The 72,089-nt window shown below is 45.0% G+C and overlaps 1 protein-coding gene across 1 annotated transcript; it reads left to right on the plus strand.

Moving 5' to 3' along the window:
• The first annotated feature begins 28,909 nt into the window (after positions 1 to 28,909).
• Positions 28,910 to 53,789, plus strand: LOC144753107 (retinal guanylyl cyclase 1-like). Its single transcript, XM_078640899.1, has 5 exons — positions 28,910 to 29,071; positions 30,203 to 30,301; positions 38,783 to 38,874; positions 49,763 to 49,900; positions 52,988 to 53,789. Exons 1-5 carry the CDS (start codon positions 28,921 to 28,923, stop codon positions 53,339 to 53,341), a joined length of 834 nt encoding a protein of 277 aa, XP_078497025.1. The 5' UTR covers positions 28,910 to 28,920; the 3' UTR covers positions 53,342 to 53,789.
• The last annotated feature ends 18,300 nt before the right edge of the window (positions 53,790 to 72,089 follow it).

Consider the following 72,089-nt stretch of genomic DNA (forward strand, 5'->3'; position numbering starts at 1 on the left):
TTGGTGATTCGTACTTGTGGTGCCTCAGATACTGCTGTATGCCCTGTGATGTACTGCCTCTGATGTACCTGCTCTGGTGTCCACACTGCCCTGTTGCTGTTCTCTTGATGCTGTATGCCCTGTGATGTACTGCCTCTGATGTACCTGCTCTGGTGTCCACACTGCCCTGTTGCTGTTCTCTTGATGCTGTATGCCCTGTGATGTACTGCCTCTGATGTACCTGCTCTGGTGTCCACACTGCCCTGTTGCTGTTCTCTTGATGCTGTATGCCCTGTGATGTACTGCCTCTGATGTACCTGCTCTGGTGTCCACACTGCCCTGTTGCTGTTCTCTTGATGCTGTATGCCCTGTGATGTACTGCCTCTGATGTACCTGCTCTGGTGTCCACACTGCCCTGTTGCTGTTCTCTTGATGCTGTATGCCCTGTGATGTACTGCCTCTGATGTACCTGCTCTGGTGTCCACACTGCCCTGTTGCTGTTCTCTTGATGCTGTATGCCCTGTGATGTACTGCCTCTGATGTACCTGCTCTGGTGTCCACACTGCCCTGTTGCTGTTCTCTTGATGCTGTATGCCCTGTGATGTACTGCCTCTGATGTACCTGCTCTGGTGTCCACACTGCCCTGTTGCTGTTCTCTTGATGCTGTATGCCCTGTGATGTACTGCCTCTGATGTACCTGCTCTGGTGTCCACACTGCCCTGTTGCTGTTCTCTTGATGCTGTATGCCCTGTGATGTACTGCCTCTGATGTACCTGCTCTGGTGTCCACACTGCCCTGTTGCTGTTCTCTTGATGCTGTATGCCCTGTGATGTACTGCCTCTGATGTACCTGCTCTGGTGTCCACACTGCCCTGTTGCTGTTCTCTTGATGCTGTATGCCCTGTGATGTACTGCCTCTGATGTACCTGCTCTGGTGTCCACACTGCCCTGTTGCTGTTCTCTTGATGCTGTATGCCCTCTCATGTGCTGCCTCTGATGGACCTGTTCTGTGCAATGGACTGTTGATGCACTTAGCCCCTCTCACGTGCTGCCTCTGATGGACCTGTTCTGTGCAATGGACTGTTGATGCACTTAGCCCCTCTCACGTGCTGCCTCTGATGGACCTGTTCTGTGCAATGGACTGTTGATGCACTTAGCTCCTCTCACGTGCTGCCTCTGATGGACCTGTTCTGTGCAATGGACTGTTGATGCACTTAGCCCCTCTCACGTGCTGCCTCTGATGGACCTGTTCTGTGCAATGGACTGTTGATGCACTTAGCCCCTCTCACGTGCTGCCTCTGATGGACCTGTTCTGTGCAATGGACTGTTGATGCACCTAGCCCCTCTCACGTGCTGCCTCTGATGGACCTGTTCTGTGCAATGGACTGTTGATGCACTTAGCCCCTCTCACGTGCTGCCTCTGATGGACCTGTTCTGTGCAATGGACTGTTGATGCACTTAGCCCCTCTCACGTGCTGCCTCTGATGGACCTGCTCTGTACTCCACAATGCCCTGTTGATGCTCTGATACTGCATTCTGCCCTCTCGTTTACTGCCTCTGATGTACCTGCTCTGTACTCCACAATGCCCTGTTGATGCTCTGATACTGCATTCTGCCCTCTCGTTTACTGCCTCTGATGTACCTGCTCTGTACTCCACAATGCCCTGTTGATGCTCTGATACTGCATTCTGCCCTCTCGTTTACTGCCTCTGATGTACCTGCTCTGTACTCCACAATGCCCTGTTGATGCTCTGATACTGCATTCTGCCCTCTCGTTTACTGCCTCTGATGTACCTGCTCTGTACTCCACAATGCCCTGTTGATGCTCTGATACTGCATTCTGCCCTCTCGTTTACTGCCTCTGATGTACCTGCTCTGTACTCCACAATGCCCTGTTGATGCTCTGATACTGCATTCTGCCCTCTCGTTTACTGCCTCTGATGTACCTGCTCTGTACTCCACAATGCCCTGTTGATGCTCTGATACTGCATTCTGCCCTCTCGTTTACTGCCTCTGATGTACCTGCTCTGTACTCCACAATGCCCTGTTGATGCTCTGATACTGCATTCTGCCCTCTCGTTGACTGCCAATGATGTAGCTGCTCTGGTGCCCACTTTGCCCATGCTCACGCATACACTGTGATTATACCCCTATTTTGTACAATAAAGGTAGTCTATCAAGTCTCGTGGTCTGTCGTTGTCATTCCTGCTTGCGTACTACTAATGTGTATTCGTATTTGCTTCTCATCAGTGGTTTCGGTAACATGACACTCCCCCTCCCTACGTCACGTCCCTTACTGGTATTCCCCTGCAGACAGCCAATGGTTTGTGCCTTACCTGCGTCGTCGTCCATGGTGGGCCATGACTAGGACGTGGTGGATCGCGAAGAGCATCGGGAAAGCGTGTAGCGCTGGGTCCATGGTGGTGGTCAGCTTGCGGTGGGTATCTCTGCTATGTCACCTATCTTCGCTGTGGGGATTCCGCCGTGTTCAGACAGGTTGTTTTTCCGCTGCGGTTTTATGTGTATTTTCCGCCATCTTGATTTGGGGGACGGTCTTCGACGTCAGTACGTACGGCGGGGCCTCCGGATGTGTTCCGTCCGCCACGGTCTCGTGTGTAGTTCGGCGGCGGTGCGTGCTTTTCCGTCGCGGACGGAAATTTGACACGTTTTCCTATCCTGATATGGCGGACGGAGTATCCGCGGCAGGCGGACACGGAAAAGGCTTTTTCCGCCTACTCCAGGGCCGCGGTGGCTCTTCCGTCCGCCATCCTAATGAGCCCCTAAATGTGCTGTCACTGAAAAGTGATGGATGTCTCACATAGATGTGCAGAATAGTGGTTGAATCCTGGTATTATTGTACAGTTTCGGTGTCACAAAACATACACATTATGAAAAAAACCGAATCTAATAGGGGCAGAAAGGCACAAAAAAAACGAGCCTAACAGGGGCAGAAAAAACGCGGCCGCGAAATGAAAGTAAATAAACGGGGCCGCGAAATGAAAGCCTTTGATGCAGCAGGGGGCGGAGCGGATCCCTTTGAAGTGAAGCTGCTGGCGGCACCACGCTGGGGAAGCAACAGATGGCTGGCTTTGATGTGGTGATGCGAGGCAGGCAGGCAGGCGGATAGAAGCGCGTGCACGGGACACATGCACTTCTGGAAATCCGCATTTTTGAGAGCTTAGTTTAGCTCTTAGTTTAGCCCCAATAGTCTCGTCCTATTCATTCCTTGCGGAATGGAATAGAACGAGACCTAAAAATGAACGCAACAACATACTCTGCTGTCTAAGATAGTATTATTCAAAATGTACAGTTAATGTAACACACAAAAGCGCCAAAGAATTGTTTAAGTTCAGTATATTTAATTTCATATACTTGAAACAGATCAAAATTAATTAGACAAAAGGGAGGTACAAAGGTAGCTCCGTGACTTTCTACAGCCTGTTAGTGCGTGGATTAGTCTGTTTATTTGTGTTGGTCTTCTTATTATAAAATATCTACTGGTTGTTGGGTGGGCCTAGTCCCCCAAGTACTCAGAGGGAATTGGCTCCTAATTAACCACTGATTCCCTGCCTGATTCTTTGAGTAGTCTATGATTTAGCTCTGCAGTCAGGGTGGGTCTGTGACAATCACACTCCAAAACTTCATACAGGAGAAAACCAGGCTTCAGGATGCCTAACCATCTCAGAAACACAACCCAGATAGTCTGAAGTTAACACAAGAAATTCAGCACTACCTCGTGGTTCTCTTCGTGAGATCTTCATTTGCCCTGGGAGAGACCTGTCAGTGCCAGTGATAAAATGAGCAAAGTGAGCTCTGCAGTTGTGAAATGTGTCTCGAGTGGAAGATTTGGAGGGATCAACATTTAATTTCCACCTTTAAGATTCTGTGAATTATTTATGCTGAAAGTGCAATGATCCCAAATGGGGGATATACTACCTAGAAAAATATGAGATACATGAAACGGGTGTGTAGTGGAAAAAATCTTATTAATTTGAGACCATACCTGAACCCAAAACATGTGACTGGAGTGCAGTTGAAAAGCAAGTGTAGCAGATCTGCATGAGGTGCAGAACAAGTCCAACACGTATGTGACAAGTCAAGGTATCTTTTACTAAGAGTTAATGGGGAAAGTAAGAGTCGATTATAGATGAAAAACAAAGTCTTCTTGCAGTGGCTTTTCAGCAGATTACCAAGGCTTGGAAGGATCTCACTAAACTCTCGTATCAGGCTTGGTGGTACGCTGTGTGTTACAACCATAGGCTAGACACAACATATGTTTATCCACTTGCTTTGGCTCCAAAACGAAAGCAGTTGTGGGATCCAGTTACCTCATTTTTTGATACATGTGCTCTCCGCTCTCTGCCTCAATCCCCCTTTCAACAGAAAGTCGCTAAACCTCCTTGAGTTCCCTTTACTGTTTTATCCACTTTTTATTAACAAATATCTTATTATCCATTTGTACATTCATACATTAATACTTGTTGCATATTTCATCATAGCTGGTTTTATATGCAGTTTATCTTCTTTGGATTGTTTCTTTTATTTACTTTAATGTATACTTTCTTTCTGTACTGATCTCTTTCATTTGTATAAGTGATTTTTATGACTGTTAATAAAATATATTTTGAACTGAAAAAGATTCTGTGAAGATGCTAAACTTCTGTTTTTGCAAACAATGCCTAACACTGAACTTATGATTTTGCAGAGGAACCTGCCATAATCACTAAATGTTATGTTATTTTAAAATCTTTTGGGTAGTGCTGTGTTGGAGATTTGTTGCACAGTAGTAAAGCACAATGTAGTTGGATTCTTCAAGACATGTATTTCATCAACTACAGGTAAAAATAAATTTATATGGAGCAACCAGACGAAACCCCTTTTTTCCAACTGCTCCACTCCAACTTTCCCTATTCCCATCAGGACTCAACACTTTCTCTCCACACTTTCTAGGTTGTATACCACATTCTCTCTCCATGCTCCACTCCTCAAGGGAACACTACTTTCACAATCATTCGGCCATTCACTGGCACATCCCATACACCTTCTTTCTTTAACACACAATAGAAAAGAAGAACATAAACCTGATGCAAACTACCAAACTAGTAATAATAAAAGTCATAATACCTGAATAACACAATCTCAATTCTGCATCATCAAATCCCGATACCTGTTTTGGTAACTAGTGATCTGTAAAACTCCTACTATTCTGATCCACTTCTGATTGCTTAATAAGTTCCAATCCAGCCACATTCTGCTGAACAACGTGAGTTCTAGGTGTAATTTCCATTCAAGAATAATTCCCTTGAACATCCTCTACTTCATAAAGCGTATCCTTATCCACCTTTTTCTTTTCCATGAGTTACCTCATATTCTCCCAGCAAATAGAAATTCCTATGAGATTCCAAACCTGACCATCTTCTAACCTTACAGCGTGCGTTAAAACTCCAACCAATATAATAAGGCAAACCATCTCAATTTCCATTTCTCACCATCAGAAAGTTTCTTAACACAAACCAATTGTCAAACACATTAATATTTCCTAGGTCCTTACTAGAACAACATCCTTCTGGCAAGCACTAGGGACACTATTCTTTTGAAACCATCTTCCCTCTAAACAATCCAAATGGTGTCTTCTCTGTCACAGAATGTGAAGTTGCCCTATATGCCAAAATCATGTTTTGAAGAGCTTTCCATCAACACAATTTTGATTTTATAGGAAACCGGATGGCTTCTTTAGCCATACTATTCATTTGTTCTGCTTGTCTATTTCCCTATGGATGAAACAAAGGAACCTTTCTGTTGTTCATATTTCTATTTATTAAAAATGTTCACATTTTCTCAACCAAACATTTTACACTATTGAATCCTTTAAGAACTCAATTACAGTTGTTGACTTTGGTCATTTTAAGTAGTAAACTATTAAATCTAAAGCATAGGGCTCTTTTGTGGCAGTGCTGTAAAATGGCCCCTAATATCAATTGCTAATTTCTGCTAATGACTGAACACAAACTCAACTGCATCTGCAGGAACACTGTAACCTACGGCAAACGTATCACTTGCAATACACACTACACAATTCTTTACCACACATTCCATATCAGATTCAGAATCCAATCCAGGCACCTACAATTCTGATGAGTTCTGCATTTAGTGCATGACATGGTCAAAATGTTCAAGACAAGCCTAGTCATTAACCCCTTCCACGCTAATGACAAAGCCAGCTCGTCATGGGCGTTACCTGCACTGCGCGCATGACGAGCTGGCTTTGTCATGTAAAGTGTGATTTATGAGCCTTCAGCGCACAGCGGGAAAACCCGCTAGCACTGTAGTGGATAATCACTTTACAATCCATATGGTGGAATCACTTTATCACCTCATACAGTTACATTATTTCCAGGACAAATTGTATCATAATGTTTAAAAAGAACATTGAAGTTCTTCTCAGAATCTTCTTTCTTTAGGCTAGCCATTCAAAGGAAACTCTTTCATTTTGTCCAAATATTGGTGCTTACCGGGTCTTGTTTTCCAGTTGCTTACAGGGCTCAGGGCCTAATTTATAACAAGCATTTGCAATGCAATAGGTCTCGCAGTTGTTAGAGTTTGAGCTATTGGCATTATAAATGGCAATGCCTTTCATTTATGTGTTGGTTTTTAAAACGTAAATAAAAGGCATTGTCTTTTACAATGCCAATAGGTTAAACTCTCGCAAATGCCAGCCCTTTTGCATTGTAAATGCTGGTCAAAGTCATAATTAGGCCAGTTTAGGGTCTTGTTGCATGGATAGATGTCGGGGAAGGGGGCCATCAGGCTTGTGTTAATTTAAATGTGTTAAGTGGCCCCCGAACAGCGTGACGCTGTTCCTCACTTTGCACCTAAGGCTGCTAGAGACCCATATCACTTGGTAGTCCGGAATTCACCTTATACCTCTTTAATCCACTGCCCTTTTACGTCAATTATGTAGATTTCTGCTTTTTTTCCTTTCTGACATTTTTTTCTTTCTTCTGTTTCTCCTTCTAACCCCTTTGCGTGCTCTTCCCTCTCTTTTTCTCCGGAAATGTGTTGAAAATAAAAAATAGGTGGGAGTGCCAAAAATGAGTACTGATGTGGATGGACCTTAAGGAAGGCAGACAGTTCAGATAATTAATTAATTTTAATGTGTTCAGCTGCACAGCTTGGTGCCGCACATCAGGCTGCACCTAAGGCTGCCAGCCAGTGACCCATACATATCACTCCTGACTGAGGCAAATGGCCTGTATGGGGCCTGTATGGGGTTGGACACCCCCCTTCCCCATACAGGCCTGTAATGACCATGTAACATGTGCCACTCGCATGGTGTACCATGCATGTAGAGACAGGCACGTGTGTTGAGCGTGTCCTCACGCTCTCTTGAGATCTAAGGCGGAATAAACTTGCTTTGAATCCTTCCTGAAATCCCCCTCTTCACTACAACGCCTCGCAAGACGGCGGCACCACGCTGTTCAGGGCCACTTAACATTTCAATGAACACATTTACCAACCTCCAGCCAAAATCACAAGAACGAACCACCAACAATCCCTCCCCAATGCACAACCAACAGCTTCAGTACTACCACCCCCACCTTAAAATATGCGACCACCAGATGGGCACGCCGACCAGCAATGAAATAAAACACCCCAACTTACACTCTAGCTGCCTTTTGAACCCCACCACACACACACACTCATCCAGCAAAACAACTCATCAGTTGAGCCTCCCCGAAACACAGAGCGGTCCCCAGTACATGTTTGCACACTCTGCTCCACCCCAGCCCACTCAACATCAGAGCCTCCCTGTCCTCTTAGGCACTGTTCCCCACAGGCTGCACTCACCCAATGCTTCGCTTGCAGTCCGCCCGATGCTGGCTAAGCTGGTCCCAGCACGGGACTCCGGTGCTAGACGGGCGTTGGCTGGGGCGTAGGCTCCTACTCCTGCATGGGGGTGCGCTCTCTCCCTCCTCTGCCATTTCTGCTCTCAACGCCTCCAGCACATTGGCGAGCCTCTGAGATGGCAATGGGCATATGTAACTCACAATGGATGCCGTGACTTCAATCTCCGCGCGCCTGCTGCATGGGGATGAGGAGCCGCCGCAGGTGGCGTGCGCCCTGGGGAGAGGAGGCGCCGCAGGTGGTGCACGTGCTGGGGAGAGGAGGCGCCGCAGGTGGCGCACGCGCTGGGGAGAGGAGGCTCGCGCGCCTCGGCCAGCACTCAGAGCACCCTGGCTGGCCCTGGGATCCAAGGGTCAGCAGACGAAGAGGTGAAAGGATGCAAACACGGTAATGAAAGTCATGCTACAGCTACGAAGCGGCCAGGGAGGCGGTCTCAGTGGCGCGAGGAAAATGCCATTGTGCTGGAGGGTGCGCTTGTGTGTGTGTGTGTGCAGTGGCGGGGGGGTGTGTGTCTCTGTATGTCTGCGTGCGTGTATGTGCGCTCGTGTGTGTGTGTGTGTGTCTCTGTGTGTGCCGGAAAGCAGGGGGAGGTGTGGCTGTGTGTGTTAGAGCTTCCCAGGAGACAGGAGATGTGCACACGTGCACGCGGCCCACTCCCATCCGATTATGCGCGTGGCCATCTCTTGTCTCCTGGGAAGCTGAGCCGGTGACAAAAGGTCTCTGGCGAGACCGCGCTTTCGCGCGGTAATTGCCACGAGACCTAAAAAGGTGGGCGGCCCGTTTCTCCATAAGGGAGACAGAGTAAATTACTCCGCCGTCTGGCAGAGGTGCTGCCCTCCTACTTTAAAAATGACCGCCAAGCTGGCAGTCATTTAGAAAGAATTGGTATGAACCGTCATCATGGCACTTCCTTTCAATGCTGTTTACAGTTTGGTGCAGGGCTCTGTCACTATGATAGAGCCCTGCACAAAACTGTTTTATTTTTTTCCTTTTCAAAAAGAAAATGCCAAAGCAGGATTTTCTTTATGACGAAGAAAATATATAATGCTCTCTTCACCGTGGGAGTTCTCTTTAATGGCGAGGGGAGAATTTAACATTTTTCACTTCCTCTTACCATCAGGGTTTTCCTGGCAGTGATTGGCAGTGAAAACGAACCTATAATTCTATCCTTCTAAATCAGGTGGGTGAAACTAGAGGTCTGTCTCCCACGGGCCTCACGCCAAAGGGAGGTTGGAGGAGTTTATTCACGGCAGATGTGGAGTAGTCCCCGCTGTGATTAAACCTAAAGTCTGCCTGCTTTTAAATTTGGTGGGCGGACCTTTATCTTGGTGGAATGTACGCCAAAATATAAATCTGGTCCTCAGTTTGAATTCCATTCTCAAGTCTTTTCAAGTCTTTTCTTGCAAAATCCACTTCACACTTCCAGTGTCAAAACCTGTGGTAAGGGTTTGAGGTACTCAACAGGCAGCTTAAACTTAAATGCTGCCCTTCCAACTGTGGGCCTGATTTAGAGTTCAGAGGTCCGGTTACTCCGTCAAAAGGGTGACGGGTATATCCTGTTCACCAAAATATAAATCCCATAGGATATTATGGATGGAATAACCCGTCGGCTGAAATCTAAATCAGGCCCAGAGTCGGCCCCTGGAGCTCCGACATGCTCAGTAGTGAGGACCCATGGGGAAAAGAGAATAAAAAAAAAGAAAAATTGAAGATCACACTTTGTCAGCAACTGTACAGGGTGACGTCGATTCTTGACTCGAGCAGCCACTGTTTCTTGTTTGATAAATGGTGCCCCCTCGGGAGACAAGTAAAATTCAGTATCATGCACAAAGAATCAAGGAAATAAACATACAATAAAGAATGCAGATTAACGTACCAGCATGCACTACAAAATGTGATGACCCCCTGGAGTACCAGAAGAACTCCTGCAATCCGAGTGCCTCTGTGGCATACACATGTAGCCTGGAACATAAACACAGCACACAAAAAAACATATCTTTGTGTATAAAAACCTTATTGTAATTTATAATTGCATATTAAAATTATTTTCATTTTGTATACTTTTTAAATTTTATATGTATTTTTTTTAAGTTGGTAAAAAATTCTTTTTTAGTGTTATGTTATGTATATTTTTTTTGTACATTACATCATAGATATATAAGTATTTTTGTGAGCACTGTTTTTACCACAATATGTTTGATATTTTGTCATATAACCCCAGCCCTATAATTGAGTGCCAAGCCCCAAACCATCATATCATTCACTTTATTTCCATCAGTTTTATATCACAGCAAGCTGGTCTGTTGCTATTTCTGTTACTTGCTTTAATGCATTAAACAATATTGCAATTTGAACAACCTTATTCAAGAAATTTTTTTTGCTCAGTGATGTACCTCACCCAGATTTCTTAGTATCCATAGAAACTCTTTCAGAATGACCTTTACTGTCATGCTTGTTACATGTCTTATCAATTGCAGGGCAACACCTGTACCTATGTAGCTATGCAAGACAGACTGTCACAACGATAGCGTGTTTTTTCTTCTCATTCATGAAGCTCATACTTTCTTTTGTCCACTCCTTGCTCTCTGATCTTTGTTGTAAATTTCTTTGACACAACATCTCTTAGTTGCTTTTTGTTTGTGTTGCTTCAACATATTTTTCAAATTGTTCATTCCCTCTGGCTAAAGATACAGAGTGGCATTTAACAAAATGTCTGCCCCAGTCCATAACATTTCTGGGGTTTTCTTGCTCCTGGTGTTCACTAAGATCTGATTTCTAACTACTGGTCGTATCTGATATTTTCATAATTAGATATTGCAGCTATTTTCCTTAAAGCAGCTACATATTCATCAATGCCATCACTTCATTTTTTGTGAGGAGAATAAAACCTATAACATTTGAATTAAATCTTGATTTTTTTTCTGTATATATTGCATTTTTTGTTGTTTACATCTAGTTATCTTGGTGCATCAACAAAACGAGGCAAATGTCTTAAATCCTTGAGAGATTCAGCACGAAGATGCAGTTTTAAAAGAGAAAATTTGCTTTAGGGATCAAAATCAAGGCCTTCTAGCACTTGTACGTGTCTCAAATCAAGCGATCTAAATAGCCCATTCAATGCCCGAATGACCAGCCATTTGCCAGAATGGCACTGGATGTTGAATGCTCTACATAGTTTTTTACGTATCAAAAAGAATGATTATTTTGCAGAAGCAGGACAGTGTCTTGTCGCAATACATCAATACCTCTCTCTGCCTCTTCACCAACTACTGTATCTGATAAAAATGTGAAAGACATTAGTACATGATATTGCATTCATTGATAATGAATAGGTGATAGCATAAGAAATAATACATGTCTTTGAAACTCAAATCTTCAACCAAATTTGGACACTCAAAATCGCAGAACTACATGTACTGCTGTGTTACTCAATTTACCAATATGGTGGGAGAGACCTAATCCAAAATAGTCGCTTTATGAATGTGCGATTTCATCATTGTGTGATGCGACTTCTAGGTAGAAACTGCTCGAAACTAGCCACTTCATGGGTAGATGCTTACATAATCACTCAATGTAGCATCTAGGTTGCAACCGATTCACCACTTCACACATACACCACCGTGAAAGGGCGAGTGACTTCTCAGCTAGCACAGATGTATATTCACTTCACCACTTCGTGTATTTATGCACACAGACTCCGACATTGTGACCTACCAGCCTGGTTGAATTATGCTGAATGTGCACAAATGTTGTGAATCCCCCCTACATGTGTCTGAGATGATTCCAACTCTACTCTGCTCCACGTCAGCAGCACAGGTGTCATTTTCTCACTTCCAAGCTCGACCCTCAACAGAACACCATTCACATCAACACTCTCTTACACAAACCACACCATTTCCAAGAACTCCTAATGCAGTTGCATGTCTTAGGATACTAAGGGGCCCATTATGATGATGGGCGAATTGCCCCCGCCAGGCTGGCGGTAGCCACTGATAGGGAAATACTGGCACCCTCCCAGGAGCATATCATGAATGAAACTCACCAGACATAGCAGATTGCTCAGAAACAAAGTGAACTTTATTAAATGGTACCAAAAGCATGCATCATTGCTAATTAGCAAGGAAGAAGTCAGATCTGCCACCTTAGGGGCTCTCAGACCACTTCTTCCCAGAGTGACACGTTTCTAGGTATTATATACTGTATGCAATGCCATGTCAGCGGAACTTAGAATAAGGCACCAAGCCAAATATGGCTGACATGGATGTGCAATGTCTGTACCATGCAAAACAGCCAGATATGGGCAGACCAGAAAGGCAGGCTCTGCACTGTGTAACATTTGCATATCATGTAGTCAAGACAAGCAAGGTGACCTGTAAGGGTGTACAGAATAGCTTGTTGAAGCTTGTCCAGTCAAGGTCAGATAGGAAGCCATTTTGAGCTCCAGGCCTCATGTTAATGTGATCTTATATACTCATGACTCTTTGGAAGTACATGCAAATGAATTTATATGGATATTCATATATATTTTGTAACAATCCCCCCTTTTGGATATACCTATCCAACATTAATGTAACACCAAAATATATATATGTCTATATATGTAGGAAACATTAGTTACATATCTTTGAATGGCATTACACAGTCTTTGCATAAAGTGCATATATTGTCACATTGATACATCTTGAGGATATCAATATTATATCAGCAGGCTGTTGTGATACCAGCAGTAAGTGTCCAACAAATATTTTCTCCGTTCAATGCATAGTGCTACAGTGACACTTTTTACTCAGTTCCTGGGCATTTTTGCAAGTGTCAGTAATTTAAAGGCACGCAGTGAGCGGTCGTCTTCTTCTCTTCCTGGTCCGCAGTCATCTTGTTCAGGGGCTGTGTCACAGACCTGCGCTGCGTTGTCCTCTTCAGTCTATTTTTCTGCAGGTGCAGGTGCAGACCATCATGTGTACTTCACTCAACAGCATCAGTAGATGTAGATGTCGTGTCCCTCTGACACTGTATGACGGGCCCTCATGGATCGTGGAAATGGTCTGGTCTGTCCTCTTCTTGACTGCTGTGTTGCTCAGGTCCTCTGGTGACAGATGGTCATCACTTTCTGGTACCGTCCTCTCAGGCGTTGAGGCGCCGCCTTGCGTCTTCTCCCCTCAATCCATTCATGGCGTTGGCTCGCCGTCTGTGGTCCAGTCCACCTAGAACTAAAAGAAACAGCTTTTATTTTTCTCGCAATGACCATGTATCCATAATCACTTTAAAAGTCCTTGCCACATTGCACGCAGTCCTAAATTCAGAGCACCAGGCCCTTTCAGGAATGTTCCATCAGTTGCTTTTACTAATAATTTATTTCTTTATTGTTATTTTTATTTTGGAGTTAATGTACTCCTCCTGGCCTCAAGTTGGAGGGTGGTATGGGGTATGCATGTTATACTTTATTCCCAGATATAACCTCTTCAGCATAAATGTAGTCACTGAGTTATCCCCTTTTATCGCTATTTATGCCCTAGTGGGTCCTAACCTTGGAGAGATGGCTTTACTGAAGTACTGCGCCCCAGTTGCTGCATTAATCTTCCCTGTTGGATACACCTCCATTCATTTTGAAAACATATCCACCCACACCAGCAAATATTTAAATCCCTTCACTGGGAAGCAACATGCATCTGCGCATTCATCCTCCCTTGTGCAATATCAGAAGTTCCCTTTCACTGGGAAGCAACTTGCATCTGCACATTCATCCTCCCTTGTGCAATATCAGAGGGTCCCTGCTCCAGTCTTGTAAGGGAAAGTAACATACTGCGTGGGGACACAGGCATCTATCTCATCCTGGTAGCCCCATACTCTCTTCATTATTCAGCTCACATCCATCATCAATCCTCCCTCTATATCTGTTGTTGGAGACCATTGTTCTTCCTTTACATTAGCTTACAACAATTGTCTCTGAATGAGCTGTATTTTTGGAATGCTTTATTCATTAGTCCCATCTGCACTGGCTGTGACATTTTCATTTAATGCTGTGTCAGCAATGGCATCATCTCTGGCTAACTTAGTATCAGCTCCTGGGTATTCTTCACATTTTATTACCGCTATCCTAGTGTACAATAGTATTTCCTTTAACAAGATCCTTAATAAAGGACCATTTTTAATAAGGCGCCCCGTTTCTGTTATGAATCCATGATACTTCCATAGCTGGCCACAAATAAGAACTGCAAAGCATAATGTGAGTCAGTTTAAATGTTAACAATTTTACCCTTGACTAGTATTCCTGCTTTTGTCACAGCAAACAGCTCATCTTATTGGGTAGATGTTCCAAGAAGCAGAGCTGCACTTCAGTATTGCTATGCCATACTCTGCTCTGTAATCAGTGACTATCGCTATAGCATAAGCTGCTCTGTAATCAGTGGCTATCAGTCTGCTGGAGGAACCATCAGTGTACCGCTCCTATAGTCTACCTTTTTTAAATGGTGTCTAATCTTTCCGGGGTGCCGTTTTCTACAATCTCAACACCAACTTATTTAGGGGTCATATCTTTTCCTAAGAGAATGGATCTCATCAGAATAACCTATTGCAGGTAATACTTTTGACAAATTAACAGGTGGGCATCTTACATGGTGCCATTATAACCTGTGTGCCTGCTAGCATAAAAATGTTGTGTCGATCCAGACAGCAACAACTGCACCAAATATGGCACCTAGACAATACAGGTATAGTCCAACACAATGAGAGCCGTCCTCTCCACCATCACAGCTGCGGACCCCCAATCACTGCAGAAAGCAAAGTCACATAGTTGTGTCCCACAGGCCTTTCTTTTCCAGCTGGTCAGCACACCATTGGCAGCATCACTTCTTTTGCAATGTTATTTTGCTCTGAAACAGAGATGGAAAGGCATTTTGTAGTCAGGCAGTCCAGCATTCCCCATGAAGGTGCAGTACACAATGTCTCTTTCAATTTCTTGAAAACAGTTTGCAAGTTCATTTTGTAACAGTCATAGCATCTGCATTCATTATCCATTGGTGGCAGCAGTTCATCATCCCCAGGAAGGACATCATTTCTTTCTTGGTGGGCAGGAGCTGAATGCCCTGAAACAATTTAATTATGTCAGGTGATATGCTGCGGGTACCTTGGAATATCACAAAACCCAGGTAAGTCACCTCATTTTGGCAGCACTGGCATTTTGACAATGAGACTTCTCTTCTCTCCTGGAGGTAGTTCAGCAGAGCTACAGTGTCTTTTGTCACAGTCTTTCATAGGCCTCAAGTGATGGAGATGTCACAAGGAGCTTATCAGCTTACTGCAAGACAATCTACCGCCTTCCAGGCATAGGTGGCCCAAGTCTCTCTTTACTGCCTGCGCATTGACATTGGAACTCACAGTGAACATAGTGGATTTGGTATCTCAGTATGATGGCATAGAGGTTTCCACCCAGTGGATGGACTTTAATGCTAAAACCCACTGAGGAGAGAAAAATACTCTGCCTCTACAGGTATAAATAATATTGTACTGGTGTCAGACACAACAGGCTCTAAGGGGACCACAAGTTCAAGGTAATCACTTTATGGGAACTGCATTTTTTTTCACCAGCCTCTCTTTTCCTTTTTTACTTTTTATTTATTTACTTTAAATATCACTTTGTTGTGAGGGCATTATATCCTTTAGTATCAAGTTTGCACTATAAAAAACTTTATAATAAATACATTTATCCAAAACCTCTCTGTTCCCTATATCTATAAACTTCTTGTTAGTTATGTGTACATCCATCCATTTCCTTTTCAAATTTAACAAACTGCAGTCTAACAGCATCATTCATCATCTCTCAACACATCCATACGTGCACTACAGAGGTTGTATACAACAGAGAATCCTTACTGAAGCTGTAAGCAGTACTTGCCTTGTTCTAACCTATCATTAGGCATTTGTGAATAAATTCCATTTATTAAAAAAAATATATATATTTATAGTGTTGCAAAATTATATTTATTTATATTAAAGTCGTGAAATGTATCCCTTTATCTCCCACATTAGTGTAAACACCTTCCACTTTAGTGGAACCATGATATTCTCCTTGGGCATGTCTGATATCTTCATCCTGATACACTGTGCAACAATAAAACTGCTACCATACTCTTATCTACTCTCTGGTATTTACGCTGCACCCCTTGATAATGTTATTCAGTGGAATAAACCCACCCTGTATATCTCCTGCAAATTTATTATTTCTCAAAAAACAGTTATATCCCCATCTGCTCCTAAAACAATGTAATTTATCCTTTAGCTAATGGTACCTAAACAGATCTTTGGTGTCCAATGTGGTTCCAGGAAGGCTAATGTGATATCCCTAATATTATTACCATGCATTGCGAATTAATTTGGACCCTAATTTCCATAGGCACATTATATATTTAGACATCATTAGAACAAAATGTACATTTACCTGTAGTATTGTACCCTACAATGGTAGAATCAGTATATTTAATTAATATAAAGGAATTTTAAGTTGTTTAAACTACTCTTCAACATTACAAGCAGTGCATTTGCTTAACACTTATTTGCTGTAGGCCAAAATAGAAACAAATCTACTGAAAATGTATATGTTCCCCCATCAATCAAACACAGCCCTGTGCACACACACACAGTGGCTAACCTCAGCAAAAAATGCTCAAAACTCCCTGCGTGGACAGACTTCACATTACTTGTACAGGACTTCAGACACTTCTGAAAATTATTTCTTTTAATAAAAGCACCTACAGCAGGAAAATCCCAAACTGCTAATTTTACAGGCATTCTAGTGGGTACATTTTCTTCAAGATCCAAACTATGCAACATCAGCTCTAATAAGCATGGTCAGCTTATCTACACAGACTAGCTAATAAAGCAATGTAGACTACTTATCCTCTCAATAAAACATCAGACAGGATGGGCAGTACCATAGCATATACATATATATATATACATTTTATTAATGCTAATACTTCTTAAAACAGTATTACTGAATAGCCGATTAAATGTCTCATGGCTATTTCATAGACAATTTAGACAGGCTCAAAAGAGATTGAGAAAAGGAGAGAGCAACCACATTTTTTCTGACCCTTAACTTGGACAGGAGCTAATCACCTTGCTCCATTTTGAAAGTAGAAAACCTGAAACAGTTTTCACTTGTGTCAACACTATCACCCCTATATGTAGAAACTGGGCATTAACAAACTCTGAGGAAGTAAATAGCATATTTAAACAGCATTGTTCCTTAGCATGAGTGCATATAGTTCTTGCTTTTAACAAAAATAAAGTACGCAAACTTCTCAGTCTCTCCCTGCACTGTCATCTCCTCTTTCAAACTTTTTAAGAGGTTAAAATGTCAAAGTCACCCCTTGCTCTTGAGCCCTTTTAGGCTTCTAAATGTGGACCTCAACCTTTTAACCCATAGCAGCTGTCTGTCCCAAGGCTTTCCCAATGTGTGTCATTTCTTTAAAGAACTTCTCCAGAAACAAGACTGAGGGTCCGTGCCTCCGTGGTGATATTTTAAAAGGTACGATCACATTTGAAAGTAACTCTCTAGAAGCATGACTGAAAATCCTGTATGCTGACAAATGAAAGGTAGGGTACAGTTTTATTCCTTATCATTTATTCATTTTCTTAAATTGGCCCAAAGACTCAGCCTTCTGAATGCCATAGTGCGCCCAGAATCCTTGTGCATAAAAGTAAAAGATTGCATAAAGGCTTGCAATGTAGTTCTCATGTGTGTACGGCTACCCATTGCTTTACTTTGTAAGTGCCCTAATATTCAGTAATACTGTCATTGCTAGAGAAACTTAATATTCACCCTTTTAATTTAGTGTAAGCACAAAAGCTTTCACTGAAACATAGAAACTTTCTTTCACCCTTTAGAAATAAGCAATTATTTACTATGAGATCCACAAATATGGAAAAGCAGGATAGGAAGTCCTGACTTGTATTCTTTCTCTTTTATCCACAATAATCAATTTCTATTTTAAAACTTTTCAAGAGTGCTGCAACATTTTGCATCTATTTATATATATTTTGGTTGTTAGATAAATCAATATCCACACTTTTCATGTGGTGCAACAACATAGTCTAACCAGTTGGAGATACATTTTAATGTGCACATTCAAAGTCTGAATATATATTTTTATATACTTTGCACAGAATATTTTTCAACAGTGCTAAATATTCCAAACCAGTCTAAATCTATTAGCATTTTTAATTTTACAGCAGCACATCCTCTGAGCAGCCACCCTGAGCAGCCACCAATTAATGTGAATGCCTTTTAATATTTAATATCATGTATCTAAGGCCACATCAATGTCTTTTTTAATATTTGTTATGTCCTAATTTTGTAGAAACACACAAATTCGTTTTTCTCCATGAGGCCTATTTTTTCCTATTTATTACCTTTTTCCATGGCACAGCAGTGGTGCAGCAAAAGCACCCACTCAATCTCCATAGTTATAATTCTACCTCCTACAGAGCAGGAGCTAGCCTACAAATATCTCCAAATACAACAGGATGTAGAGAAAGCACACAAAGAAACATTTCAATTAACTGCCATAGATATACAATACAACAATGGTATTGATATTGCTATCACAAAGGAGGGATATTGTGGGGAAAAATATATCTATATGTTTGCATCAGCCAAATAAGTGAATCAATCCCATATTCTCCTCTGCACTATCTTGCTCCGTGCTCCTAAACACCCCTCCCTTCACAAATCTATTAAAGCTTGACCCCAGGCCCTCCACTGCCCTTTCTGTCACGTCCTGGGCCAACAGCTGCTGCCAAAATCTTCTTATTCTACTGAAGGTTATTCCAGTGAGGCTATGTATAATGCTCCTAGTAACATGAGGATGTATGCTAGTATTTCCCAAAATACTTATATTGGAAAATCAGTTTAACTAGTCTAAATACATTTATAAAAACTATATTAATAAGCATTGCCAAAGCCAGTAGGTCTGAAATTGGAGGTCTTTTTATTTATTCAATTATTTTCAATGCATGACTTTTTCTAAGCATGGTTTTTCTAAACCCATATCAGTGTTGGAGCTATTGGCATCTCACCATTCTAACAAGCATTGGCAAAAGCAAAAATCGTTTTTTGGTCTCAAAAAGTACTCATTGCAACAGGAATTCTGTGCACTGTACAAAACTACTTTGTGGGTCTATATGCTCCTTGTGCAAGAGCAGAATACAGTCACTCCCAGTGATGCCAGCTGAGAGAGAGAGTGACAGGCATACTTTTAATATACACAAAAGTAATGGCTAACGCCAGGCCTAATTAAAAGCCCACTTATTAAACAAAGTCTCAAAAAGTGCATGCATGGTGTTTATCCTTGCATATATAGGCCAAGAAATAGTACTCCTAGAAAATATTTGTGAACTGCATTTTTCCATGAGCAACTCTGCATGTGTAGATTTGCTCATGTGAAAATCTAAATGTTTCCAAGTTCACTTTTCCTCCAACCACTTTTTCCTAATACTGGAAGAACTTTTATGTCTGCCACTGTCAAGAGTACATTTCCAACCCCTCTCATTATGAGAATATTTTAGAAGAATTGGTGCAAACTCTTAAATACGCAAGTCACTAGGTTTGCACAGACTCAAAAGGGCATTCCAACCCTACTTTGTACTTGCTTAACTGTCCATATTACTTTACTTCATATTCTTACCTTCATTTGAATTTGTCTCTCCTGACGGCTTTTTAAACAGCTTTCTAGTGCGCTTACCATTATTTTCATCTAAGATCCTGTCTTGTGATGTCTGCTTTGTACTTACAATGTGCTCGTACCCTGAAAGATAAATTCAAAATATCTCCTGCAAAGAAAAAGTGTTAGGCAATTTCCCTCTCACATGCACTAATGCGCCTTTTTTTTTTAATATAAATCATGAAACATAGATATTCAGTACTGAAAATCAATACCCTATTCAAATGCAGTCATTCATCCATGACATTACTACGCCTATTTCAAAATTATTTCCCTGTGTTCCGGTGCAACCAGCAAATCAGTAGCTCCACTCACTATATTCTGGGAGTGTTTCTTTTTGTGGGTAAAATTAATACCCCCTGCTAGCAGAGCTCTCCTGAAATGGATTTTATAAAACTCCCAAAGAGTCTAGCCATTTGTCAATATTTATTGACATAAAGTAACTTAGTTACTTATCAGTCACCTGCTTCACTGCTTCTTATATGTGTAGGTGCACATACAGTATTCTCTAACCCAGGCTCTCCTGCGGTGTATCCACATACCAATTAGTTTATTGATACAGAGAAAATGATAAAAACATTCTCTACAGTCCCCTGTCTATTTTAAATGCCAGTCAATGTCCCTTTTTATTAATACTATGAGTTAAATACATATTTGAAAGACTGAAAGGTCACCTGCAGCAAGGCAAGTTAGTTATTTAACTTACATCTCCTCTATCAACTGGTGACATCACAGTCCTCCAATATATCCCACTTCTGACACCATTCTGATAGGGAAATACTGGCACCCTCCCAGGAGCATATCATGAATGAAACTCACCAGACATAGCAGGTTGCTCAGAAACAAAGTGAACTTTATTAAATGGTACCAAAAGCATGCATCATTGCTAATTAGCAAGGAAGAAGTCAGATCTGCCACCTTAGGGGCTCTCAGACCACTTCTTCCCAGAGTGACACGTTTCTAGGTATTATATACTGTATGCAATGCCATGTCAGCGGAACTTAGAATAAGGCACCAAGCCAAATATGGCTGACATGGATGTGCAATGTCTGTACCATGCAAAACAGCCAGATATGGGCAGACCAGAAAGGCAGGCTCTGCACTGTGTAACATTTGCATATCATGTAGTCAAGACAAGCAAGGTGACCTGTAAGGGTGTACAGAATAGCTTGTTGAAGCTTGTCCAGTCAAGGTCAGATAGGAAGCCATTTTGAGCTCCAGGCCTCATGTTAATGTGATCTTATATACTCATGACTCTTTGGAAGTACATGCAAATGAATTTATATGGATATTCATATATATCTTGTAACAGCCACTGCCAGCCTGGCGGGGGCACTCCACCCGACATCCGCATTTGTTTTCCCCCCGCCATATTAGTATGGCGGGGGGGGACCTCGGCTGACGGAAAGACCGTCCGCCGCTTTTCCGCCCCGGTCGCCTTGCGGTCGGGGCGGAAAAGGAATAATATGGTGGCGGTGTCTATCAGACATAGCCAGCCATATTATGATGGGCAATTGTGGATGCCTTTCCTTGGCGGTACCCCCCAGCAGTTCCATGCACAGCATGGCAGGCACCACGCGGTGCCTGCCATGCTGTGCATGGAAGTGCACAGCATGCTTTCCTGCCATGTGGCGGGTGGAGCTAAGTGCACCGCCCGCCACAATGGTAGGAATGCAGGATGCGCCCGCCACTGTGGCGGGTGCATTCTAATGCTGCCGACGGGACTCCCGCCCTTATGGCGGGTGGTCCCTATTACCACAATGATGGCGGGTGGGCAAAGTCTGCCCGCCATCCTAATGATGCCCATAGTATTGCCTACTGATTGTGGATTAACACAAGGGCGATGCCTCAATTGGAGGTGAGGAGTGGTGATTGTCATTGTGACTTTCAGTAAAAACCGTGCATGCACCTAACTACTGAATCTTGTGGGTTGATTTCAGTGTGTGCATTGGTGTCTTCCTCTCTGTGAGTCATATGTCTCCACTGTCTAAATATCTGGTTATTGCCTGCACCGGTTTTTGTTTGTTCCCATAACTATGCCTGAGAAGTTTAAATAAACAGGTCCTACCTGGCCCATCTCTTCATCATCAATACATTTTCCTGCAATTGTGAAAGGGAGAGCAAGGCACTGCTTTTTGCACTCCCCCTCATTACCCTATGCACTCAGGGAATTGAGGGGGCATGGGCACCCGGGTTCAGGGAGAGTCTCCCCAGATTCCAATTTAAAGGCCAGCTCCAGGCTTGCAGGAGGCTTCGAGCTCTCAAGGTTTTGCTCAAGTCTGCACTAGTCTAGGCAGTAGTGAGGTGTTGGCTGTACATACTTAGCAGCTGTTGTTCGATGCATTGGAAATGGGTTAGGGATGAGGAAGAGGACACACTTAGTCAGTGATTCGATATGATGATGAGGAAAGTTCTTCTATCACAAACTCAAGAATAGGGTTAGTGAGACCTCTCACTAGAGAACATCTTAAACGTTTGTCAATGCTCCAAAATGATCTCTGGTCATTATTGTTGATTCCCTCTTCATTGTCCTAGTTCTCTGTTACTGGGGAGAAATGTCGCCAGGGGAGGGGTGCTACAGTCATGCACTACTCTCGGCTGACCACATTTGTCACTTATACAAATATGGCAAATCCGGTGTTTTCATTGGACGGGTTCTGGCATGGCCTTTGTATTGTATTGTTTTGTATTGTTGCATTCATATAGGGATTCATACTCTTAGTAAGGCAACAATGTGCATTTGAGAACTCGTAGCATGCTACCCCACTAGATTGCTATGGATGGAAGAGTGTTTATTTGTGGTGTGGAATATCTGGGTAGTTTGTTGATGTGCCTATGGACCAGATTTGAGCTTTCTTGTGTTTTATCAGTGTGTAAAATTGAGATAAAAAAGGTGATAGACAGCATGGTTAGATGTTGGATGCTAGTGTAGGGATGACTAGAATGTGAGTGAATACATTGTGGTCTATGTGGGAATTGTTTTGAATGCAGGCATATATGGCTGACACTGCTGATATCAGGAACTTCCACTTTTTTGTATTAGTGAGGTGGGGGCGATACCAGCACTTCGCGGAAGGGAAAGGTTTTTTGCTTTGTCGGGAGTTCCTAAATCGCAAGTAGAATGCTTTGAAATAAATACAAACACTACTGTCTATCAATTGCAGCCACCAGGTGCATGATTTGAGTGAGAACTGAACTAAGTGGTGAAACCACAAGGGGGAGTTCTGTTGGGGAGCACCGAGATGAGCACAGTGTGAAGATGCAAAATATCAAGTCCAGAGGAAACGGCGCATGGTTTTCATTTGTGCTCGGGAGGGTGGCTTGGATCAGGGGGTGGCGGTGGCCGGTTTGAATGAGGGGTCTGCACTTTTCATTTGAATCTTAAATCAAAGAGTAGTCAGACACGAAAAAATAAACCTAGTTGTTTTTATGATGTTAGTAAACTAGGTTCTTGTTTTTTCCTCGTGAGTACATTGCTGTTGTCTGTTTGTCTTCATTAACCCTGTCAATGTCTAATAGTGTGTTTCTTGTTCATGGTTTACAGTTGGGTTGTTTCCCAAAGGAGTGCTGGGTTGGTTGTGCCAATGCCATCAGTCAATTTCATCTGCTCTTAATTCACACTGTTCCTTCTTTCTCTCTTCCAGGTTTCAATCTTCTTCTCGGACATTGTGGGGTTTACCAGCATTTCCGCCTCCTGTACCCCCTTACAAGTGGTGGAGATGTTAAATAACCTTTATGTGTGCTTCGACAGCAGGATAGACTCATACAATGTATATAAGGTGCGTCACCATTTAAACCAACTCATTTTATTTGAACCTCATTCAAAATGCACATAGGTACCCCCTGAAAACAAACATCATTCAAGTTCTACAATTTTCAGTCACTGAACCAGCTGCCTTTCTTTGACAAACGTCAAGGGCTGGTGTTCATCAAAAGGCACCTCTGTGAGCCCAAGGATTATGATAAAAAATGCCTTATTTAGAACACGTCTTTGTTGCAGAAATTAAAATGTTGCACCAAACAACGGTTTATATTAACCTTACTTTTCTTCACCCTCCATTCTCCTTTCACTTGATCACATCCTAATTCAGGAGGGAACGCCTGTATCTGGGATATAGGTCAACTTAGATAGTCTACCTTGTCTTTCTCCGTATGTTTTTTAGGTTGCTAGCACTGGAGTCTGACTTCTGTTTCTATCATTCACTTCACACCAATGCTATAAATTCCAGTGTCACACAGGAGAGTACAGTGGGACGGGTTTGCTGGGCTGTTGAAAAATTTGTATTCCAGCCCATGAAGCAGAGATACATTTTCCTCCCACGCACCTGTGAAGCAACGCATGATTGCCCGGTATCATGATATGGGTTCTGACAATCACACACCCTCTCCATTTGCTTTGAAGATAGAATTAAAATCTCCACAGACCAATAATCGCTACACAGGCCACATCTTGGCTACTTTCCAGACCAACTCTTGGGGAATGGGTTAAGAGGGAGCTGTTCTGTGTGGTGGGCCAGTGGACCTGGGACAATTTTCAGAGTGGAGGTGCTGACATAAATAGTACATCACTGAGGTCATAGGTATTGTAAAATATCCAAGCACCACATAAAGACAATCGTAGTAAATGAGTCATTCAGTAGGAGAGCGGTGAGGGTGTATGTACCATGTAGCCGGGGGTGCACTGTGGAGCACACTGACCCACATATATTACTTAAGCATGGTGTGGTATCACAGTGTCATTTGCAGATAGTGCATTTTCAATTTAAATGGCCAAGAAATTAGCACCAGCATGCAGTTATCTTGATAAAACTGTCTGGAAAGTGGGTTGTAGCGAATAATTATTACTTGCACATCACCAGGTAAATTGTCTTGATGGTTTTGATCTTATTAAAATCTTTGCAACACACTTAAGAATTACAAACACATGTGATGTATTTTGTGCTTTCCTAACTGCTGTTATATTTTGTAATATTTGTACAGTTAATTTACAGGTATGTCGATGTTGTATGATAGGAAAAAACTGACTGCATTTGAGTATCTTAGGCACAGCAAAGCAACAAGATAAAAACTAAATATAAAGGAATCTTTATTGGCAATTCACTCCAGCATGATTATTGTGGGATGCTGTAGCACCCTCACCACCCCTACTCCCAGGACGTATGCCAGTTACAGTGGCGTAACAAACCTTGAAGGCCCCCCGCAAGGTACCTGGAGGGGTCCATCTACAGACTAAATCAGTGGCTCTCAGGCCAGGGTACTAGGCTGAGTGGGCCCACTAGAGCCCAGCCCCCCTGCACCGCGGGGCTGTTGGCGCCTATGTTACCCCACTGGCCAGTTAGTAGATTCCCCTAAATTGGGGGGCATACCCAGTTACATGGGATAATAAGCACATATGGGGAGAGGAAAGGCTGTTGAGAAGGAAAGGGTTCCATGGTGAGATGTATTGATTGAAGAGGCACTTATGTAATACACTGTATGCAATAGCCCTGTCAGGTGCTGATCCTCTGATATTAGAGGTACTAACTGAAATGGAAGGTTATGCAAAGAACATGGTCTTGAGGGTTATTTGAACTTGTGAGTGGAAGGTCTATCGGGATCTCATTCCATGACTGTATTCATTTAGAAAAATGGTCATCAACCCAGTATAAGGGTCATCTTACTGCATCTGTCCTCCATGTCAGAACTGTTGCGGAGCGTACCATCACATGTATGAGGAGAAATCATTGGGGCATAATAGCAAGAACCTCGTTAAAATTATCGCCCTTTTAGCGGCAGGAAACTGCCGCTAAAAAGGCGACAGTGGGCTTGCTAATATGCCCTTGAGAATTCCAATAGAAGCCCATGTTAGATGTCCTGCACATCTAACCTGGGCTTCTATTGGAATTCTATAACGCATACTAGCAAGCCCATTATCGCCGTTTTAGCAGCAGTTTCCTGACGCTAAAATGGCGATTATTTTAACGAGGTTCTTGCTAATACACCCCATTGGGTCCACAGTGAGTTTAAAAAAACACAAGCATAAATAGGACTAATAGTATCATAGCACTCATCCATTCTTTATGAACTTTTACTTATTGTGCCTCTGACCTCTGACGATAGTGAATGTCTTGGGGTGATAGGATCATCTATTCAAAGGACATTCCACATCCAGCAGAGGCTGCTTGGAGTTCCTGCCTATTCTGGAGCTGCTGGAGTCTGGAGGAAAGATTCAGACGGGTAGTGGGTCAATCTCGAAGAGTGTATCCTGAACTACCTCTGCCATCTAAAGACCTGAAGGTCTGACACATGTCAACTGTGTAAGACTGGCTTTTACCAGGTTCTCCTGCTACATGAACCTGACTGCTGGTTTGCTGTGTTGTTATTATTGCAGTTGTCAGATAGAAACCTTGGCAGCTGAAGCATGTCTTAGCCCCTATTATTATCAGAATTTGAGGAGCCAGTTCTTTCATGGAAGACAGACTTTTTGACTCAAATTTAATAGCCACTGGTAGAAGACATTTTCTCCAGCTTGTAAATAATGAACAATTTTCTAAAATGTGGGTATTGAAGTATGAAACATGTACAACAGTGCACCTGAATTGACGTTTGGATAGGATGAAGGTGGTGCAAGACGTGTGTGCAGCAAATCAGTTACAATAATAGAGAAGCACTTTGGACATAAATACATGTAGTGCTGGAAAGTCACACAGGGGGATGTATGACGTTACAACGCATATTTTTACCACGCATACCTTTACAACGCGGTTTTTACCACGCATACCTTTACAACGCATAGCGCTTAGAGGTGCTGGATAGTGGTAAGTATAATTTTCTATTCCAACTCCAGTCCCCGTGGACACTAGGGAAGGTGTTGGATAGAAAATTAAACTTATTCCCTATCCTAGAGCGCCCCCCAGCGCAATGCGTTGTAATGGTTTGCGTTGTAATGCCAGCATTGTAATGGTATTGCGTGGTAAAGGTTGTATACCCACACAGGGTAAAGAAGAAAGAGCAATAAATTGTGTGGCAGGCAGGAGGAATCCAGCTTTGACATGTCATTTTGGAGGTTTGACATATTTGTTCATTAGAGACCAACTGATGAGATACACTGACAGTCCTAAGATAATGGAAATGGCCTTTCTTAAGAATCCAGGTCTAGAAGAAGCTATTGCACAAGGAATTGAATACTTGGTTGGGTGGATAACAGAGACGAGGAGCAGTCATGGCCGAGAGGCTGTGTGTAAGAAGAGAGTGGCAAGCTCCCAAAAAGGCATAATGATAAAAAAACTAAATATAGAGCAAGACAAACTGTTTCAGATGTGGTATCCCTGATCATGTTTCTCCAAGCGGTGTCTGTTTTGAAAGGAATTCACATTGTGGGAAATATGCAACTGTGCATGGTTTTTCAAAAAAGGGAAAATACAGAATCTTAAAGAGGGTGGAGAGGATATCAGAATGATAATGCTGCAAGTGGGGAAGTGTTAAGATGAGACAGAAGATGAAATTGAGATGATTAAATGCAATCTTGTGGGTGGACTATTCAGGTCCTACAAAATATGCCTTCCTCATATACTTTGCTACAAGAAGATATTTGCATTTTGAGAGTATTTAGAACATTTAGAGCTGTGGATAGAAACCTGGAAGAATATAGCAAAACAAATATTTACTTGGTCATCATGACACAAATGAGTATAAAGTGTAAGGACAGAACTACGGTATGATATGTTTATGTGGCTAAAAGAGGTAACCTGTTGGTGTGGTTTCATCAGCAAAACTATGATTGAGCCACAAGGCCAGTGAAAAACTTGTGGCATTTTCTAGAGAAAGGATGGGATGTAAAAAGGGGTTTCAACACAAGATTGTGTTGAAGGGAGGCTCCATTAAGGTATTAGACAAAGTGCAACATGTACACCATTTGATGATCAAACCCTCAGACGAATACTAGACAGGAGGATTGAAGGTAAGCTCATACAGTGAGTAGAATTCCTGGAGTGGTTCAGTGCAATGGTCCCTGCAACCCCAACAGGTTGTTCTAAGAGTCCACATGTGAGCCTTATTTCATCACCATCTGTTCCAAGCTTCGTTTTGACAAGGTGTCAGTAGGAACACAATTCGAAATTGGTGAATGGGCCCACGCACATGTTTTTATATGACTGTGCTGCCTGCAAGCAAATAGTAGGAAAAACAGACAGAGGGTTTTTGTGTTTCTGAGTTGCACTGTCTGCATCCCACATGTTAATCTGTAGATTTTCTGAGTTAATCTATGAACTGTAGGCAGCACAGTTACAGCAAAACCAGCATAGGCATTCTTTCTGGGGCTGTGAATGGATGCAGAAGATATTCATGTGTAGGCATGTCTTTGAGACCATCACAATGTATAACTAAGAACAGGTTTGTTAGGTAGAGTGCTGAATTAGAGAACATTAATTTTCGAAGTTTCAGTAGGCCAGTGATCTTTGTTGCAACAATGTTGATATCTGAGCTTTCAGAAAGCAAAGCCCCATTCTAAAAAAAAGTGAAGGGTGACTCTTGCCATGGACTGAGGCGCTGCTCATAGTTCAGCTGTGAACCTGCTAGCCACTACACATAGTTGTGCAGTGAACAATGAGCTGAATTCATATGAGGTGAGCCATGCTGTCAAAATGGGAGTGGAAGTAAGTCAAGGGAATCCAAGGGGTCCAGGGACTTTGCGATGGTGAAAAAGGCAAACTAGGTGGCTTAGTGTGGCCCGAGTGGGTCATAGCTGGAGCATCAGTCACAAAAAGTGCTTAGAGGTAATGGCTACACTTACGCTGCTTTGGCATCAGAGGGGACTAAACAGTAAAAGTGCAGCACAGTCCAGTGTTTTCCAGTTTATACTGAAAAGTAAAGATTCCCCTTAGTGGTGTTTTTCTGTTATAATTGGTTTTAACTGAAAACTGGAAACTGTATCAATATTTTATCCTGTAATGTTTGTTGGGTTGCCTAAGTGGGGAAGATGCCTTATGATCTACTTTCAATGGGTTGTATGTTTTCCCTTTCTAAGATATCTAGCTCAGAGAATGTTGTACTGTCCATCTCAATGACCTGAATAGCCTTTGGCAGTTGCTTGAAAGATGTATTGGTGATGCTCCAGATGCAATAAACCATTTTATTATTTTATTTGCTTTATTATCTCTCATCATTCGAGACCAATACATTTTATTTTTTGAATCTTTGATTTAATAGTCTGTATTTTAAAATTGAAATGTATTGGAAACTCACTTGGTGCTTTGCTGATATTGAATTACCTATACATACTTGCCAGTGAAGGAGTTGTATTTGTCCATCTTCAGGTGGAAACTATCGGAGATGCTTACATGGTAGTGAGTGGGCTACCTGAACGAAATGGGGTGAAGCATGCAGACGAGATTGCGAAGATGTCACTGGACTTGGTAGCTGCGGTCCGACAGGTCAATGTGCCACATATGCCAAGCGAGAGGCTACAGATGAGAGCGGGCATTCACACAGGTGGGTGGCAAATGAAAGAACCTGGCCAAGTCCAAAATGCATCCTGTTGAGCTGTGGACACATAAACTGAGAAGTAGAAACTTGGATTTGTCCATATCAGTAACCCCTCGTTTTGCATTATTGTCCTGCCTTTCCTTCCTAATGTAAAGCGCTCGGATATCCTTTGGTATCTTGTTTGCGCTATATAATGTGATGTGATGTGTGATGTGAGAGAGATTTATATAGCGCACAAATGCCCGAGGGCGTCTAGGCGCTCATAGCGGCGGAGAGAAGCCTGAGTTCCAGGTGTGGATAATTTAGGTTAAATTAATTTGAAAAAAGCCATGTCTTTAAAGGCTTTCTGAAACCGAGTAGCGTTGGACAGCTCTTGATGTTTATTGGAAGTGAGTTCCATAGTTTTGCTGTGCCCAAGACAAAGCTTCTTCCTAAATTTTGGAGTCCGGAGGAGTTTGCTCTGTGCTGAGCGAAGGTGTCTTGGAGGATGGTACCAAGTGAGATGTTGTTTCAGGAAGGCTGGTCCCATACCATGTAATGCCTTATATGCTAGACAGATATAACTAGGCCCTTGTTTTGTATACTAAAAGTGGGTGTTCTACACTAGAAATATGCACTTCATTAGTTCTGTTGGTTAGATTCTGGAGTAAATTCCTACAATAAAGAGACAGGGATGTCTGCAGTGTGTATCTATGCCGGAAGAATGTTTCTTTTCCACACTTGCTAGAATAGAAAAGCAGGTCTTTGAGTTTAGTTGCTAGGTTAACTACTAATCACTCACAGACAAGTCAACAATGAATCCCCAGAACACTATTACTAAAATAATTTACATTAATCCAGCTAACCTCAGACACCTGGATGAAGGTGCTGGTTACTGTTTTGGTACTTGTTTGCATAAATAAAGGCTGTAAAAAAATAATCCAATTAACTATTTTGCTGCTTCTTCACATTGTCTTGTGTTTGCTGTGTTTCTTTAATGTAAGTAGCTTGAGGCTGTTTACTAAAGCCCTTACTTTGACCCCAGATTCGTGATGGGGTTTGTGTGTTTCTTGCGTCACTCTCTTCTTTCTCATCTCTCTTGCTTTGCCCAACTCAAAAAATACAGTCTCCACTGCTATGTTGTATCTTTGTCTGCAGGCCCTTGCGTTGCTGGCGTTGTGGGATACAAGATGCCCCGTTACTGTCTGTTTGGAGACACAGTGAACACAGCATCTCGTATGGAGTCCACCAGCTTGCGTGAGTCTTACAGTCTTCCTCTTCAAACATGCTGGTTGAAAAACATTAGGCACCACCACCTCTGTGGCTTTCTGCTATTCCAAACATATAGGGTGCTATAATAGCATCCCAAACTCTCAAAGAAAATCCACTGTATCATTACGTTGAGGTCAGAACTTGACGCAAGTTGACTGTGGAGTGTCTTTAGGACTTGCGATGTTAAGTTTATTGAAGCAGTGAACCTGAATTAAGTGAGGCAATCCTCTGTAACTCCAATCTTGTTAAGATGGTAAATTGGTTCACTTACTAAAATGTTCTTTGCCTATATCTACTCTGAACTGCAGGTCTCAAGTTTGAGTCCAGCGCTGACATAGACTTTGATCTGCCTGACGCCGGTGGTCAATTCAGTGCCAAAAAAGTTATTTATAGTGCCTAGAAATAGCAGAAGGGTAGCATGAAACATTATACAGAAAAGCGTGTTATTATTATGAACCCGAGTCTGATATTTCTTGATGTGGATGGATTCATTTGAAAAGAGATTTAGAGAATCCCAGCAAGAGACAGACACTGTACTATATATTAAAACCACCCACTACCAGTGCTTAATTTGTGAAAGAATGTATGTTGGTTCCCAAAGCTCTGCTCAGAAGGCTGCATCGACTTCAATCCACCTCAAACCTCTTTAGTCTATTACGAAACACCCCCTGCCCTTTTTTCTCACTCCTGCAAGTTACCGGTTTCTCCCTAGGTGACAGTGTGTTAGACCTGGCACCTTTTGGCATGTTTCCCCTGTCTTTTTGCTTTCTGACCTCCTGTTTGTGATGGTATGGTGGAGTTTGATTTTGCTAGTTTAGTGTCTCTGCACACTTTCTCACTGCTGTTCAGTGTTAAAGTGCAAGTGCTCCTAATTGTGTTATGATTGGTTCTCCATGATTGGCCTCTTTGATTTACTAGTAAGCCTCTAGTATAGTGCACTATGTGTGACAAGGGCCTGTAAATCAAATGCAACTAGTGTGCCTGCAGCACAGGTTGTGCCACCCACACACATATCTTTTCAAAGGTGTCTCAGACCTGCCACTGTAGTGTCTGCGCACAGTTTCCATGACCTAACCTTCCCTTTTCTTACATGTAAGCCACCCCTCAGGTAGGTCCAAGGTAGCCCCATGGGCAGGATGCAGTGTATGTGAAAGGTAGGACATGTAGTAGTGTGTTTTGCATGTCCTAATAGTGGCATATCGTGCATTTTATTTTTTACTATTATAAGGATGTCTGTCCCATAGGTTATAATGGGAGCTGCCTTGTAACATCTTACAAGTGTAACTTTCCATTTGGACAAGATAGAGAAATGGAGGTTAGGCTTCCTGAGCTCAGAATTGAAAAATACATCTTTTAGTAAAGATGATTTTTATATTGTGTGTCTAAAAATGCCACTTTTCGAAAGGCAAAAAGAACAATTGATGGGCAGAATGCTGAACAATGTCATACAGTCACCCCAGTACAGAGATCTGGGCCTAAATCCATAGTTTCTTTGCCCCCCATGCCTTTCCATTATAGACCCAGCCATATCCAAAATCAGTCTTGATTCCTGTTCCCCATGGGAACAGTCCAGCCCAAACTGCCAGTCCAGGTCCTCCCTGGACCGAAACAAGCATCCTGGGACTAGCGTGAATCCAGTGGTATAGCAAGCACCAGACCTATGCCTGGGCATACCCTTCTTACTTAGGGTGGCAAATGAAAAAAGAACACATGATGGATGGAATGCTGAACAAATCAAAATTCACCCCAATGTCACATCTGGGTTAAATCCAGTGTTTTGTGCACATCACACCATTCCAGTTTGGACCCAGTCAGATGTAAATCAGTCTTCAATCGGCCCCGAAATAGGTCCCAGGATGCTTGTTTCCAGGCCAGGGAGGTCCTGGCCTTGCAGTTCGGGCTGGGCTGTTCCCATGAGGAGCAAGGTCAAGACTGATTTGCATATGGCTGAGCCCAAACTGGGGTGGCGTGGTGAGCAAAAAAAGAAATGATGGATTAAACCCAGATCTGTGACTGCAGGTGAACGTTTGATTTGTTTAGCATTCCATCCTTCATTTGTACTTTTTGCTAAGTGGGAAGGGTATGCCCAAACATGGGTCCCGTGCTCACTGTGCCACTGATGAGGGAGGGATACCTCGAAACAGGTCCCAGGATGCTTATTTCTGGCACAGGGAGGATCTGACCTGGCAGTTTGGGCTGGACTGTTCTCATAAGGAGCAGGGTCAAGACTTATTTGCATATGGCTGGTTCTAAACAGGGGTGGCGTGGCCTGGAAACAAGCAGTCTAGGACCTGTATTTGGCTTTCTATCCCTCATCAGTCAGGCTCGCTTGACTCCAGTGGCATGGAGAGCACGGGACCCATGTCTGCGCATATCCATCCCACTCGGTGTGACAAATGCAAAAAGAACAATTGATGGACAGAATGCTGAACAAAGTCATACATTCACCCCTGTGCAGAGATCTGGGCCTAAATCCATCATATTTTTGATCCCCATGCCGTTCCAGTTTAGACCCAGCAATATGCAAATCAGTCTTGACCCTGTTCCCATGGGAACAGTCCAGCCAGAACTGCCAAGCCAGGTCCTCCCTGGACTGGAAAAAAGCATCCTAGGACCGGTTTTGGGGTTTCACCCCTCATCAACCAGGCTAGCTTGACTTCAGTGGCATGGAGAGCACGGGACCCACGTCTGGGCATACCCGTCCCACTAATGGTGATAAATGAAAAAAGAACAATTGATGGACAGAATGCTGAACAATGTCATACACTCACCCCAGTACAGAGATCTGGGTCTCAATCCATCATTTTTTGCTCCCCATGCAATTCCAGTTTAGACCCAGCCATATGCAAACCAGTCTTGACTCTGTTCCCCATGGGAACAGTCCAACCCGAACTGCCAAACCAGGTCCTCCCTGGACTGAAAACAAGCATCCTAGGACCGGTGGGCATTTTATTTGCTTAACCATCCTGTGTGCCTCTGCCTGTTTATGTATTCACTGTCTGGATTGAGACTGCCAGAGGCTGGGGTATGCATTCACACTAGACAGACACAAGGGGAAGATTGAGGTGTGTCCTGCCTTTCCTGGGTGACTCATAGCCAGGCTGAATAGACCTGGCTGCATTTAGAGTAGTGGGAGAAGTTGTTGCTTGCACCTAAATGGACTGTGGCTGCCACTCACAAAGCTGTCTTCCCTTCCTGGAGTGAACCTGGCCTGAGCCAGGCAGTACTGGTTTATGTATGCCAGAGTAGCTTAGTTTGTACCAACTTCAAAGGGAAATGTGGTATAAATATTGGGGCCCTGACCCCAGGACTCTAGAACTCTTTGGGATTAAGGAACCTGCTAGGAAAAAGAGCTGTGCAAGCTGTGAGGAGAGACTACCACTTTGCTGTGTGCTTTGTTGTGTTGGCCTGCTGTGGCTGCTTCTGTCTTGGGCAGTGAAAGGACTGAACTGGACTTTCTGCCACATCTTTTTTCTGAGTATCTCCAAGGGCTTGAGGTAGAGCTTTCCACCTGTTCAAGAGGTCTCAGGAACAGCAAAGCCTTTGCCTCCTACTGGGTTCCTGCATATGGAACTGTAGGTTTCAGCTACCACAGAGGGAAAAAGCAGCACAACGTTGTCAATGCAGCCGCTGCCGGCTTGGCGCCCTGAAGGAACCGCAGAGGACACTGCCGCACTTTGCAACGCAGCCCTGGTCTCACTGACGGTGTCTGCTTCCGCCACCAAGCCGCTGCTTGCACAGCGACCTGTGGGTACCGCACTCGACACCACCTTGCTTCACACTGCTGCCCTGGTCTCAATTACTCCGCCGCTGCAAGCTGACATCGATGCTGCTGCCTGCACCGTAGTTTGGCGCACCACTCGTAAGTTACACAATGCACCACCCCATCCCACACCACAGTCTTGGCTCACTGATGCCAGCAACATCAACTCCAGATCATCAACCGACGCTGCTGCTTGCACCGTGACCTGTGGGCCACGCACACTGCATTGCCCCATCTTGCACCACAGCCTTGGGTCTACTGACGACAGCACTTCAGCAACGATGATGCTGCTGCTTTCACTGTGACCTGCCAGCACCGCGACAAGCATGCCCCACTTCACACTGCCCCACTTCTCACGCAGCCCTGGTCTCATGATGCCGACTGGACCACCGTCATCGAGCCGCTGCCTGTACCACGACCTGAAGGCACAGCACGTCGCCACGCTCCACTTCACACCACAGCCTCTACGACTGCCGACACCGGCGCTCCTGACTTCAACATCACAGAGATTGGCCTGCAATGGGTGTGACTTCAAGGGCCCGAAGACTACTGAACCGACCTCCAGGACCAACGCCTGCTGATGTTGGCTCCTTGGAGCTCACCGCGAGGTCCCCGATACCCTACATTTCAAAAGGTACTGTTTTGCGGGTCTTTCCAACACCATAGCTGGTCCACGATGCCGTGTCTGGCCTGAACCGTTGGATTTGGTTGGTTACGACACCGTGATAGCCCCAGATGGAGCTATTGACTTCAGTGAACTGTATTTAAAGTCTATTTTTGTATTATTTATATCTTGATAACTGTACATTGGATATTTATTGTTTTGGTCTTGTTTTACACAGATAAATATTGCCTATTTTTCTAAAAGTGGTGTGGTGTCCTTTTGTAGTGCTTTTACTATATTACCGTGTGTTATGTGCAAATGCTTTACACATTGCCTCTGAGAAAAGCCTGACTGCTCGGGCCCAGCTACCAAGGCAGTGAGCAGGAGTTATTTTAGAAGTGTAACTTTCTTTTCCTGACTAGGAAGAAGGATCCCTACTTGGACAGGGTAACAACCTGGGAATAGAGACCCCATTTCTAACACACTTTTTCTGTTTTTCTCTTCCTACTTCTTGTTTGTGTGTTTTCCCTCTCTTGCTCTCGGGAAGTGGTTCAATGAGGAAAATAAGAGCCGGTCCCCAAAAATTGGTGCAGGCAGCCTCCACCAACAAGCAATGGCTCCAATTAAGCACTGCCCATTGCCAACTCTGGCCAGAGGTTGCTCTGCAGTTCTTACAACAATCATCAGCCCTTTACAAATCCATATAATCTCTTCTGTGAGATTAGACTTTGGAAAAATGCTTACACCACAGCTATCAGTGCTACAATACTGCAGCACCGAAACTAGTGACCCAGACATGAGAAAGCCAAACTAAGTCAATCGTCTGCTAATTACAGTAAACATTTTCACCTCAGAATGTCCTAACTAAAGTGTGAGGTTCATTCCCACAATCATATGCATGCAAAATCTTCCCTAGTTTGGTGACCCCAGACTTCAAACAAAAGACAGAAAATATGTGGAAAAATCTTTAAAATCACTGAAAAGTCCATCAGGGCACACTGCATGCATAGAATAAACAGGTAGATTAGACATATTCAAGTTTGCCGTACTCAGTCATACACTGTCCAACACCGGATTGCAAGATATGACGTAGAGCGTGTCATATGACACACTCTATAGGTACGTCGAGAAGCAACATAAAGTGGGGAAAAGCATTGTTTTCCTCATAAAGCCCTCACCCACCGACCTAGTTGGTGGCATGCTTCATCATCGGGCCCACCACAGTGGCACCGAATGTGCCCCGGGTGTGCTTCAACGCCAGGAGACTGGGGAGCTGGTATGTTGCTGAGTGTGCAGTGAAAAGGGGTGAGACAGTGTAAATTAAAAGCTATGCAAGAGGTCCCAGCACCCGAGGGTAGATTATCTTTAATGAACTGGGCCTTTGCTAGCAGATAAAAAGGCAAAGAGACGCGGTGGAGTGCTGATTATGACCTCCAGCGTCTAGTGCGGTCTACATGTTTCAGCCAATGCCTTGTTGAATTTAAGCTGGCTTTCCTCAGGACCATTTAATATGTGCAGGGTGCAAAATAAACTTAATTTAAGTGAGGGTGGTAATTTGGCTATGTGTCGCGCTCGCTAAGGCGCTATAACTGTTTTGAGGGGATTCCCTCAAGCTTGACTACATTTAACACATAGGACAAAGACGAGACGTACAAGGTAGAGTCATGTCAATATAGTAAAATTCACTACAATGAGCCGGCTTATAAGGTGGTGTACGGCCTATAAACGGCTATTGTGGACTCATGGCACGTGCATGAGACTGGTGATGATTTTATCAAAAAACCGGTAGTGTTTAGGTGGTGGGCTAAAAGAGCGTATTTACAAGGTGAGGTACAGGTAAGTATGGTACTAGGTCCTCACTCTGTTTTTCCTTGTAAAAAGCTTCATGGGTCGCTTGGCAGAGAAAGAGACCCTGTTGGCAGAAAGGTAGATTCAACAAATGTCCGACCTGTGGGAGGAAAAAGGTGGCTTACCCTGTTTGTAGTTGTAGCGATTCAATATTACTCACGAGATTTTCGGTCTGGTTCCTCCTTGGACCTATTCGTCCTTCCGCGGCGCCCGTTATGAGGGAAGTAGAGCTTGCCGCCTCTATTTTATACTGCCCGGTGGAGTGGTTTCACCTGTGTATAGTAGAGATAGAGGGAGGGGAGACACGCTAACAGCCTAGTCATTGCGGGCTGAGCGCGCGGGTGCCGGTGAGTAGTGCGTGGTCTTGCGCATGCGCTGAGAGGTGGTTGCAGGTTCTGGTGCACGTGCCGGTTCAATGCGCATGCGTGTATTGAGGGATTAGCGCCGGAGTGCTGCGCATGCGTATAGACGTCAAATGAAGTCCTACAGAGGACTCGGGTATGGGCATTGCTTGTGCGAAAGGGTTGCCAGTGTAGCGTGGACACGAAGTGGTAATCAACCTGCACATTGCATTAAAGGCAGGTGGAATGTGTGTATGTACTGGCATTGGGGGAAGAGAGCCCATCAGATAGAGGAGGAGCATGGGTGGACATGCTCATGCAGGGGATGCCCTGACATTGGTATCACAAGGTTGTGGATTCTAGCGCACATAATGTAGGGATTTAAACAGCTAAGGAATTCCAAGGTATGGCATCATTAAGGCCATGGGTGTGTGTGGACAAACGGTATATCCAACGTTGTTCTTTTTGAAGAAGGATTTTTTCATTGATTGAATTGTCAAATTTCTCAATGACTGTCCAGGAGAAGTCATTGGGGGTGTGGTTGTGGGTGAGGAAGTGGTCTGTAAGTTTGCTGATATTTTTGCCGCATCTTATAGTGCTCCTATGTTCAGTCATACGTGTCCTTACTTTCCTGGTTGTCATGCCAATGTATCTGAGGCCGCACCGGCAGGTTATAAGGTACACCAAGTTGGATGAGTTACAGTTGGTTAACTGTCGTTGCGTCCACACTTTGCCTGGTTCTAGGTCCAGAGTTTTTGAAGGGGACGTAAGGTGGCACACACTGCAGTTGTTGCAGGGGTGATGGCCTGTGACTTTTGGAAGTCCCCAGATGTTGACTAAGGTATTGTCGTTGGTATTTACCTTCGGCAGGGGTCTGGTTTTGACTAGTTGGTCTTTCAGATTGGTGGCCCTTCTGTATGCGAAGCGCGGTTTTTCCCAATTCCTGGTGCCAGAATTGATGATCTTCCAGTTGCGTCGTATGATGTTGGCTACCTGGTTGGATGCTGTGTTGTAGGTTGTCACACACATCAGTGTGGGTTCTTCCTGCTGTTTTTCATAGGTTTCCAAGAGTGCTTCTCTGTTCTGGTTCCTGGCTCTTTTGCAGGTTTTATTTATTATCCTAGGCGGATAGCCGCGTTCTTTTAGTTTGTCTGTAAGGTCGTTGGCCTGTGACTTGTAGTCCTGGACGCTGCTGCAGTTACGTCTGATGCGTAAAAATTGCCCGTAGGGTAAATTCTCCCTTAGGTGTCGGGGGTGGAAGCTGTCAAATCTGAGTAGGGAGTTCCTTGCTGTGGGTTTGTAGAAGGTGCTCGTCACGAGGCCTCCATTCTGTGGTTTTATGTTTAGGTCAAGGAACGCCAGTTCGGTTGCACTGCTGGTGCTGGTGAAACGTAAAAAGGGATCTTGAGTGTTGATCCAGGTCATGAAGGTGTCCAGTAGTGCTTGATTGCCTTCCCATATCAGTAGCACGTCATCGATGTAGCGACGCCACATTTTGATATTGGCCAGGAAGGGGTTGGATGGTTGTTGTATGTAGATGTTTTCAAAGTGTGCTACGTACAATCCAGCCACACTGGGAGCAAAGACACTACCCATGGAAGTACCATTGGTCTGAAGGTAGTAGGTGCCTTCGTATTCAAAATAGTCCTCTATGACTTATTACAAGTGCATTTTATCCCATATCACATTTGTAATAGAGTGAGCAGGATATATTTGTCACGTTTGTGATGAAGTGACCTGTCTGCCAAACTCTGACAGGCAGCAAATTACTTTCCTGGGTGCTCCAGTATCAATGATGTCTCATCAATCGAGATAAGACAATGACAGGATCCTTCTCACTTGTATTGTTACAGTGAAGTGCTTGGTCCACCATCACTATAATTCACGATGAGCCATTTTTTGCCCTGCAGCACAGAAGATACACATCAGCTCTGCTACTTACGATGTCCTAATAGTGGAAGGTGCTTATGAAATTGAACCTCGTGGAGAAACCGAAATCAAGGTAAAAAGGGTGGATTGGAGCAATTTGTGATCAATTTATGTTAAAAAAACATTTTTTTGTGATTGTACGCAATGCAGGTTCTGCCTCTCTAAGTAGGCTTTTGTGTTTTTGATGGTGCCTTGTACAAGGATAGACAAGTATTAGAACGGCAGCTTCTGAGACAGACAAATAAATGTTCTCTGAGTAACTATTGGTGCTCTATGAACTTACCTCTCTCACCTAGGTCACACCTCTCTGATTTCTCATCTGAAGCTGTCCTTGCCTCATCTTCTGAATATATGAATGTCCATATCTTGTTCACTTTGTTCCTCAGTCTATTGCAGGTTGCTTAAGGTACATTACAAAAAAGCCATTACTCCTAATCTTATGCAGTTTCAAAGGTATGCACTTTCATAGTTTTCTAGTTTTATAATAACTGAACCAAAAGATTTTACTATAAGCTTTTTAGTTACGTTTTGACATTGTTATTACTAAGGAGCTGATTTAGAGATTGATGGAGTACCCACTCCCCCTAACCCTCGGTGTGCTCGCCTACTTTAAAGGCAGACGGACCACTTCATTTATGCTGATGGAGTAAAATGTACTCCTTGGTGAAAACTTTCCTCCAATGGACCGAGGGAGTAGAGGCCATCAATGTTAAGGCATCAACTGTCTGCCCTATTTAGACTGAGCTGTCAGTGGCTCTTTTGTAGGTCGAGCTGGTGTAAGCAGTGTGAGGCACTGCGTCCAGCGAAGCATCTTTTGTTACTCACTTCCTGGGAATGTGAGACAGGGGATGGGCACGCGCAGGGGAATCTCCCATGTGAGCGCGCACGTTCACCCAAACGCCGTTCACATCTCCTGTCCTACATTGCCAGGAAGTGGATAACACATACACACAGACACACACACGCGCGCACGCACACACACAAACAGACACACGCGCACACACACACACAGACAGACACAGACAGACACACGCACACACACTCGCACACACACAGACACACACGCGCATACACGTGCACACACATTCCCCCCTCACTCACCCCCACTCACCGGGCTCTTTCCGCGTGTCCCTCTCTCCCTCGGCAGCCAGCGGGTTAGTCTCGGCATGGGAGCCCAGCAGTGCTATCCGCTGGTCTTCCCCCCGGCCCCCTCCTGGGACCCGGGACTTCAGCTGCCGCACTTCGCTTTGGCACCGGAGCTCCCTCTTCATAACAAATAGCGTACATGCGCGGGCAGCCCTCGCCCTCTCAGTCACAACCCGGTTACTGAGCTGCTTTCTGTTTCGCTGTCTTCCATGTCCGCTGCGGTGGCTGCTGAACCAGTGTGCTTTGTGATGCGCCTCATATAAGAAAGGGGTGGACGTGCACCAAACAGATGACGAGCGGATGTCACAACAGGCTTGTTGTTGGTTTTTTTTATTCATTAGTGCTGCCAGTCTCAGTGTAAAGTAAAGTTGTCCTTTGTCCGACGTAGAACAACAGAGCTGGATAACGTGTGTGGGGGGAGGGGAGGAGGGTTCTTTAGTCACCCAAACTCCTTTCCGTGAATCTTATTGACCGCTGAGCAGAGCCAGTAAGCCGCTGTCCAAGCCTCGCCACAAGGCGAGCCAGCCGGTGTGGAGAGATACCTCTGCAAGCGGAGAAAGCTCCCCAGCCTTGCAATTAATTGTTCTCCCTGATAGTACAGGGCTCTCTTATTCCACCTATCGACCCGCTAACAAAGATTTGCCCGAAGACAAACACCTCGTGTCACTAAGGGATCAGAGGGAAGGCTTGATTCGGGGTGCACGTTGCCCACCAGCTGGGGGGCGTGGAGGCGCTGGCCCGCTGTCGGCCTTCATAACCCTCCGAGCTTCACTTCACCTGATCGCTGACGCTTCTAATAGACTTGTTTTCTTTTTACTGTCCGTCACCACCAGGTATAACCTCACCCCATAGTGTGGAACACAGACATTTTTTATTTTTCAAAAACAAACTCAAGTTTTGGGAATTTGTTTTAGAAAAATGAAAAACTTTGAAAAGGTTTGACAGAGCTGTCCATCAAACATTTCCTACAAGGACATGAACTGCCATGATGGCGGTTCCTGACAATGTATTGAGATGTCCCAGGCTGGCAGGTATCTCTGAATTTGTCAGGCGGAGTAAAGCAGGGTGGAGGATGTGAAGTCCTCCACCACCATGGCTGCCTTTACTCCGTCCACCAATTCCTAAATCAGGCCTAAGTTTTGTGAGGCTCTCTAGTTTTAATTCTTAAACAGGGATGTCTGGATTGATTCATGACCTTGGTCTGTGGAAATATTCAAGAATTACTTACTGACTCTGTAAAGGTCGCAAGCATCGCCCTTGAATCATGTTTCTCAATCCTTGCAACATTTTTCCATTTTTATTCAGGGAATGCGTGCATTTTCTACTCTCTGAGGGATGCTCTGAACCATGCATGGATTGAGGTTTGGGGTTTTTTCCCCTCCCTGTCTTTTAAAATTGTGCTTGTAGAAGACAGTTCTGAAATCTGGCACTGTGGCTTGAGAACCATGTCAGGCTTTGTTCAATTAAATCATGCTCAAATTCATATTTCACTAGTCAGGTCGCAAAACCAGAAGTGAAGCTAATGATATAGATAATAATTTGAATCCTATTTTAGGAATCTATACGTTTCACATTTCTTAAAAACTATTCAACAGATTTTCATGAATCCATTAAAAGATTTTAAATGCAACCAATCCCTTTCCTATTTCCGTATTTGGGTAAATTCTGTCTAGCAGTTTTTTTTTTTTAAAATAAAAAAAAGATTATAGCTAAAGAGATTTATGCCACAACTAGCAGGAAAAGGAAATGGTTCGTCTTAATATTATTTTGTGGTTTCATGAAATTCTTCAAAGTAGTTTTTGAAATATTAGAATTTGAAAACAATAGGCCTTTGTAAGCAGTTCGACCACCAATATGTGAATGAAAAACTAATCTGATTTACCAAGACTCCACAAATGCTTATGAGCTAATGTGAATTTCTAGATTATAAGCAGCTGGGGAAGCCTCCGCAATCTGATTGGGTGAGAGGAGCTTCAGTCTGATAGACCAAGAGAAGAAGACTGTTTTATTCAACCAGCCTTTATATGGATCCATAACCAGCGTTCTCTGTTCTCAAACGATATGGCTGTATGAGGACAATGCAAGCCCACTCCCTGCACTCCGGGGCTCCAGGTACTGCATCCTCTGTGTTGCTTAATAGTTTTTTAGACATTCAAAAAAATGGTGCAAAATTTGAGAACTATTACTTTGAGTTTGGTGAACTTTGTGAAATCGACAAATGAGGTGCATAGTTCCTTTAACTTGTCAACGTAGAGTGAGCAAAAAAATAGGTCCCCAGTTAGGAGAAACGACCTGTGGTTCGTTAGGGACAAAAGAAGACTCCTTGAGAGGGATGGGAATCCTGACCTGGCCCAGAAGTCCGAGACTTAAAATCCCATGCTCTGAGGGCCGGCCTCCCTCTCACCCCATCAAATCACAAAATGAGGGGGTTAAACAAACGTACTGGTGCTGCATGACGTTGGCACTGACCGCGTCACAGAGACTGCTGCTACTTGCAGTGGGATAATATGGCCAATAATTTTAACTTACATGGTTCTTCAATTCCTCACTACTCTTTTTGTTTGTCCATACTTATTTGGGAAACCATCAGCTTCCGCAGTTAAGTATATATTCAAGTTTATATTTTAATCAGTCAAACTGATGATATTTCAATCATATTGAAAGAAGCTATTTCTTTCAAATTATTTATTTTGTGAAACATCTTGTCAGAAACTCATACAGTTTTTGACAGGTGTTCATTATGGGAAATGGCTATTTTACTAATTAAATACAGTTAAATAGGTTACTCCATCTATCATTTTTTATTTGTTTTGTGTGCAAAATATCATGGAAGGAACGCTGCCCACTGGGGTGCACTATATGCCTGTGTGTTATTTGTACTTAACTTCTGATTAGACTTCATCAAATGTAGGGTCTTGCCTCCTTCCTCTCCAACCTTTGCCAATGCCCTGTAACCATCTCCCACTATACAATGTGCACCACCTTCAGTCGTGACCATCAGGCACTACCCATAGGGTGCAGTTTATGACCAAGCCTTAAGCCCAATACTCCTGCTACCGGCACCTGCATGTATGGCATGTAGTCATGTCCAGCGATGGACTTGGTTCACCTGCTACATGGCCTACTCCTAGCCCAGAGGGCACTATGTAAAGAGCATGCCCTTTTACATGAGGTTAGCAAATTATACAAATATTACATTTTAAATTTGACATTTTTGGAGAAAAAGGCCTATGTAGAAATACATCAGATATTCTTAAAGTCGCCATCATATTATAGTGTGCGCACAACGTGACACTCTAACCTCTCCCCCACTGCCAACATCCGTCTCAACGAGGGCCGGACTGGGAACCACAACCGACCCTGGCAAACTGCTCGGCCGTCCCCCCTCCCCACTCGGGGGAGTTGGAGGTGCCGCCGAGCTCTTTGCCGGGGCCGGTTTTCGGACGATTTTGGTACAGGGCCGATTTTGCAGCTATGCTGCAAAAACGACCCTGTAACAAAAACGGCCCCCAAAACCGGCCACCACCCGTGCCACGCTCCGGGGGATTGCCCGGTGCCCACTATGGCCAGTCCGGCCCTGGTCTCATCCCACACCCTTGCCAGGCCGATGAAGTCACATAATGCAGTTATATTGTCTAGGGCATGGGTACTCACAAACTTTCTCTCGGGGGCCAAATTTACAGTGTGGCTTGTGGCCGAGGGCCGCACTGGTGGAGGCGGGGTCAGTGGGGGAGGGGGAAGGGGCTAGAAAGAAAAAAACTGTGACCATGAAGTGAACACAGGCCCCTGCAGCTGACGCGTTGATCCACTGAGCCAACAGACCAGCATACACACACATCTCTCTTTCTCTCTCTCTCTCTCTCTCCCTATTCGCCCTCCCTCTGTCTCCCTCCTTCTATCTCTCTCTCTCGCTCCCTCCTTCCCTCTCTCTCTGTTTCCCTCTGTCTCTCTCTGTCTTACCTCTCTTTCTCTCCGTCTCCCTCCCTCTCTTTCCTTCCCTCTCTCTGTCTCCCTCCATCTGTCTCCCTCTATCTGTGTCCCACTGTCCATCACCCTCTGTCTCCCTCCCTCCGTCTGCCCTCTGTCTGTCTCCCTCCCTCTGTCTCCATCCCTCCCTCTGTCTCCATCCCTCCCTCTGTCTCCCTCTGCCTCCCTCCCTCTGTCTATCTCCATCCCTCCCTCTGTCTGTCTGTCTCCCTCTATCTGTCTCCCTCCCTCTGTCTATCTCTCTCCCTCTGTCTGTCTCCCTCCCTCTATCTCCCTCTGTCTGTCTCCCTCCCTCTATCTCCCTCTGTCTGTCTCCCTCCCTCTGTCTGTCTCCCTCCCTCTGTCTGTCTCCCTCTCTCCCTCTGTCTGTCTCCCTCCCTCTGTCTGTCTCCCTCCCTCTGTCTGTCTCCCTCTCTCCCTCTGTCTGTCTCCCTCTGTCTGTCTGTCTCAGTCTGTCTCCATCCCTTCCTATGTCTGTCTCCCTCTCTCCCTCTGTCTCTCTCTGTCTGTCTGTCTCTCTCTGTCTCTCTCTCTCTCTGTCTGTCTCTATCGCTGTCTCTATTGCTGTCTGTCTCTATCGCTGTCTGTCTCTGCCTCTATCTGTCGCTGCTGTCCCTGTCTCTGACCCCATCTAGCTCCGTCTGTCCCTGTCTCTATCTGTCTCTATATGTCTTTATCTGTCTCTATCTCTATCTGTCTCACCTCACCCAGCTCTCACTCCCTGCTGCCCTCTGTCACCTCACCCGGCTCTCACTCCCCGCTGCCCTCCACCTCCCTCACCCGGGCTCTCACTCGCTGCTCTGCCCTCCACCTCCCTCACCCGGGTTCTCACTCCCTGCTCTGCCCTCCCACCTCACCCGGCTCTCAGTTCCTGCTGTCCTCTCCCCTCCCCCCTCCCACCTCCTCTCCCCTGTGCGTCAGCCTGGCTGACACAGCCTCCCGGGCACCCCAGTACTTAACAGGTCTTTAAACAACCATTTGTTTGTTAATGAGGCTCTGTTCACCTCTTAGCACCCCTGCAGCTCCACTCTTGACTGTGGCTGGAATCGCCCGGGCCCCCACAGAGCAGTGTCTCTGACTCGCACTGCTGCTCCCCGAGGTGTTTACTGTAGTTAAAAAAAAAAACACACACAGGTGCGATGTCTCAAGCTCCGCGGGCCGCCACTGAAGGCTTGCCGGGCCGCTACTGGCCCGCTGGCCGTACTTTGAGTACCCCTGGTCTAGGGCGTAGATTTTATTCACTTCAAACAGGATAATTCAAAACAACCACTACGTGGGTATAAGTAAACTACTTGGATACACAAAATATACATGCTGCACCCTCTAGTGATATTTACATGTCAAAGTCACTAAGATATTAACATACTTATTACATTTCAGCAAAGCATTAAGCTGACCATCCTCGTGAACACACCACTGCGCACATTCTGCCGGCAGGCCACAACGTGCTACAGCAAACAGTTGCATTATCTGAACCAGGGCACAGCATTACGCACCGGCCCTCAGAGGTACCTGAACAATGTCAAAACTTTCCAGCATATACATATCCAAGACATCAAGACATTAGAATTGTCATCACAGGTGAGCATAGCCTTATGTTGTTTGTAGTCTTGAACCCTCTGCTGCGCACCTTGTGCCGGCAGGCCATAGCGTGCCACAACAAACAGTTGCCTTACTTGAAATCCAGGGCACCGCATATCGCACCGGCCCTCCGAGGTACCTGAACACAGGCAGTCTCCCCAAGATTCATCTCAGTCCTTAAGTGACGTGCTAGGGCAGTAGAGTTGAGACCCACCGGCAGGCCGGTCCCCCTTTTTTTCCGCCAATCCACTGCACACTTCAATCCTACCCAGTCCTGGGATCCATCCAGTCACTCAACCTCCTTTGTTGAGCATGCCCCTTCGTTGTTAACTGTCAGCGATCCGCCCTTTACTTCTTTACCGGGTGGGTGGGTGGTTTTCCTTGGCTCTGCGGCTGGGGTCCAGGGAGACAAAGAGGACGTCCCCCCTCGAGGCACAGCCTTATATACCTAGCGGATAAGGTTCGGTTTCGTTTCTCCTTGAACACTCCAGAAACCGCAACATAAACTAGGCTGTACCCCTCCTCAATCCAGCCCCCAGAGTAATGTTTGGTCACATGGCGCAACTAAGGGAGCCCCTCTTCTAGGGGAGTGGGGCTCCTGTTCATAGTGTGCGCACAACGTGACACTCTCACCTCTCCCCCACTGCCAACATCCATCTCAACCCACACCCTTGCCAGGCCCATGAAGTCACATAATGCAGTTATATTGTCTAGGGCGTAGATTTTATTCACCTCAAACAGGATAATTCAAAAGAACCACTATGTGGGAATAAGTAAACTACTTGCATACACAAAATATACATGCTGCACCCTCCAGTGATATTTACATGTCAAAGTTACTAAGATATTAACATACTTATTACATTTCAGCAAAGCATTAAGCTGACCATCCTCATGAACACACTACTGCGTACATTCTGCCAGCAGGCCACAACGTGCTACAGAAAACAGTTGCATTATCTGAACAAGGGCACAGCATAACGCACCGGCCCTCAGAGGTACCTGAACAATGTCAAAACTTTCCAGCATACATATATCAAAGACATCAAGACATTAGAATTGTCATCACAGGTGAGCATAGCCTTATGTTGTTCGTAGTCTTCAACCCTCTGCTGCGCACCTTGTGCCGGCAGGCCACAGCGTGCCACAACAAACAGTTGCCTTACTTGAAATCCAGGGCACCGCATAGCGCACCGGCCCTCCGAGGTACCTGAACACAGGCAGTCTCCCCAAGATTCATCTCAGTCCTTAAGTGAGGTGCTAGGGCAGTAGAGTTGAGGACCACTGGCAGGCCGGTCCCCCTTTTTTACCGCCAATCCACTGCACACTTCAATCCTACCCCGTCCTGGGGTCCATCCAGTCACTCAACCTCCTTTGATGAGCATGCCCCTTCGTTGTTAACTGTCAGTGCTCCGCCACAGGGCAAGAAGCTCCCCGGTGCACTCTCCCTCCCCACCCCCCCACCGGCGTTAACTGTGCTCCAGAATAGCCCCCAAAATTGTGTGGATGAATATCTCTATTCCTTTTGCCGACAGATGCTCACCATTGTGATGGAACAGTCCAGTTGACCCCAGATGAAGCAATTTGTGCTGTATCGTACCCATTGAAGAGCCACGTAAGAGTTAATGCATTGAAAAATTCAGGTTCCGCACAGAGTTATTAATGGCCTTCGCGAGGCCCCACCCGGCTCTGCGGCAGGGGTCCAGGGAGACAAAGAGGACGTCCCTCCTTGAGGCAGAGCCTTAAATACCTAGCGGATAAGGTTCGGTTTAGTTTCTCCTTGAACACTCCAGAAACCGCAACATAAACTAGGCTGTACCCCTCCTCAATCCAGCCCCCAGAGTAATGTTTGGTCACATGGCGCAACTAAGGGAGCCCCTCCTCTAGGTGAGTGGGGCTCCTGTTCAAGACCAACAGTTCTCAGTGGATCTTCTGAGTCTTCTTGGAAAAGGTCCGTCACTTTGAGCACAGAGCTAATATACCGTTCAATAGCAGCCCTAAGCTTCTCGGTCGGCATCCTACAACCTCAATAGAACAGTACCAACCTTAAGAAGAAGGCTGCAATACTATGTATGTGACAGTACCAGCAATACCCAATAAGGCTGTCCTACATGTATAGGACTTTAACAACAGTACCCACCCAGTGTACTATGTTATTAATAAACACGATGAACACTTCTCAGAAATTCAGCCTGTACCAACGCTAATCAGCAGTGCATCTATACCTTTCATGGACGCTAGCATCACTTATCAGCAGGGATCTACACATTTTATGAGCAGTACCAAAACTTATCAGCAAAGCTTCTACACTTTTTATGGACGTTACCAACACTTACTAACAGGGATTATGTACCTTTCATGGACTGTGGCAACACTTAGCATGGCTTCTATACCTTTATTGGACAGTACTAACACTTCTCAGCAGGACTTCTGTACCTTTTATGGATAGTACCTACAAGTTATCAACAGGGCTTCAATATCTTTCATGGACAGAACCAATACGCATCCACTAGGCTCCCATAACTTATCAACAGGACTTCAATACCTTTCATGGACACTACCAACACGCATCAGCGGGGTTTCTGTTCCTTCCAAGGAGAGTACACTTATCAGAAGAGTTTCTACACCTTTCATGGAATACACCAATACTTAGCAGAGCTCCTGTTATCTTTAAAAGACAGTATAAAATGTAGTGCACAATGTGTGAGGAGGAAATTGTTGGTTTATTTTGTTCCACTAACAACTTGGAACTAGCCTGCAACCACCGCCTCTTGTCCACTCTCCATCCCCCAAATGGCTGCCCCCAAACATTCCATGTTCTATCTCTGAAGCATAAACAATACAACACTACATATTATGAGAAGTGCATAAAAACTTTCATGGACAGCGCCATGACTTTCAGCTGATTACAGTGGCAAGCTGATTGGGCCTGCTGCTCATTTAATTAGAGCCGCCATTCCTTCAGTGGGCGGTATCAGCACTCTTCAGCCCGGATGACATACCTTCTTTGTAAAAAAAAAAAATCTACTTTTTTAGCAAGGCTGTTATAGATCATTTGGAAAACAAGTTTCTATGTGTTTCTAATAAATCTATGATCATGAAGATGTTTCTGTTTATCTATCCTTATAATATTATATACATGGGATTCTGCAATCCCTGTATAAAAACCTGTCCCTGATTTATTTTTAATTGGACACTTGTGACACGCCCAGTCGCCGATTATAAAGAATATCAGAACTTAATTGTAATAATGTGTTACAGCGGAGTTCTGACAACACAATGCCTGGTTCCAGCAGCCAAGGGGAAAGGCAGGTCAGGGCACGGAGCATAATCAAAGCAGCTGTGTAAAGAACAAAACAAACTGGTTGCATTTCTTTCTTCTGCTCCGTTTCTCTAGCTGTGCATTGACATGAAGAAAGGAAATATTTATGGCAACATTTATTGTTTGCACTGCTTCGGTAATTATAGAACAGTCAGAATGTTCCTGCATGTTTCTACTGCGCCTTTAAAAAAAGCTAATATCTTTTTGCAACACATATCTCTAGCAGCTTTTTTGATGTGTTACATTTTGCACTAAAGTTTCTATTTTTATTCTTCACGTTCTTATGAAAGAGCTACCCTCTAAAGATTTAACTATATATTGTAAGGAAAAAGGTACCCCATTCGGACTCGTTAGTATGTGGTCACGGAACTCCTTGGTGACTTGCAATATCCTTATTATGTACTTTATCCTATATAACATTCCATGTAGTACCACTAACCTTTCTAAAGTTGCAATGATATGTCCTGCTTCCTTCGTTCTCATCATCAATTAGGCACATCCGACTCCTCTTTATACCTTTGTATCCCATTCTCTCACGTCAGGGGCGGCTCTAGGCTCATGGCGGCCCTGGGCAGGGAGCGTAGGTAGGGGGCCCCGGAAGAGGGGGTCTGGGCGGGGCCCCGGAAGAGGGGCGGTCAGGGTGTTTGGAAGTGGAACAGAGAAGGAGGCAGCCAAATCCCTGCCAGGGGCCGCCACCAAATATGTATCCATCCTGAGAGGATTATTATATTAAGGATATATATTGGCGTGGCGGCCCCTGGGGTTTGGCGGCCCTGTGCAGGTGCACAGCTTGCACATGCTTAAGGCCGCCCCTGCTCACGTTCGCAGTGACACTTGACCTGTCAAATTCCTTTCACATCCGGTAGTTCTCATCTTTACCTCCATCCCATTCTCTGACCACACCTATTATTGTCATATATTGCAGGGTAAAGGGAAAATGAAAACGTACTGGCTTATTGGAAACAAGAACTACAGTGTCCAAAACAACAGCCTTGTCTGTCACTGGAATCCAGCCATATCCAGGCAGAAGAAGCTGGAGAGAAGTTTGTGTTCCACCCTGCAGGTGAGTATTCAGAGCACTGCATTACTAGTGCTAGAGAGCGATGTGTGCTCCGCCCTGCAGGTGAGCATAGAGAATATGTTACAGGTGCTAGAGAGCAGTATATGCTTCACTCACAGGTGATCATGCAAAGCACAGCATCAGAGGCGGTTGTTAGCAAATCACATGGAGGGTGCAAAAGATATACACATATATGCATCTACACATATACACAAAACACACACATAATACACATACCAAATACACATTAACATAAAAATACACATTAAAAAGATCAGACATTTAGCTTACACTGCCCCTCGTTCTGCAGTACTTCCTGGTTGTACTGCAGAACTTTCTCCGAGCGGGAAGCCTGCAGTCAACTCTCATCCAATCAAGACGCTGTTCTAAAGCATCCTGATTGGCTGGAGCGGGCTGGCCCAGCGCTCAAAAAGGCACCGTAGGCCTGTGCCTGCTCTCCAACCCAGATATCCAAGACGGCCGAGTTGGAGAGGTTTGAATTGTGCATGTTGGTTTGGCAGTAGCAAGGTAGCCGGCCAAACCAACATGCGCAATGCAAATTTAGGTGGCCACTCCTCACTGCGGCTAATCATTGGCCACAGTGACACACTGGCCCTGCCCTGTCCTTGCACTCTGTTTGATGGCAGAAAGTGTCAAAAATAAAATGGTAATAAAATCATTTTATTACCATTTCATTTTTTACATTTTCTGCCCATCAGTTTTGGGGCGGGGGGGGGACCCGCTCCTCCGCTCCCATGGAGGAACCACCGCTGCACAGCATTAACAGTGGTAGAGAGCAATGTGTACTCCATCCTCTACAAAGAACAACATGAATAGTGCTGGACAGCAGGATATCCTGCACCCTACAGGTGAGTAGGCAGAGCAAAACATGAATAGTGCGAGAGAGCAGGGTGTGTTGTTTGCGTATGTGAGAACAACATTAATAGTGCTAGACAGCAGGGTGTGCTCCACCCTACATGTGAGCATACAGGGCCCGGGATTAACAGTGTCGGAAAGCAATGTGTTCTATAACCCTACAAGTGAGAATAGAGAACACATTACTAGTAGTAGAAAGGAGTATTTGCTTTCACCCTACCAGTAACCATAGAAAGCTTGTTGCTAATGCTAGACAGCAGGATGTGCACCACCTTACAGGTGAGGGTAGGTAATGTTACTTGTGCTAGGATACAGGGTGTGTCCCACCCTACAGGTGTAAACAGAGAGCACATTAGTAGTGCTCAAGACCAACAGGAGCTCTACTCTACAGGAGAGCAGAGAACACATTACTAATGCTGGAGGGCAGTGTGCACCCCACCTTACAGGTGAGAATACAGCGCACATTACTAGTTCTAGAATGCAGCCTGTGCACCACCCTCAATGCGATGTTAGAGAGCATGTTACTAGTACTAGAGAGCAGGAAGTGCTTCACCCTATAGGGAAACTAGAGAGGACATTAGTGATGCTAGAGGGAAGAGATTGCTCCACCACACAGTTGAGAAAAGATAACACACTACTATTGCTGGAAAGTAACGCGTGCATTACTCTGCAGGTGAGCATAGAGAACACTTTACTAGTTCTAGAATGCAGCGTGCGCACCACCCTCCATGCAATGTTAGAGAGCATGTTACTAGTTCTAGAAAGCGGGGAGTGTTCCACCCAATAGGGAAAATAGAGAGGACAATAGTGGTGCTAGAGGGAAGAGATTGCTCCACCCCACAGTTGAGAGAAGAAAGCACACTACTAGTGTTGGAGATCAACGTGTCCATTACTCTGCAGGTGAGCATAGAGAACACATTACTGCTAGAGGGCAGTTTTTTCTCCATCATACAGGTGGGCATACATAGTAAGGCAATGATTGTACTAGAGAGCAATGTGTGCTCCCCGTGCAGGTGAGAGTACAATATGAATAATTCCACAGAGCAATTTTCTTTCTATCCTGCATGTGAGCTAATAGAGCACAACATGAATAATGCTAGCGAGCAGGGCTCGAGATCAATGTTAGCTCCACTCTACAGGAGAAGATCGAGACCACTTTGCTAGTGCTAGAGAGCAAGCTGTGCTCCACCCTAGAAGTGAGCATTGAGAACACTACAGTACAGGCACTCATCCATGCATGAGTACCTGACTAATGGCGGTACTGGGTGGGACCAGGGCACTGACAAATACCCCCGCTCTATCTCAGCTGTGGGAGTGGAGGCATGCGTGGCCAGAGAGACGCCCACCTGTGCTCTAGCACAAGATGTAAAGTTTCACAACTCCCCCTTACCTGTTTGCTCAAAGTGGTTTCAGCGCCCTTCATGCCAGGCATAATAATTGATAAACTTGAGCAGCATTTAATAAACTATTCATAAAACAGTTTTTTTTCTGTACAAGGGCCAGTATACTATTTATGAAATGACACCTTAGCCAAATAAATGTTTCAGTAAGATCCATAAAACCTGTGTGTGTCCTAACTTACAGCTGAGAGTAGAGAACATATTACTAGTGCTAGAGAGCAGTGTATCCCCCCTAGAGAGGCACAGAACACATTAGTGCTAGAGAGCAGTGGGTGCTAAGAGTGAGCATACAGAGCACATTCCAAGTGCCAGAGAGCAGTGTATGCCCCCTGAAGAAGTACAAAACACAGTGCTAGAGAGCAGTGTGTGCTAAGGGTGAGCATAAAGAGCACATTACTAGAGATCATTTTGTGCCCCATCCTAGGGATGAGCATAATGCACAAATTACTAGTGCGAGAGCAGTGTGTGCCCCACCCTAAAGGTGAGCGTAAAGAACACCCGACTACTGCCAGGGAGCAGCGAGTGTCCCGCCCTAGTAGTAAGCATGGAAAGCATATTACTGTTGCTAGAGAGGCGTTTATGCTCCACTCTACGGATGAGGTCATATTAGTTTTAGTGCTAGAAAGCAGTGTGTACCCCAATCTACAGGTGGGCTCACTACTAGTGCCCACTTAGTGCTTTATTATACACCTTTGTACCGTTGGCAGCACGATCCTCAAAACCTGTACTGTTGAAAATGTCTTACAGGCGGGCAGAAAATGTCCCCAGTGGCAGCATCTAGTAACATTCTGGTCTTTGTATCCCTCTGTGACAGTCAAGTACAGGTACCGTGGCGCCAGCGAGGAGTGAGAGGACTACCCCAGCCTCTGGAGAGGAGAACCCCCCACGTCAGCCCAGCAGAGGAAACCTGCAGCCAGCCCTGCGAGAGGGAGCCCTGGGCAGTCAGCCCTCCCAGGGGCAGAAGATGGCTGCCGACGACACCTCGAGCACGCGCAGCAGCGTGCATCCTGTGCGTCAGCCGCGTCCCGAGACCACGCCCACCATCTCTGAGCCACCACCATCTATGAACATAGAGTGCACTGCCAGCCTGGCCTGCAGGCCCAACTCAGGGGCCACTAGAACAGCGGAAACAACCCTCTTGCTGCCAGGGTTTGTGGACGGAACTTAGATTGAGAGGCAGCAACAAACCCTTCTGCCTGCAAGGGTAAAAGCAGCCCTGTATGTTGGGAAGTTGCTGTCACCTGTTCACCTAAACCACGAGCCACGTTTGTGACATCAACAGGAGAGCCTGTCCTTGGTACCCAGTGTATTGCTTGCCAAGCACATCCCAGCTTTTCAGCGTTTCGTTCTCCAGAGACCCCAGTTGAGGGAACAGGTCGGTGCTCGGCGGGTGTTCGTTTCCTGAGTCTTCCAGAGTTTGGAAATGTAGCCGTATTCTGGCAGGGTATGAGACGGGCCATTGTTCATGAAACAGTATGTCCATTGAGAGGCTCCCGCTCCAGCCTGCCACAAGAAGGCCCAGTGTGTCTGCTGCTTATTTTTCCTAGGAGCCCTTAGAACGAGCTTAGAGAATCGAACCATTGCGTACGTGGCGACGCTGCATCACGTCAAGAATTAAAGGTCTTCACACACGTTCAAATGGTTTATCTTTCTTACGCATTTGTGCAGTCCAAATGTTTGTGTTCTGAGCACTGGGCTCTTAAGTTTCGTAGGAGGGGGAGGAGAGGTGGTGGGGGTGGGGGCCGATGCGCAGACAAATAAAGCTAGCGGCTCACGGGTCACAAAATATAGTCTCGTGGGAAAGCCGAGTTTAGATATCAGGGGGCAGATTTATGAAGGCCTTGCGCCGCCGGTGCGTCACTTTATTTGACGCAACGGCGGCGCAAATAATGCGCCCTATTTACAACATGACGCATCTAGGAGATGCCTCACGTTGTAAAGCCCTGCGCCATAAGGAGGCGTTCCTGCGCAGGGGGGGGGCGTTCCTGCGCAGGAACGCCTCCTAAAAGTGGCTGAGTGAAATCTATGAGATTTCACTCAGTCACTTTCAGGACAATGCTGCGTTAAAACCCTGCGCCTGCTTGAAGCAGGCGTAGGTCTTGACGCAGCATTGTGGAGATGGGGCACACCCGAGCCTTGCTGGAGCTGTGTCGTGCTTGCGACACAGCTCCAGCAATGCGCCACCTTTACGGCACAGATGCGTCACGCATCTGTGCTGTTTTTGCCCCATGGTGCGCCGCATTGTAAATGCGGCGCACCATGGGTGGCGGAGCAGCGGCGCAGGATGACTGGCGCATCCCTGGGGATGCGCCAGTCATCATAAATCTGCCCCCTGGTGTTGTGTTTTACCATAGTCAAAAGTTCAACCGCCAGACGGGTACAGAGGGTAAATGACGTATGAGCTCAACCTGCTTTTTCACACTCATCTCCTGTGCAGTAACAGCGGTGGGTGTGAATGGTATTCATTCCTATAGTAAAAACCATAACCTAAATCAATTTTCAAATCCAAAGAGACCTATTCACAAACGTAAATAAACATGTGTAGGTTTACACCGAGGGGCATATTCACGAACGCATTTTGGAATACTCTTAAACATACTTTTAAATGGCTTTTTGAATTAGCCTCAAAACATTTAAAATGAGAAAAATGGGCATGTTCATGGAATATTCATATAGAATTATTATAAATAGAAAGAACTGCACCCTTTTTTGCATTTTTACTAGTTGTGAGTTGGACGTTTCCGGCAGATTTACAAATGCATCTAAGAGTACGCAAAAAAGTACTGAAACTACCGTAGACCACAATGGAGGACTTCACTGAAGTTGCCACTGGCGAAGAAGGTGAAAGAGTTCCATGGAACCCAAAGGTGGATTCAAGATGAGAGGTACCTACAAGCAGAGGGGACAGAGTCTATGCCACTCAGGTGTGAGGAGACACGGAAGACGAATGCCCACCAATGTCGGAGCTGCAGGTGAGTTGACGGGCCCTTAAAGTTTCAGCTAGGCGGACCAGGCAATGCTGTGGAAGCTTCAGGAGTTGTTCACGAGCTGTCCCATGTCGGTTTTTAAGAGCAAAAGAATCAGTGTCTGGTAGGGGCAACAACAAGCCTTGGCAAAGGCAATCAATGTAGTAGTCGAAAAAGGTGCAGCGTCGGGACCAGCAAGGTCCAAGTGACTTCCCATGAGCAGGTAAGTCAGAGCAGGCCCGAGCAAGCAGGGGAGGCCACTGGAGCCTTAGAAGACCCTTAAGAGGACTCACAGGCCGAAGGTACAGGAGTCGCAAGAGGACCTTGAGCAGCTCACCAAAGGATGAAAGCCCACAGTGCAGAGGATGCGGTGCAGGCAAAGATCTTGGTTGCAGGAGATGCATGAGGCTGGAGCTTCTTGGAGCCCGAAGAACTCTGGTGAGGAGGGTCAACAAGCCTTGAAAACGGCAAGTTGGCATGGTGCACAGGGGTACTGCTCCAGCGGTTCCGACGAGGGATGCTGGCTTCAAACTTACTGTGAAGACAGTGCAGGTCTCGAGGGAGTTGCAGAACCACCACCTTTGTTGCTGAACCTATCGGAGTACGTAGGAGCTCAGGAACAGCAGACCCGGTCAGCTTCATTGTGGTGCCTGCAGATGCAGGGAAGTGACTTCTTCACTTCAAGGGAGATTCCTTTGGGTGTCTTGGATGTCCACAGGCCTTTAGAAAATAGATGTGTATCTGTTAAAGTGTTGGAACAAATGCCCTCAGGTTTCTGTGTTGATGACTCTCCATACAAACAGTTGCATAAGTGAATTTTTCCCAAACCCACCAGAGAACTCCGTTCCAGATCCCTCTTCCTAGCAGCTACTCAATGCATAAGCCGGGCAAACAGTGGAGGCCGCTCTTTCTCCCACCTGGCGATTAAGACCTGGAACACCCTCCCCCTGGACCTCAGAGCCTTACCTTCGCTCCAGCAGTTCATGAAGAACCTCAAGACCTGGTTGTTCAACCAATAGAAAAAGACAGCCCAATCCTGCAGCATAAACCCACAGTGCTTCGAGACCCTCATGGGTGAAGTAGCCCGGCTTTACAAATCCGGATTATTGATTGAAATTAAGTCCACGTAGTAGTGTAATTCTGCTATACACAATGCACGGCGACAATTTTCCTTGAACAATGGACTTTGTCAACTTTTTGTTTGATGAAACGATTAGAAGCCCATGCTCAAGTATTTCAGAGCAAATTATAATTCCAATCTAATGTGTGAATTTCAGGATAGATGTGCATTTAGAGGAATTTATATATACTTTCATGAATTCAGGAATCTCTTTTGTGTGTATTTGTATGAAAAATAAACAAGAGACTGCCATCTATTTTCTCTCTCTGCTGGAAATGACTTGATAATGTCGGTTTTATAACTAAAGTGAATCTGTTTTTGTGAGTAGATCCCGTATGGGATCCCATAATGTGGGTTCACACTTCTGAAAATATTTTCATACCTACGTGTTCGTGCAAGTAAACTTTGTCTCAGGCTGAGGGACTGGTCATTCTAGCTCAGTGGTCTTCAAACTTTTTGATGTCGAGACCCCTTGTCAAACCTTTTTAGACGTAAGGACCCCCTCTGACAAACTTTTCTAGAAACTGGTTCTCCTCATCATCAGCATCTATCGACAACCATAAATGCCCCTGTTAGACCTGGCATCCTTTGGTACGTTTCCCGTGTTTTTTCCTTTCTGACCTTCTTATGAAATACAGCGCATTCCAGTCCTTTTCCCTTCACAAGTTGCTGCCTAGCACCAACGTAGCAGGATTGTTTTGTATGGGAAGAGGCACCTTCCTTCACCAAAACAATCCTGAGGAGCGTTTTCCTATTTCTATGTGAGCTGCAGAATGCAGCACACATGGAAAGATGAAAAAAACTAGGAGGAATAAAAACATTTCTCCTCGTTACGCTTCTGCTGAAGAGGCGGTACAAAAGGGGGTGGTGATGGACGGAGCATCTGAATCAATCAAACACTCACACCCAGTCAAAAGATCTGGGTTTAATCCATCACCGTTCTTTAGCCCACTCTGCCACCCCAGTTCAGACATGGCTATATGCAAATCAGTCTGACCCTGTGCCTCATGGGAACAGTCCAGCCGAACTACCAAGCCATGACTTCCCTGGACCGGAAACAAGCTTCCGAGGACCGGTTTCTGGCATTCCAGCCGTCTTCAGCCCGGCTTACTTGAATCCAGTGGCAAAGTGAGCAAGGGACTCACGTCTGAGCATACCCTGCCACACTTATGGCGGCCAAAAGCGGTACAAAAGGGGGTGGTGATGGACGGAGCATCTGAATCAATCAAACACTCACACCCAGTCAAAAGATCTGGGTTTAATCCATCACCGTTCTTTAGCCCACTCTGCCACCCCAGTTCAGACATGGCTATATGCAAATCAGTCTGACCCTGTGCCTCATGGGAACAGTCCAGCCCGAACTGCCAAGCCATGTCTTCCCTGGACCGCTGAAGAGGCATCAGTTTTTGGAGCTGCTCCAGGTTTACGTGATTTTGTAAATGGGGGGCAGCATCAAAATCCATGGGCTTTGCGTGGGAACCCCACACAAAGCCCATGGAACACCTCCTTGATCAGACGCCCCCAGGATATTACGTTATAGATTTGAAAATTTTGCGGCACAACAATTAAAATTTAGCAGTAGGAAAATTGAAATTTTGCGGCATTCTTGCGCCACTTTATTTTACTTGTAATCATTCCTTTCCAGCCTTAAATCATTGAAACTGTTTTAGCAGAGCATTCCAAGTGTGTGAGAGTGTTTGTTTGCCTTATTCTCCTTTTGTGGCAACATTCTGGATCATAGGTTAAGCCAAGCACAATAGCCCAGGGTTGCTAGTCCTCCTGTTTTCTGTGGCACTGTGCTGACTTGGGGCTAGCGGTTCCAAGCCCCAAAGGGAAAGAGGTGACCTGTGGTCGCTTGGTCATGTAGAGCATGTCTGCAGACTCCTCGGAGGAAAGCCTGGCTTCGGACCTGGGTGATTGAGGGTGTAAGTGGTGCAGATGGAAGAGACCCTTGTCTTGGGAATGAAGGGCCGGCCTATGGACGACTGGAACATGCAGAGCACATCTGAATGCCCCTCAGAGGCAGACTGGCATCGGGTGAGTGATTAAATGTGGAAGTGGGACAGATGGAAGGGACCTTTGAATTGGGATTTAAGGGCCTATCAATGTCTGGTGCATGCAGAGCAAGTCTACAGACTTCTCTGAGCATGTCTAGAGACTTCTTGGAGGGCAAAGGTCATGGGCTGTTGATGGTGGCAGTAGGGGGTAGGTGGTACTGTCACTGGAAGGGAAGGGCCCTTGACTTGTAATTGCATTGATATAGTGCTTACTACCCTGACAAGGCGTCAAGGCGCTTTTCGGTGAGTACACGCTATTTCGGAAGCCAAAAAGGATTAGTGGTGAATTAGTATAGGAAAATACTAAATGAATTTGAGCTGTGGACGTGTGAGTCTGTTAATTGGATTGAAAAGGAGAGTGGAGGAATAGAAGAGGGAAGGGTCTAAAAAGTGTGTCTTTGGAGATCATAACATTAGGAGGTTTGGGATGAATAAAGAAGAGATGGAGGGGCAAGAGTCTAGAAGTGGATTAGGGAGAAAGATGAGGTATCGCATGAGTCTAGGAGGGGTACATGAGGGAAGGGTGTAGAAAGGCTTGTGTTTATGGAATTATGTGTATAACAGAATTTAAAAATAAGCTCAGCACAACACAGTACCAGGAGAGCTTGAAATACATTAGTTTTATTTTGGTGAAAGACATAGGCACACACTTAACTGGTCATATTTTGCTTCTACAAACTCTTGCAACAGGAGCAAATTTACGGCAAAAAAGCATCATGCGCCTAAATATTACATGGCATCCTGTAAGGACGCGCAGGATTCACAGTTTTCATTTAAAAATGGGACGCCCAAAAACAAACACAATAGAACGTCTAAAAAAGATTGATAGCCACCTTTGGAAAAAGTCTAATAACCCTATTGAACAGGATTAATATTACAATTTGAGCAGATGTTACCCTTCTACCAGCTACTTACAAACTGCTAATTTATCTCACACAAACCAGCACATCAACAGAATAAATAGAACAATGGCAAGCAAAAGAATGGAACCACTGTAGTCAACCTTAAATTGTGGCAAAATTACAATTACTGTGCTGGTTTGTACACAATTTAAATGGCCATGCACTCGCACAAATGAGAAACGTAAATACTGTCCTGGGTAACGCAAACTTTTAAAATTCCAAAATAGAAAGATGGATTTCCAGGCCGATAAGTACTACGCAGGAAAGAGATAAACCACTTTCACTGGATACATTGTTATTTTGACTAAAGCCTTGCTGGCTCCTTGCTAAAATCACGGAACACAACTCTCCCTCTTCTGCCCCAAAACCTCCCACCTAAATGTGTACCCATCCATTCTTCAGTCCCACAGCCTCTTCTCTAGTCGAACTACAGGTCTTAGCTAAAATGACTCGTAAAGTTACTAACAAATTTTAGTGCAAGCTTTAGGTCTGCCCATATCAACCAATTGAAACTCAGTTGTATTATCGACCTTGGAAGGATGAAAGACTGAGTTGTAACAGCTCACAGTAGAATCTTGCCACATACAGACCTGTTTTTCCTGTACTGGCTGAACCTGCGACCTGCTCAGCCCCAATATACACATCAGATGTCAAGAGCAAGGTCAGGCTGCCTCGTTCTTAGAGGACGCAGTACCGACTATACTCTGTTTTACACATTTACAGGGATGTTTGTGCCGCCTTTCAATACATGTTTTGCGTGCAGAAGAGAAGCTTTCTTGGATGCCGTGGTTTGGATTGTTGGTGTGATGCATTTGTTTCTAGCTATGCTGGCTGTGCAGTATTTTTAACAGCTATTATGGTATGTCAGGAGAGAGATGGAAGACACAAAGTGTAGTAATACTGACAGATTACTGGAGCACGAGGATCTCATTGAAACCGGAATGAGTGGAGTTACAAGCGATTCTCGCTTTGCACAGAAGGGAGATCAGCCTGCCTTTCATTCAGGCAAGCAGCTGATAACGATTTCAATTAGGGATCCCAGCTGTCTTTTTGCAGGGACAAGTAAAGCTGGGGAATCTGCGACCCCCTTCCTAGAACTCCACGACCCCCCTGGGGGTCGCGCCACACAGTTTGAAGACGTCTGTTCTAGCGTGTATATACACCGCAAAGATTGTGCACGCCCATAAAGTTATGGGCCTGATTCACCAAGGGCCTCCGCACTAGTGGCGGAGGCCCTGCAGTCATGGGAGAGTCTCCGCACTTGACTGAGGGGTCTATCCGCCACGAGTGCAGAGGCCCTTAGTGAATCAGACCCACGTGTCTGTAGGTATTCACAACTTTGTCTATGACTCACACCACTCTGGAGTTCAAAGGGTATTAACTTTTTTGAAGGGCAGGTCTAAATCAACCTCTGGGCTGGAAATGGGGAGTGAACCCGCCCAGATAGATAGAGTACAGAGGTATGCGTTACTTTATAGGAAAAAATATTACAGCTAGAAGAATAAAAACATTGATGTACAATTGGACTACTGTGTTACACTTAAAGGTGTAATAATGCTTTTCCTTGGTGTATATATTAAATGACTCTTGAGAAACTGTGATTGTTGCAACTTCCTGCTGGAGTCCTAGACTGCTTTGTCAATTCCTAAACAGTCATAAATGTTCTACAAACTTAGGGAGAAAGCTATATGAGTATATTTCTGATTTTGTTCATGTCCTAACTCAGACTCTGTTGTGTTTTTTTATTGAAATTAAATCAGTGGAACTACCGAATTCTTTTTGCTATCACTGCTGGATCTCTTCAGGGTGCGTGGTACTCCCCATTTATTCCTACTGTGCAACTCACTGCTGTGAGTATTGCAGAAGAATTCCTTCTCCACTATGTGGGTGTCTTGTAGCTGAGATCTTCCTGACATCGTGGCTTATCTGATAAACTTCATGAACTACCAGTAATATGATGGCTTCACACATGTGGCTCAGTAAGGGGATGGAACTGACACCTAATTGTAAAGATTTTCTTCACAATCTAAAGTCATAATTACAGGCTCATTGCTGGCTACTACTAATAGACTTTACAATGCAAACAACATTGCTGACATCAGAGCAGTTTGGGAAACACATTTTCTGAATGACTGCTTATTCTCCATACTTTGCAGAATAAATTGACAACCACAAACTGATCAGTGGAAGCAACAAAAGATATTAACTGACCAAAAGCAGATAACTGAGGGCTGCTGTCAAGGTGTATTGAGAGACCTTCTGATTCCAGCAAGAAGTCTTCAGGAATATTGTGCTTATTGCTGGCGTATGGTGTGTACTACAAACCATGGGTTTAGAACCCTGTGACCCAAATGTATGCCTTCTTTTGAACTCTATATATTGATTATTATCAAATTGGATAAAAGTAACATCTGCTATTTACAGCACCTGGAGAGGAAAACATTGGGGCATTAAATGCTATACAAATATAAGTTTTTGTTATTGGACAGTAAATACCAGAGCTATGAAGGAGACCCCTTTTAGCACTTTATTACTTCAGAGTCATCATAATTGGAACCCTTGGAAACACTTTGATAAAGTTCTTCTTTGAGTGTATATCTGCTTTACTTCCGGCATAAAGAAGAACGCCAATACGCCACACCTGGGCAATTGTGCTGTTCTAGGAACAGTTTCCACACCTCATTAAGGTCAAGCACTGGCATACCAGCTGTCAGTAGTCTAATGTTAAATACTGGATATTCAAACTTTATATAAAGTTACTTTTCCTAAGTATGTATTAAAAGCAACTTTTGTTAAATAACAAGAGAGAAAGGGAAAAAAGCCCTCTTATACCCCCTGTAAACTAGTATCAAACAACAAAAGAGTGACCCAGACACAACAAAAAAGTTAGTTGCTCTAAACGGTTGAAAAGAAAAGCACAACAAGTGTTTTAAAAGAACCCTCACTCACCGACCTGGTTGGTGACATGCTTCATCATAGGGTTCCACCAAGGAAGCCGAATGCTTCCCTGGTGTGCTTCCACGCCTGATTTACAGCAGAGCAGGATGTTAAATGCGTGTTGTGCAAAGCTAGTGAAATGTGAATGTGATAAGTTAAAAAGTGTTTGGGACTAGCCTATCCAAGATTTTATTCAAGGCTGCCCAAATACTAATAAAAACGTGAAATGGATGTAAGTCAGTCCTATATAGTGGCTGGTGGCATCCAAAGCGTTATAAAAAATTGGTCAACATGTTTCAGCTTAAATGGTCCCAGAAAGATCCCACGGCAGTGTGCACACACTAAGGTGCACCCAAACCTGTGGAATATTGCAACAATGGTACAACTCACGGTTATACCCAGTGGTCTTGCGTAGTTTCAGAGACCTTATAGATAATAGCAACCTGAAAAAGAAAGACATTCTGTCATTGTGTCTCAACTGCAATCTAGTTAAATACAGTTCCAGGTTAACATAAACACTACGAGAGTGAATCATCTCTTTCAACCAGCATTATGTTATCAATAGGCGATCAGCTGACCAGGAGTCAAGTCAGGCTGGAACAGATTTCCAGATAATCATATATGCTCCCATACTCCTATAATGTTGGTAAACCTGAAAAACAGAGGAAACAATCCACACTCCTATTCCGAACTGATCAGAGTTATTCACCAGGAAGAGGATCAGAGGATGCCAATCACTCATTGATCATTTCGTTGAGTGCACTGCATCCCCAAATGCGATGCAGTGCGCGCAACAAAATTTGTTTTATTTATTTAAATGTTTACTTACCTGTACAACTCCGTAATCCATACATTACTACCCCCCACCCTGCCCCTCCCCCTCCCCACATCACCGCCCTGCAGGTACTCCCACTGCCGGCCGTGGCTGCAAGAAGGTTTATAGAATACAGTAGTTGAGGTGGTGGGAGCACTTTACATTGATTCACACACATTTACTTCGGATGCTGGTGGAACACAATATTAAAATATTTTTCAATTTTAATGCATTTTAGAGACTAAAGGGCCTGAGATAAGGCATTATTTATTGCCCTGCTAAATGACGATATGACGGGGTACGTTCTTTATCTGGTGCGTTAAATAACACCTATTACGACTTCTTCAGGAATAACATGCATATTTTGATGTTTAACACACCAAAATCACATGATACAGTAAATTTTCAGGATTAAGCAAGAGTTTTTTTTATGGGTCAGAATATTACGAGGACCTCATAATCAGGCCCTAAGTGTATCCACTGCCCCCATCATCATGAATTTGGTGTCCTGTTTGTTAAATTTGTGTTGGTGGGCACCAGCACCAATTGTCTGGGTCCCAGGACTTATTTTTCATGGTCAGACTTTGACCCGAGAAAGACAGAGGAAGGCAGAAAGGGTAGGAAAGAAGAAGAGAAACATTGTAAAACAGTAAGACACGAGAAGCAAGAATGAAAAAGAACATGTAAGAGAACGGGTAGCACTGTGGAAAAAAGGATTATACGATAGCCTGCCAGAACTTGCTATTCAACAACCTCATAAATAGTCAGCACCACCAGCGGCTACTAAGAAAATATTTGGTCCCTGCACCCATGTTTTTCACAAATGAATCGCTGCCTTTATTGCAAGGCTCCTCGACGCCCCTTATTCGACAAAATAAGAGCTGGAGGCATAGGCAGGCACCTATTAGTTCAAGGGTACAACTCTGGAACAGTATGCAGCTTTCTTCCAAGAAAACGCCTGCATATGTGACACTTCACTTAGAATAAACACTTTGCTTAGCTTATCCTAAGTCTACAGGCCTCTTTCTAGAAAACGCCCAAAAATGTGGCACTTCACTCAAAACTAACACTTTGCTTAGCTTTGTCCCTTGACTGTTTTAACAACTGGTTGCACCCCTACTTTTGTCTGTTGGCACCCTTCAAAGTTCAGCAGCTCCAACATTAGTAGAGAATCAGAAATAACAGAATCTGACACACATCAAACACATAGGGGTCCATTACGATGTCGGGCAGTTTGCCTCCGCCAGGCTGGCTGTGCCACCGCAGGCCTGGCGGTGGCAAATCGCCCGACATCGCAAGCCCAAATCCCCCCGCCACATTAGGATGGCGGAGGGGAAGGCGGCGAAGAAAAATACCGCCCGCCTGTTTTCCGCCCCGGTCGCCTTGCAGCCGGGGCGGAAAACGAGTAACATGGAGGCGGTGTCTGTTAGACACCGCCCGCCATATTACTATGGGCTTTTTTCAATGCCTTTCAGTGGCGGCAGTGCCGCCACGGAAAGGCCTGCGGTGTTCACTCTGGGGGCCCCCTGTGGGCCCCCAGAGTGAAGGCCAAAGGGGGGTGGAACACGGGGCCTTTACATAATCGAAGAGGCAGGCACCGCGCGGTGCCTGCCGCTTCGATTGTGCAAAGGCGTGCTTTTATTTTTGAACATTGTGGCGGGCGGTGCACTGAGCACCGCCCGCCACAATGTTAAATTGAGGAATGCGCCCGCCACTGTGGCGGGCGCATCCTAATGGCAATGTCGGTACCCCCGCCCTTTAGGCGGGCAGTCCCGATTTCCGCTAGTGGTGCCCGCCATCCTAATGTGCCCCATAGTATTTCAACAGATCATTTTTTTCTCGAACATATCATCTACCATGTAAAAAGCTCACACACAACATGAACTGCCTGTTGGCACTTAAATAATAAGTGATGTTACCTAACTGAACACTTTGTCGTCCTCATTCGGATTACTGCTGAACAAGTCTGCTCGGATTCTAAATGGTGGTGACCAGCAGCTTATGCGTAGATTTGTGCAGCGGGTGCACAGCCCACTGAGCTATTTGTCAACTGGAAAAACCAAATGAAAGGGTAGCCGAGAAAGACCCCATTTCAATAGAGAAGAAAGTAAATATCCCAGGAGTTCCAGGCGCCAGTCACCTTGAAAAAAGCAGGATCGGCACAGCTGGGGAGACCGCATCCATCATGGCGGCCACACAACAGGCGCCATGATGTATAACCGCTGCTGATTGTTATGAAAATCCGGGGTCAAGATCAGAAACGAGGGATTTGCATGAAGAGCGGTGGTGCTCTGATCCTGGGCCTTCAAGGGAAGACGTGTCTACCCAGCTTTTCATTTAGCTAATGACATATAATTGCTCTGTTTCCATGAATACTGCAATTAGCTGGATGAGAGGAACCTGCTGCCATCTTCACAGGGCAGGCAGAGCTTCTGGTGTCAGCAGCAGCGAGCGCGGGAGGCGCAGCTGCGAGCCCGTCTTTAAGATTTATCACCTCAATCACCCCTGCCCGGGCACTAATATTTCCGTTTGAAACTAGGTGAACTGTTTACTCACAATACAAACAGAGAGAAACGCGAATCACAGTTTGTGGCAGTTAGTGGAAGAACTGTACAAAATGATTGTACTTTTGTGTATGTGCTTGAGGTAGCACAAGGCGCAGTGGCATAGCAAAGGCGTTTTGGACCCTCATGCTAGGGATCAAGGGGCAGATTTACAAGCCCCGTACGCCACATTTGCGCCGCCGTTGCGTCACTTTTGTGACGCAGCGGCGGAGCAAAGCCAGCGCCATGCTGCAAGGTAGTTACAACGTGACGCATCTCTCAGATGCGTCACGTTGTAAAGCCCTGCGCCACATGTGGGTGTTCCGGCGCGGGGGGGGCGTTCTGGCGCAGGAACGCCTACTAAAAGTGGCTGAGTGAAATCTACGAGATTTCACTCAGTCACTTTTAAGGCCATGCTGCGTCAAATCCCTGCGCCTGCTTGAAGCAGGCGTAAGGATTGACGCAGCATGTTAGGCTTAGGGGCACCCCAAGCCTTGCTGGAGCTGCGTCGCGCTTGCGACGTGACTCCAGCAATGCGTCACCTTTACGGCAGCAGATCCGTCACGCATCTGTCTACTCTTGCCCCATGGTGCGTCGCAGTGTAATTGCGGCGCATCCATGGTGGTGCAAGAGGTGTCTGCCGCGACGCACAATAAGTGGCGCATCCTTGCTGATATGCAGGGATGCGCCAGTTATTGTAAATCTGCCCCAAAGTGTGCGTAAAGGTGGCCGAGCCACTGCAAGTTCGAGCCAGGCTGAAGTCAGATACCTGACACTGGCTCACCTCGAGGTCCTCTTGACCCTTAAGCCCAAAACCAGTGGAGCTTTCATGTGGTGTCCTCCTGCCACCCGTGCTCTGCCCAAATGCACTAAGAACTAAAGAAAAGTATTGGCAAAGCCAATAGGTCTCACCTATACCAGAGCTATTGGCTTTGGCTTTGTGTTTTTTCCATGTTGTACACAAGCGTGGCTGCTGTTCAGCAAGGCTAAAAGTAGTGTGACCTGTCCTAGAGTGGAGTGGGGGGAGTAAAGTGTCATAGACTAGATTTGTTGGAGTAGAGTGTTGTAGAATGGAGTGGGAGATTAGAGTGTGGTTGAGTACAGTGGCAGAGAGTGTCATAGAGTACAGTGTCATAGAGTGGAGTGGCATAGAGTGGAATGCCGTAGAGTGGAGTGCCGTAGACTGGGGTGGAGTGGGTTGGATTGCATTGAGGTAGTGGGTGGGTTGGATTGAGTGGAGTTGGGTGGATTGAAGTGAGTGAACTGGATGGGGTTGATTGGTTTGGAGTTGGGTGAATAGAAATGGGGTGAGGTGGATTGGATTGGGATGGATTGGTGTGGGGTGGATTAGGTTGGCTTGGGATGGGGTGGATTGGATTAGAACAGGGTGATTTGGAGTGGGGTGAATTAGAGAGTGGAGTGGAGGGGGTGGATTGCACTGAAGGGGGTGGAGTGGATTGTAGTGAGGTTGATAGGAGTAGAACTGGGTGAATTGAACTGCTGTGGAGTGGGGTGGACTGAATGGGATAGATTATATGAGAGTGAGATGGATTGGATAGGATTGGCGGGGGTAGACTTGAGTAAGGTGCAGTGGTGTGGTATGGATTGGATAGGAGTGGGGTGGGGTGGGGTAGAATGGAATGGAGGGGGTAGAGTGGGGTGCAATTGAGTGAGGTGGAATAGAGTGGGGTGGAATGGATGGGGTGGATTGGATTGGGATGGGGTAGGGTGGATTTGAATGGGGTAGATTGGATTGCATTGGGGTGAGGTGGGTTGGATTTAGTGGGGTGGATTAGATTAGACAGGTGGATTGGGGTGGGGTGAACTGGATTGGTGTGGGTGGATTCTATTGAGGTGGATTGGATTAGATTGAAGTGGGGTGGGGTGAAGTGGATTCAAGTGGGGTAGATTGCATTGGTGTGGGCTGGATTGGACTGGATTGGTTTGGGGTGAGGTGGATTGGATTGGAGTGGGGTAGATTGGATTGGAGTGGGGTACACTGGAGTGGGGTAGATTGGAGTGGGGCAGACTGTTTCGGATCGGAGTGGGGTAGGTTGAAGTGGGGCAGATTGTTTTGGATTGAAATGAGGCGGATTATTTTCTATTGGAGTGGGTCAGATTGTTTTTGACTGAGTGCAGCAGACTGTTTAGGATTGGTGTAGGGCAGATTGGCAGATTGGAGTGGGGTGGATTGGGGAGGAAGTGGGGTGGATTGGATTGGGATGAAGTGTATTGGATTGGAATGGAGTAGATTGGATTGGGGTGGATTGGAGTGGTGGATTGGGATGGAGTGGGTGGATTAGGATGAGGTGGATTAGGGTGAGGTGGATTGGAGTAGGATGAATTGGAGTGGGGTGAATTGGAGTGGGGCGGACTGTAGTGGGGCAGATTGTTTTGGGGCAGATTGTTTTGGATTGGAGTGAAGCAGATTGTTTTGGATTGGAGTGAAGCAGATTGTTTTGGAATGGAATGGGGAAGATTGGCGTGGGAGATTGACTGGAATGAGGCAGATTATTTTGGATTAGAGTGGGGAAATGGAGTTTGCAGATTGGAGTGGACAGATTGTCTTGGATTGGATTGCGGTGGATTGGAGTGGGCAGATTAGAGTGGGGCAGACGGTTTTGGATTGCAGTGGGGTGAATTAGAGTGGGACAAGTTTGAGTTGGGTGGGTTCGAGTGGGGCAGATTGGAGTGAGGCAGACTGGAGTGTGGAAGATTGGAGTGGGCAGATTGGAGTGGGGCAGATTGGAATGGGGTAGATTGTTTTAGATTGGAGTGGGGCAAATTAGAGTGGAAAAGATTAGAATGGGGCAGATAGTTTTGGATTGCAGTGGGGCAGATTGAAGTGGGCAGATTGTTTTGGATTAGAATGGGTCAGATTGAAGGGGCGGATTAGAGTGGGTCCAATTGGAGAGGGGCAGATTGTTTTGGATTGGAGTGGGGTGGATTGGAGTGGGACGGATTGGAGTGGGGTGTATTGGAGTGGGGTGAATTGCAGTGTGGCAAGATTGTTTTGGAATGGGGTGGAGCACATTGGTTTGGATCGGAGTGGGGCAGATTGTTTTGGATTGAGTGGAGCAGACTGTTTTTGATTAGTGTTGGGCAGATTGGTTTGGGGCAGGTTGGAGTTGGATTGGGATGAAGTGTATTGGATTGGAATGGAGTACATTGGATTGGGGTGGATTGGAGTGGGGGAATTGCGATGGAGTGGGTGGATTAGGATGAGGTGAATTGGAGTGGGATGAATTTGAGTGGGATGAATTGGAGTGGGGCCGACTGGAGTGGGGCAGATTGGAGTGGGGCAGATTGTATTGGATTGGAGTGAGCAGATTGGTTTGGAATGGAATGGGGAAGATTGGCGTGGGAGATTGACTGGAATGAGGCAGATTATTTTGGATTAGAGTGGGGCAAAATGGAGTGTGCAGATTGGAGTGGATAGATTGTCTTGGATTGGATTGCCGTGGATTGGAGTGGGGCAGATTAGAGTGGGGCAGACTGTTTTGGATTGCAGGGGAGTGAATTAGAGTGGGACAAGTTTGAGTGGGGTGGGTTGGAGTGGGGCAGATTTTAGTGAGGCAGACTGGAGTGTGGAAGATTGGAGTGGGCAGATTGGAGTGGGGCAGATTGGACTGAGGTAGATTGTTTTGGATTGGAGTGGGGCAGATTAGAGTGGAATGGATTAGAATGGGGCAGATTGTTTTGGAGTGGAGTGGGGCAGATTGAAGTGGGCAGATTGTTTTGGATTGGAATGGGTCAGATTGAGGGTGCGGATTAGAGTGGATCAGATTGGAGAGGGGCAGATTGTTTTGGATTGGAGTAGGGTGGATTGAAGTAGGACGGATTGGAGAGGGGTGTATTGGAGTGGGATGAATTGCAGTGGGGCAGACTGGAGTCGGGTAGATTGTTTTGGAATGGAGTGGAGCACATTGTTTTGGATTGGAGTGGAGCAGATTATTTTGGATTGGAGTGGGGCAGATTTGAGTGGAGTAGATTGTTTTGGATTGGAGTGGGGCAGATTGTTTTGGATTGCGTGGGGAAGAATGTTTTGAATTGGTGTGTGGCAGATTGGAGTTATGTAATGTTAATTGAATTTAATATAGTGCACAACTCACCCTTGGGTAATCTCTGCGCTAGACCTGTTTAGCAAGTATCCGTAGAGAGATGAGATTGGGAGTTAGAAAAGGTTGGCTGTCAGCAATTTCCTAAATTTGTCGTAATTAGCACATTTGGACATGCATCAGAAGCCTGTTCCAATAAAAGGGGGCAAGGTAAGAGAAAGCTCTACCCCTACATCTTGTTAAGCGAATGTGGGGCACACACAGCAGGGCCTTATCACATGAGCATAATCTTCTGCAGGGAATGTATGGTTTAATTTTTATTTGCAGATATCTGGGTCCTTAGCCTCATAATGCATTATAGGTGAGAGATAAAAATGCATCTTTTTTCACTGTCAGCCAGTGCAGCTCCTTTAACATTACAGCACAAGAGGGCCTAGGGGAGGCTGAAAATGATCCTGGCTACCTGTAATTTGGCTACCAGAGTATCAGTGGCTGCCGCCAAGAGAGCATTGGCATAGTCCAAATGGCTCATTACTAGGGCTTGGACTAACGTTCTTCTGGCGGTTGATGGAAGATACAGAAATATTGGGGCAGATGGTTTTCGATTGGAGTGGGGCAGACTGTTTCGGATTGGATTGGGGCAGATTAGAGTGGGGCAGATTGTTTTGGATTGGAGTGAGGCAGATTGGAGCAGGACATACTGTTTTAGATTGGAATGGTCATTGTACCCGATCAAGCTGACTGATGCAGCTTTTTCTGAATCTACACGCGGAGCGCTGTCCCGCTTTTCTTTTCTTCTACCGAGAGAAACTCCAAGTGCATTGTCACTGTTAATCCACAAAGGGATTCTACAACACTACGGCTGTGGTGTAAAAATAATTGAGCCCCTCTGGCCTACCTATATACCCCATTGGATTGACAGCCTGTCCTCACATTGAGTACCCGGACGGGTCCTCATGTGAGTAAACCCTTTGTCTCTATTCTTCATGTGTGGCACATCATTTTCACAAGGCTGCGCTATCATAAATTCAGATGTCGCTTCATCAATAGTCCTGAAGAGACACCACATTGTTTTGAGGGTCGAAACACCGTCAACAAACAGAAGAAGCAAACCATTTTCCCAGCACATGTAATTGTACATAGCTGCTGTTCACATGTTATTATTTTGATAACGATCGACTTGTACAAACTGTGGAAAACTTGTATATAATATTCACATTGTCACATAGGTTTAGGTTCCCTTTGTCACTTGGGACATTATGCACGAATGTTGTTTTGATTTATAATGTTTACTCCTAACTTTATTGTTTAAAAAATCCTATAAAATATACTACACTGGAATCGGTGTGTTAGTGGTTCCTTCGCGCTCTGCCATTATCTAACCCCCCATATTATGATTGTGCTTATGTATCATAACCTCATAGTATATCATTTCACAGGAACCACTGTTTTTCCTTTATAATTAGATTGGTGTGGGGCATATTTTTTGGATTGGAGTGGGGCCTAATGTTTTGGATGGGACTGGGGCAGATTGTCATAGTTATAGTCAAATACCTTTATTCGGCACTTCAAAAGATACCATAAAAGAGCATAAAAGATAAACATACATTTTTAAAAAACATTAATTTAAAAAAAAGACAAGTTAAAAAAGATATAAAATGTCCTCAAAATGGGGCGTTAGTTATGATGGGTATACTAACCCATCTAATCACGCACTGTTCACTCGGTGCTCCGCACCTTAGGTTAGTTTATTCACTTATTCACTCTAGACCTTGTTTTACTATTATTTCTGTTTATTCTGATTAGCTGGGGGTCACGTAACTATGCTAACTAGTTACGCGACCCCCAGCTAATCAGAATAAACAGAAATAATAGTAAAACAAGGTCTAGAGTGAATAAGTGAATAAACTAACCTAAGGTGAGGAGCACCGAGTGAACAGTGTGTGATTAGATGGGTTAATATACCCATCATAACTAACCATATATCCGAGGAGTGACTATCCTTATTGATCACAAGCACCAGTTGAGTAACATCACTACTTTGAGTACAACGGAGTGCTCCTCACAAACCCAATAACTGGAATTCTCAAAATGGGGCGACACGTTCATTAATGGGGTTTTACTGGAGTCCGGGACTAGGTTTGCAAGTTGTTAAAGTCCACTGCTTCTCGTGTGTTCCTTAGTCTCATTGCCATCTTTATGAAGCTTATTATACATATTAAGGTGTGGGGATCTGAAGCTTCTTGCAAAAAAAGTAAGGCTGCTTTCGCCTGTCTCAGCTTCATTTTTTTCAGGATCCCTACTAAAAACTTACGCCTAGGGACTGAATAAAAGGGGCATAATAAAATAAAATGAAGGGTATCCTGCGGAGACCTAGTGTCGCAGCCGCAGGTACCCTTCAACTCCACTGATTTTGTAAAACCAGCGGGGACGGCGAGTAGATGGTGTAGGAGATTTAGCCTGAAACGAGTCATGTAGAATCTTTCCTGCGCATTATGCATCACCTCCAGGTATGGTTC

Source organism: Lissotriton helveticus, chromosome 5_1 (assembly GCF_964261635.1).
Source record: "Lissotriton helveticus chromosome 5_1, aLisHel1.1, whole genome shotgun sequence".
Taxonomy (NCBI): Eukaryota; Metazoa; Chordata; class Amphibia; order Caudata; family Salamandridae; genus Lissotriton; species Lissotriton helveticus.

Bases quoted from the DNA above. Each gene is read 5' to 3' on its own strand.
- LOC144753107 (XM_078640899.1), top strand. From the start codon at position 28,921: ATGGTAGTGAGTGGGCTACCTGAACGAAATGGGGTGAAGCATGCAGAC. The intron at 29,072-30,202 runs GTGGGTGGCAAA...CTTTGTCTGCAG, and splicing joins GAGAGCGGGCATTCACACAG to GCCCTTGCGTTGCTGGCGTT. The intron at 49,901-52,987 runs GTGAGTATTCAG...CCTCTGTGACAG, and splicing joins GTTTGTGTTCCACCCTGCAG to TCAAGTACAGGTACCGTGGC.